General features: G+C 35.9%; 1 protein-coding gene across 3 annotated transcripts; it reads left to right on the top strand.

Annotated features, from left to right (window-relative positions):
- The first annotated feature begins 27920 nt into the window (after positions 1-27920).
- SH3GLB1 (SH3 domain containing GRB2 like, endophilin B1) lies at positions 27921-67683 on the top strand. Of its 3 annotated transcripts, none has more exons than XM_037826730.1 (11): positions 27921-28285; positions 34826-34967; positions 37515-37643; positions 47325-47458; positions 49002-49094; positions 52692-52730; positions 54367-54390; positions 58416-58505; positions 58921-59021; positions 62275-62503; positions 62905-67683. In XM_037826730.1, the coding sequence occupies exons 1-11, from the start codon at positions 28214-28216 to the stop codon at positions 63010-63012; spliced, it is 1161 nt and encodes a 386-aa protein (XP_037682658.1). In that variant the 5' UTR covers positions 27921-28213; the 3' UTR covers positions 63013-67683. The 3 variants fall into 3 exon arrangements, with proteins under 3 accessions (XP_037682658.1, XP_037682657.1, XP_037682659.1); XM_037826729.1 differs by having other exon boundaries at positions 52692-52778; XM_037826731.1 differs by lacking the exons at positions 52692-52730; positions 54367-54390 and having other exon boundaries at positions 27923-28285.
- Positions 67684-72089: the final 4406 nt, after the last annotated feature.

Here is a 72089-nt window from a genome sequence, read left to right as displayed (position 1 = left end):
GGGGACGGCACTCACCTGTGACATAGCACAGTCATCCCTCAACAGAGGACCCGGGGTGCACAGCCTGGAAGAGGGGCCCACTTGCAAGTCTCAGGAGCCATACGCCAATACCAAAGACTTGTGGGTCAGTGGCAGAGACAAACTGTGGCAGGACTGAACTGAAGGATTAGACTATTGCAGCAGCTTTAAAACTCTAGGATCATCAGGGAGATTTGATTGTTAGGGCCACCCCCCCTCCCCGACTGCCCAGAAACACGCCCCACATACAGGGCAGGCAAAACCAACTACACACGCAAGCTTGGTACACCAATTGGGCCCCACAAGACTCACTCCCCCACTCACCAAAAACGCTAAGCAGGGGAGAACTGGCTTGTGGAGAACAGGTGGCTCGTGGACGCCACCTGCTGGTTAGTTAGAGAAAGTGTACTCCACGAAGCTGTAGATCTGATAAATTAGAGATAAGGACTTCAATAGGTCTACAAACCCTAAAAGAACCCTATCAAGTTCAGCAAATGCCACGAGGCCAAAAACAACAGAAAATTATAAAGCATATGAAAAAACCAGACGATATGGATAACCCAAGCCCAAGCACCCAAATCAAAAGACCAGAAGAGACACAGCACCTAGAGCAGCTACTCAAAGAACTAAAGATGAACAATGAGACCATAGTACGGGATATGAAGGAAATCAAGAAGACCCTAGAAGAGCATAAAGAAGACATTGCAAGACTAAATAAAAAAATGGATGATCTTATGGAAATTAAAGAAACTGTTGACCAAATTAAAAAGATTCTGGACACTCATAGTACAAGACTAGAGGAAGTTGAACAACGAATCAGTGACCTGGAAGATGACAGAATGGAAAATGAAAGCATAAAAGAAAGAATGGGGAAAAAAATTGAAAAAATCGAAATGGACCTCAGGGATATGATAGATAATATGAAACGTCCGAATATAAGACTCATTGGTGTCCCAGAAGGGGAAGAAAAGGGTAAAGGTCTAGGAAGAGTATTCAAAGAAATTGTTGGGGAAAACTTCCCAAATCTTCTAAACAACATAAATACACAAATCATAAATGCTCAGCGAACTCCAAATAGAATAAATCCAAAAAAACCCACTCCGAGACATATACTGATCACACTGTCAAACATAGAAGAGAAGGAGCAAGTTCTGAAAGCAGCAAGAGAAAAGCAATTCACCACATACAAAGGAAACAGCATAAGACTAAGTAGTGACTACTCAGCAGCCACCATGGAGGTAAGAGGGCAGTGGCACGATATATTTAAAATTCTGAGTGAGAGGAATTTCCAGCCAAGAATACTTTATTCAGCAAAGCTCTCCTTCAAATCTGAGGGAGAGCTTAAATTTTTCACAGACAAACAAATGCTGAGAGAATTTGCTAACAAGAGACCTGCCCTACTGGAGATACTAAAGGAAGCCCTACAGGCAGTGAAACAAAGACATGACAGAGAGACTTGGAGAAAGGTTCAGTACTAAAGAGATTCGGTATGGGTACAATAAAGGATATTAATAGAGAAAGGGAAAAATATGGCAAACATAAACCAAAGGATAAGATGGCCGATTCAAGAAATGCCTTCACGGTTTTAACGTTGAATGTAAATGGATTAAACTCCCCAATTAAAAGATATAGATTCGCAGAATGGATCAAAAAAAATGAACCATCAATATGTTGCATACAAGAGACTCATCTTAGACACAGGGACACAAAGAAACTGAAAGTGAAAGGATGGAAAAAAATATTTCATGCAAGCTACAGCCAAAAGAAAGCAGGTGTAGCAATATTAATTTCAGATAAAATAGACTTCAAATGCAGGGATGTTTTGAGAGACAAAGAAGGCCACTACATACTAATAAAAGGGGCAATTCAGCAAGAAGAAATAACAATCGTAAATGTCTATGCACCCAATCAAGGTGCCACAAAATACATGAGAGAAACACTGGCAAAACTAAAGGAAGCAATTGATGTTTCCCACAATTATTGTGGGAGACTTCAACACATCACTCTCTCCTATAGATAGATCAACCAGACAGAAGACCAATAAGGAAATTGAAAACCTAAACAATCTGATAAATGAATTAGATTTAACAGACATCTACAGGACATTACATCCCAAATCACCAGGATACACATACTTTTCTAGTGCTCACGGAACTTTCTCCAGAATAGATCATATGCTGGGACATAAAACAAGCCTCAATAAATTTAAAAAGATTGAAATGATTCAAAGCACATTCTCTGACCCCAATGGAATACAATTAGAAGTCAATAACCATCAGAGACTTAGAAAATTCACGAATACCTGGAGGTTAAACAACACACTCCTAAACAATCAGTGGGTTAAAGAAGAAATAGCAAGAGAAATTGCTAAATATATAGAGACGAATGAAAATGAGAACACAACATACCAAAACCTATGGGATGCAGCAAAAGCAGTGCTAAGGGGGAAATTTATAGCACTAAACGCATATATTAAAAAGGAAGAAAGAGCCAAAATCAAAGAACTAATGGATCAACTGAAGAAGCTAGAAAATGAACAGCAAACCGATCCTAAACCAAGTAGAAGAAAAGAAATAACAAGGATTAAAGCAGAAATAAATGACATAGAGAACAAAAAAAACAATAGAGAGGATAAATATCACCAAAAGTTGGTTCTTTGAGAAGATCAACAAGATTGACAAGCCCCTAGCTAGACTGACAAAATCAAAAAGAGAGAAGACCCATATAAACAAAATAATGAATGAAAAAGGTGACATAACTGCAGACCCTGAAGAAATTAAAAAAATTATAAGAGGATATTATGAACAACTGTATGGCAACAAACTGGATAATGTAGAAGAAATGGACAATTTCCTGGAAACATATGAACAACCTAGACTGACCAGAGAAGAAATAGAAGACCTCAACCAACCCATCACAAGCAAAGAGATCCAATCAGTCATCAAAAATCTTCCCACAAATAAATGCCCACGGCCAGATGGCTTCACAGGGGAATTCTACCAAACTTTCCAGAAAGAACTGACACCAATCTTACTCAAACTCTTTCAAAACATTAAAAAAAATGGAACACTACCTAACTCATTTTATGAAGCTAACATCAATCTAATACCAAAACCAGGCAAAGATGCTACAAAAAAGGAAAACTACCGGCCAATCTCCCTAATGAATATAGATGCAGAAATCCTCAACAAAATACTTGCAAATCGAATCCAAAGACACATTAAAAAATCATACACCATGACCAAGTGGGGTTCATTCCAGGCATGCAAGGATGGTTCAACATAAGAAAAACAATCAATGTATTACAACACATTAAAAACTCAAAAGGGAAAAATCAATTGATCATCTCAATAGATGCTGAAAAAGCATTTGACAAAATCCAACATCCCTTTTTGATAAAAACACTTCAAAAGGTAAGAATTGAAGGAAACTTCCTCAACATGATAAAGAGCATATATGAAAAACCCACAGCCAGCATAGTACTCAATGGTGAGAGACTGAAAGCCTTCCCTCTAAGATCAGGAACAAGACAAGGATGCCCGCTGTCACCACTGTTATTCAACATTGTGCTGGAAGTGCTAGCCAGGGCAATCCGGCAAGACAAAGAAATAAAAGGCATCCAAATTGGAAAAGAAGAAGTAAAACTGTCATTGTTTGCAGATGATATGATCTTATATCTAGAAAACCCTGAGAAATCGACGATACACCTACTAGAGCTAATAAACAAATTTAGCAAAGTAGCGGGATACAAGATTAATGCACATAAGTCAGTAATGTTTCTATATGCTAGAAATGAACAAACTGAAGTGACACTCAAGAAAAAGATACCATTTTCAATAGCAACTAAAAAAATCAAGTACCTAGGAATAAACTTAACCAAAGATGTAAAAGACCTATACAAAGAAAACTACATAACTCTACTAAAAGAAATAGAAGGGGACCTTAAAAGATGGAAAAATATTCCATGTTCATGGATAGGAAGGCTAAATGTCATTAAGATGTCAATTCTACCCAAACTCATCTACAGATTCAATGCAATCCCAATCAAAATTCCAACAACCTACTTTGCAGACTTGGAAAAGCTAGTTATCAAATTTATTTGGAAAGGGAAGATGCCTCGAATTGCTAAAGACACTCTAAAAAAGAAAAACGAAGTGGGAGGACTTACACTCCCTGACTTTGAAGCTTATTATAAAGCCACAGTTGCCAAAAGAGCATGGTACTGGCACAAAGATAGACATATAGATCAATGGAATCGAATTGAGAATTCAGAAATAGACCCTCAGATCTATGGCCGACTGATCTTTGATAAGGCCCCCAAAGTCACCGAACTGAGCCATAATGGTCTTTTCAACAAATGAGGCTGGGAGAGTTGGATATCCATATCCAAAAGAATGAAAGAGGACCCCTACCTCACCCCCTACACAAAAATTAACTCAAAATGGACCAAAGATCTCAATATAAAAGAAAGTACCATAAAACTCCTAGAAGATAATGTAGGAAAACATCTTCAAGACCTTGTATTAGGAGGCCACTTCCTAGACTTTACACCCAAAGCACAAGCAACAAAAGAGAAAATAGATAAATGGGAACTCCTCAAGCTTAGAAGTTTCTGCACCTCAAAGGAATTTCTCAAAAAGGTAAAGAGGCAGCCAACTCAATGGGAAAGAATTTTTGGAAACCATGTATCTGACAAAAGACTGATATCTTGCATATACAAAGAAATCCTACAACTCAATGACAATAGTACAGACAGCCCAATTATAAAATGGGCAAAAGATATGAAAAGACAGTTCTCTGAAGAGGAAATACAAATGGCCAAGAAACACATGAAAAAATGTTCAGCTTCACTAGCTATTAGAGAGATGCAAATTAAGAATGAGATACCATCTAACACCGGTTAGAATGGCTGTCATTAAACAAACAGGAAACTACAAATGCTGGAGGGGATGTGGAGAAATTGGAACTCTTATTCATTGTTGGTGGGACTGTATAATGGTTCAGCCACTCTGGAAGTCAGTCTGGCAGTTCCTTAGAAAACTAGACATAGAGCTACCATTCGATCCAGCTATTGCACTTCTCGGTATATACCCAGAAGATCGGAAAGCAGTGACACGAACAGATATCTGCACGCCAATGTTCATAGCAGCATTATTCACAATTGCCAAGAGATGGAAACAACCCAAATGTCCTTCAACAGATGAGTGGATAAATAAAATGTGGTATATACACACGATGGAATACTACGCGGCAGTAAGAAGGAACGATCTCGTGAAACATATGACAACATGGATGAACCTTGAAGACATAATGCTGAGCGAAATAAGCCAGGCACAAAAAGAGAAATATTATATGCTACCACTAATGTGAACTTTGAAAAATGTAAAACAAATGGTTTATAATGTAGAATGTAGGGGAACTAGCAGTAGAGAGCAATTAAGGAAGGGGGAACAATAATCCAAGAAGAACAGATAAGCTATTTAATGTTCTGGGGATGCCCAGAAATGACTATGGTCTGTTAATTTCTGATGGATGTAGTAGGAACAAGTTCACTGAAATGTTGCTATATTATGTAACTTTCTTGGGGTAAAGTAGGAACATGTTGGAAGTTAAGCAGTTATCTTAGGTTAGTTGTCTTTTTCTTACTCCCTTGTTATGGTCTCTTTGAAATGTTCTTTTATTGTATGTTTGTTTTCTTTTTAACTTTTTTTTTCATACAGTTGATTTAAAAAAGAAGGGAAAGTTAAAAAAAAAAAAAAAAAAAAAAAAAACAAGGAAAAAAAAAAGATGTAGTGCCCCCTTGAGGAGCCTGTGGAGAATGCAGGGGTATTGGCCTACCCCACCTCCATGGTTGCTAACATGACCACAGACATAGGGGACTGGTGGTTTGATGGGTTGAGCCCTCTACCCTAAGTTTTACACTTGGGAAGACAGTTGCTGCAAAGGAGAGGCTAGGCCTCCCTATATTTGTGTCTAAGAGTCTCCTCCTGAATGCCTCTTTGTTGCTCAGATGTGGCCCTCTCTCTCTGGCTAAGCCAACTTGAAAGGTGAAATCACTGCCCTCCCCCCTACGTGGGATCAGACACCCAAGGGAGTGAATCTCCCTGGCAACGTGGAATATGACTCCCGGGGAGGAATGTAGACCCGGCATCATGGGACAGAGAACATCTTCTTGACCAAAAGGGGGATGTGAAAGGAAATGAAATAAGCTTCAGTGGCAGAGAGATTCCAAAAGGAGCCGAGAGGTCACTCTGGTGGGCACTCTTACACACAATTTAGACAACCCTTTTTAGGTTCTAAAGAATTGGGGTAGCTGGTGGTGGATACCTGAAACTATCAAACTACAACCCAGAACCCATGAATCTCGAAGACAGTTGTATAAAAATGTAGCTTATGAGGGGTGACAATGGGATTGGGAAAGCCATAAGGACCACACTCCACTTTGTCTAGTTTATGGATGGATGTGTAGAAAAATAGGGGAAGGAAACAAACAGACAAAGTTACCCAGTGTTCTTTTTTACTTCAATTGCTCTTTTTCACTCTAATTATTATTCTTGTTATTTTTGTGTGTGTGCTAATGAAGGTGTCAGGGATTGATTTAGGTGATGAATGTACAACTATGTAATGGTACTGTAAACAATCGAAAGTACGATTTGCTTTGTATGACTGCGTGGTATGTGAATATATCTCAATAAAATGATGATTAAAAAAAAAATATATATATATAAAAGAAACATCTATTTCTTTCCAGCCCCATTAAACAAAATTTACAAATATTTTAAAAATATACATTTGAATTAGGGACAGTAGCTGGAGTACCCATGTATCTTTATCTAGTTTTGAATATATACAGGGCATACTATATAGTAAAAATGGGAGAGAGAGTCTATATGACTCTAACCAACACTTACTTTGGTAGACAATGGAAACTGCAGATGCTCAAAGGGTGATATGATTTGAGCTGTACTTTTAGTGGTATTCATCTTGTAGACTTGTGTAAAGTAGATTGAAATGGAGAGACCATTTTGGAGGCTATTAAAGGAATCCAGGAAAGAATAAATGGCAGTATTAAAATGTATTAATACTAATAAATGATAAGCAGTAATAAACATTAAAAGAAGAAAGTAATTATGGTGTTTGAATAAACTGAACATACAAGTTAAATTATATAGCATGCTACAGAAAATATAGATTTTCCACCAAATAAACAAATCTTCCTTTAGTCTCACACAGAAGTTAAAGTTTTAAAACACAGTCAATATCATCCTTTACCCTTTGTCTGACTTAACCTTAGTCTTAACAAGTCCATTTCGTTCATATCTCTAAGTGAAGTCTGATCTCTTTTTCAGTTTCTTTAACGGTTCCTCTTTGGGGTAATGCTGACATTCATAGTTGCCAAACTCTGGCTCTGAATCTCGGGTATCACACAGAAAATCGAAGTTCCAGGGACTGACCAAGTTATACACAAACAGCTCAGCATCTCAGAATTTAGAAATAACCATTACAACTCATGAATAGATGTGACTGCTCTAAGAGCTTACAATCTAGGAAACTTTACAAGAAGACTTCCTTGATCTCAGATTCAATTCTCAGAGTTTACACATTATTGTTAGTCCATATTAATGAGTTGTTATAATGCTTGTCTTTTCATTTCTGGCTTATTTCACACAACATACTGTCCTCAAGATCCATTCACCTAGTTGCATACCTCACAATTTCATTCCTTCTTGCCACTGCTCAATATTCCGTTGTATGCATACACCACAGTTCACCCTTCCATTCATCAGTGAATGTACCCTTAGGCCACCTCCATCCACTGAAAATTGTGAATACTGCCACCATAAACACCAGTCTGCAAATGTCTATTCCTGTCCCTGCTCCCAATTCTTCCAAGTATATACCCAGTAACAGGGTTGCAGAACCACATGGCAACACCACATCTAGCTTTCCATGGAACAACCACGCTGCCCTCCAGATGGGTCGCATCATTCTACCTTCCCACCAACAGTGACTACGTACATCCCTCTCTCCACATTTTCTCCAGCACCCATATCCCTCTGCCTATTTTTTCAACAGTTTTATTCACATGCTATACAACCTATCCTAAGTAAACAATCAGTGACTTCCAGGATAATCACATAGTTATGCATTCATCACCACAATCTATATGAGGACATTTCCGTTTCTTCTACAAAGAGGAAGAGGAGGAAAAAAATATATAAGATAGAAGAACAAATAAAAATAAAATAAAATAAAATACAATGAAAAGGTTAGACAACAACACCAAGAACCTTGAATAGGAAGTGAGATCTGGTTGGTTTGTACAGGTTAGCGTGAAGCCCTAAAAAAACCCAGAGTAATTTGGGAAGAGAAAAAATAGTATTTGCAAAGCCCCCTTGAGGGACTGAGGTGAAATGTGGAAATATTAAACTTTCCCACCTGGGGAATTCCTGATATTCTTGAAAGCATTGAGGACTACAAATTTAGAAGGCAAAGCCCTTGATCTTGGAGCTTGCTCATATGAAGTTTGTTACCACAAAAGAGAGACTAAGCCTACTTATAATAGTGCCTACGAGTCACCCCAGAGAACCTCTTTTGTTGCTTAGATGTGGCCTCTCTAAGCCAACTGGGCAAGTGGACTTGCTGTCTTCCCCCCTACATGGGACATGGCTCCTAGGGGTGCAAATCTCCCTGGCAATGTGGGACATGACTCCTGGGGATAAGCCTGGGCCTGCATCGTAGGGTTGAGAAAGAAATGAAATTTACCAAAAGGGGAAAGAGAAATGAAATAAAGCAAAGTTTCAGTGGCTGAGAGAGTTCAAATTTGGAGTTGAGAGGTCATTCTGGAGGTTATTCTTATGCATTACATAGATTATCACTTTCAGTTTTTAGTGTATTAGAAAAGCTAGAAGGAAATACCTGAAACTGTTGAACTGCAACCCAGTATCCTCAATTCTTGAAGACAGTTGTATAACTATGTAGTTATACAATGTGACCATGTGACTGTGAAAACTTTGTGGCTCACACTCCCTTTATCCAGCATATGGACAGATAAGTAGAAAAAGGAGGACAAAAAACAAATGAATAATAGGTGGCAAGAAGGGGTATGGGATGTTTTGGGTGTTCCTTTTACTTTTATTTTTATTCTTATTTTTATCTTTTGGACTAATGAAAATGTTAAAAAATTGATTGTGGTGATGAATGCACAACTATATGATGATACTGTGAACTGACTGTACACTTTGGATGATTGTATAGTATGTGAATATATCTTAATAAAATTGCATTAAAAAAAAGAAGAAAGTAAATTTCATTTCTTTCTCTCCACCTCCTTTACATCATACCTAAGCACCAAAGGTACTTCTAAAAATATTAATTGAACACAAGATACATGGTTTTCATTTTTAATTTCTCAATGGAAATATTCTTTAATTTTGAAAGTAAAATAATTAGTCTTTGTATGTAAATTGTCCATAGATAAATTTTAAGTTATACAAGCATGAACATGCCATTGCTATTTTGTTTATTCATCTACCATGATCAAAAATAAGGGTTTTTACCCACAGTATCCACAAAAATTAATATTCTTTGCTCTCCGATTGAGACATTTATAATAAAAATCAACTATGACTTACTACATTCAGGTCACTGTGGTAAATACATTACACATTTTTTACTATTTAATCTTTATTTCAGAGATGCAAAGTAGGCATTATGTCTCCAATTAAATGATGAGGGAACTGAGGCTCAGAGATGTGAAATAACTACTCCAAAATAAGACTAAATCTAGTAAATGATATGCTAAGACTCAAACCAACATTTGCCTAACTCCAAATCCTATGGTATTTCCACTGTCTCTTAATCTGTCCACTAAACATCATTTATTTAGCTGTCTCATAAACAAAATCCCGAGTTCCAAGTGACAGTGGGCACTGACAATTCTCCATTATTAAAACATCTTTCTTTTTTTGGTAATTATGATGTGTGACCTCTTTTAGAGATCTTTTAGAGTTTCTAGGAAGAGCTACTTAACCTCTTTGAACTCCAGTTTTTGAAATGGGTTAATAATGCTATTTATCTCACAGGATTGTTTTATTAATTGAGATAATTTTAACTATCATTTAATAATTAATTGACTAAATGTAAATGAGATAAAATGTAAAGCATTTAGCAAAGTGTCTGGCATGTAATTAGTGCTCAATAAATATTAGCAATCATTATCGTATATTTCATACATATTTTATTATTGGTAGAGTTAAGAGTTCAATTCTTTGATACGCAACCCCAAGTCTCTATACCCTTCTACAGCACAAGAAAATTACAGTCATGGAACATTTAAAATCTCAATTTCAAATATTATCTCTCTTCATTAAATTAACAATATGGGAATCCTCAAACTGTTCAATCGAATATAGAAATCATACACAGTACTTGGTTTTATAGCAATTAATTCTTTTAGGTTAGCCTGACATCTAGTGGAATGATTGTAGTCATTCAAAAGTTTTTAAATGCACTTTTTAAAAAAAGCTACAAACATTTCATTAAATAAAAGACCAATATCTTACATAGATATTTAAAATTAAAAAAAGGAAAAAATCAACTTTTTGAGTATTGTCTATGTGCCAGTCTTCCACATACTTTACCTCTTTCATTCATTTGTTCAAAATGAACATTTTTTTAAAAAAAGCAAACATGATCCCTGTCCTCTTGGAGTTTATAGATTAGGAGGGATTGGCAGTTATTAAACAAATCATTATATAAATAAATATAATTATAAAGTGTGTTTTGAGCTATATAGGATTTTATAAGAGAATCCTTGATTTAGTTGAGAGTTTAGGAAATGCCTCTCTAAGGAAGTGACGTATGAGCCAAGTTCTAAAGAATGAGTAGCAGTTCATCAAATTGGTAGAGGGAATGGCATGTGTAGAGGGCCTAGGTGGGGAAAGTTTTGTTGCCTAGAGAACTGAAAGAAGGGCAGTGTGGCTAGTGTTGTGAATAAGGGAGGCAGCAGTACCAGGTGAGTTTAGGGAGGTAGATGGGGCCAGTTCACACAGGGTCAAGTGAAAGAGGAGGCCATATTAAGAATTCAGAATTTTATCATTTCATCCTAAGTGTAACAGAAGCCATTTGAGTATAAGATATATGACAAGATACATGGTTTTAAACAAAAACTCTAGCTCCAATGGGAAAATGAATGGAAGGGAATGAATGTGAATGTGGGGAGAACAATTTAAGACCAAATGGAGAGTTTTTCAATAGTCCAAACAATAGGTGGTTTTGGTTCAGACTATGGTAGTTGCTTTCAAGATGTATTTTGAAAGTAGATTGAGATTTCAGTAATAAATTGGACACTGGAAGAGAGTTAGGAGTGAGGGACAAGAAAGCATCAAAAAGGTTCCCAGATTTCTGTCTTGAACAATTGAGTGAATGGAGGTTACTGGAATGAGAAAGAGTAGAAAAAGAACAAATTTAAGGATAAAACCAAGCTTTTAGTATTAAAAAATAACTCAGAGACATTTATTTATTATCTGAAAACAAGTATATTCACACATATAGAAACAGTCATAAGACTGTTGTCATAGAACAAGAACAAAAATAACATTTATAAAAGAAAGGGGAGAGAAAAAACTGCAGTCAGGGAAGACTGACAACACATTTCTAGCTGGCAACAAAGAGGTCAGTCTGGAAAGTTTGTCCTTATGAAGGAGGTCCAGAAGATAACAAAGAGAACAATTTCACTTGTATTGGATTCTCCCCCAAACCTTCCGAGTTTGCTGTGGAGCATACCAGCCAGGCTGTCCTTTGGTAATGTTATGAAGGTCCTTCCATTAGCATCTCCCACTTAGTTGAGCAAAGCCCACACATTTTCCCCGTCAGTATTTCTCAACTCCTTCCTTTTAGTCAAATCAAACTCCAAAGGAGACAGATTTCAGCATGAGGATTTCAGTCCCTTTCTGAGTTAATATTATCAACTGGATGTCAACTCAAGATAATGGCTGTGAAATAACATTTAAGAATACAGGTAGAGGGGTGCAAGAAGTCTGAGGAAAATCACATGTATTATGAGAATTATTTGGAATCCACTTTGTATCCAATTATCTAGTCCATCTCTGCCTAACTAGGAGAATAACTTACAAGGATTAGTTTAATTCATCTTTTAAAAATTATTATTAAAGAAGTTAAAGATTTACAGAAAAATCATGTATAAAACATAGAGATCAACTTTAATAAAGTGGCTTTTTTTAATCAGTTAGATGTGTTAACTGTTGTAAAAAAATCTTGACTGGCCAATAGTTGAAGCCAATTCTATTTTTATTTAGGACAATGATAACCAATGAATTTATGCTAATGTGTTGGGCCTCTAAAGTTTGATTTGTTTCATTTGTTATTTAGGCCATAGTGAGAGAGAAATTCCACATCACATATATTAGTTTAGGAACTTTTAGCCAGGATTGAAATCATTACACAAACCAGTAAAATCCAGCATCTTGAAATCCCAAACTAAATTTTAGAAGAACATTAATGACTATTTATTAGAAACAAAAGTTAGAGCATTAGTCTATTGGCTGGAGAAAATTTTAATCCAAAGAGATTTCTAAATTATTATTAGTATATATTTAAAGCTTCAAATCAATCAAATAAAATTTATTTGAAAAAGTTTGTGTCTGACCTTTACAATTTTGTGTAGTTATGATAATTATGGATAAGGCAAGATTCAGCCACCTGTTTCCCAAACAATATTTTTGTAAAGTATGAATCAATTTGTTCCTGTAAATTGAGCCACTTTTTATTGTATAAAACCGGAAGTCTGGAAATAATTTGGGACAATACCAAATGATTTGAGACAGTTTTGATATAGCCAATATCTTTTTTCTTTCATGGGACTGTTAGGTGTATTTGGATAATATTTTTTATTCAGAAATCATATTGAACAACCATCTTTAGAATATTAATGGTTGTGAAAACAAACAAGGGACACTCGTTTTGTATAATATAGGCTATGGTATTCTCTTGTTTTAAGCTATTTTCTTCAGTACAGTCTTTAATCTTAATAACTGAGATTGTGTTTAGTTGTTGGATTTTCTTCAATAAATAAAAGTTAATTTTCCTTTAAATTTTTGATCAAGGTGCCAAAGAAGTCAGAAACTTTCTTTGTTTTCATAGCAATGTCAAAATCATGACATATCTTGAAGACCTATCCATAAATGTTAACACATAAGTCTCTAATAGCATGCCATACTCAGGTCAGAGCTATTTGCGTAGAATGACCTGTTGGTTAGCAAATATTTTTGTAACAAAATATTTATAGGCTACAGCATGTCAGTGCAAGGTACACTTCATTTTTATGATATGAGCCATTATCAATAATATCAAATTAGACTTATCAATAGAGTTGAACATCTGTCAAATCAAAATGAGGCAAGTTTAGAATCTGAACATCTCTTAGGACATTCATTAGGAAAAGGACGTTGGGTAGCTGAATTTAGATTAGAGCAGAATTTAACAATTATATAAGAAGCACACAATAATGGAATTTTATAGACAGTAATGCAGCTGGCTGAGAGATGTTGGGTATTATTTGGCCACTGCTTATAGCAAATAAGAAAATTGCATGCACCGTAACTATAGGTTGAGAGAAATGTTAAAGTATGCAATGAACTTAGGATGAGGTTTAAAATTTGAGTTAATACCATTAAAACATAAACCTTTATGCACAAAAAGTGAGAAGGGTTTAAATAGTTAAAACGTCCAAATTTGAGAGTAGCTGTACTGTCTAATAAAAGGAAAAGATCCTTTCTTGATCCCAAGAAAAAATTTTTGAGATAATTCTATTAGATATACACATAAGTCATAGACACCTAAAGACAAACTAATTACAGGCAAACATTAGAATAACAATATTTAATACAAACACAGCAGAAAGTTATTTCCATTCATGAACAGACACTGCATATTCCTTTTCATGTCTTTCAGGTGGCAAAATAAACACAATATGCATATTCTTTTTAACCTATTAATCAGTGGTCATTCTACAGTATACAAAAATAAGAGGCAAAAGTAAATTAAACTATCAAACCTATGTTTAGTGACTAGTATTTGTATCCTCTAGCTATCTTAGAAATTTTCTAGGTATACAAATATTGTTTATTAATTTAATTCTTCAATCTATACACTTAGCACTAAGGTACTTTACATATTTTATTAAATGTATTTTATATATCAGTTTTTTAAGTTTTTGAAAATTAAGAAGTTAACTAATTAATTAAAAGCCAACACTGAAGTTGTGAAACTGTGTCCCATGACATTGTTTGAGATTTGCTCCCTAACTACCTGTGAAACCATACATTGAAACTTACCATTGTTATGAATATATGTTAAAGTCCACAATATGGAAAAAAAAAAAAGAAAAAAAATAATTAAAAGCCAACATTTTGCTTTTCTTATCAACCTATTCTGACATGGCATAATATACTTTGCATAGTATATATGTGTATCCATCTGTCTGTTCATACATATATGTATTCTCCTTACATTCTGCTCAGTGTACCTATTAGTCTCCCTTAATTCCCTGCTCCAAGAGAAACAGATTTGTTACTCCATTTCTCCCTGCCCCTTCATGAAAACCTTCAACTCCACTGCAAACATGAGAGTACTCTGGTACTCTGGCTGAGATATCTAGCATTCTGTTGATTTCCAGATTCTATTCCATTGATCTGGCCAGGACAAATCATGCAAAGGCAACTTCCTTCTTATTCATAATCGTAGTAAAGTACTTATTGAGTATTTACCACATGCCAGGCACTGTACTACATGTACCTTATTTCCTTCTTGGAATCTCTCTTCCCTTGGCTTCCATCACATAAACTCTGATTTTCCTTCTGCCTGTCAAGTAGACTCTTTTTGGTCTCCTTTGCTCATACTTGTCTCTCTGCCCTTTAAATGAAGTTCCTCAGGAATGATCCTTATTCCTCTACTCTTCTCACTCTATACCCCAGATAATTGCCTCCATTTGTATACCTCTATCTATACACAGTAGTTTCACAGGCCAGGTTAAAGCTTTTGTTTCTTACTCTAGGATTAATGAAAAACCACTAAAGAGTTTAAATCAAGAAAGTAATTTGATGAGATTTGAGTTTCCCTGGTGACTTAGACACCAGAATAAGAAAGAATTACATATGGGCAAGGATAAATATAGACCTGTTAGGAAGCTATTGCAGTAACTCAAGTAGAATATGAGAGGAATTTTGACTAGGGTTATAGTAGTAAAAAATGAAACAAAGAGATGTGAAAAATATTTAGGAAATAAAATTGACAGTACTTTTATGATGCATTCATTCAAAATATTTTTGAGCATTAAATTCTAGGTAGTATTCTAGGTGCTAAAGTTATAGCAATGAACAAAACAGAATCTTTGTACTCATGGAACTTATATTTTAGCTACAGGGACAGAAAACAAATAGATAAATTTGTGTATATAAAGCTTATACAATGGACAGTATTCTCCTATGGAGATAATACAAATAGACAAGGGAAATATAGGTTATCAAGGATCAACAAAGCTTGGAGTTGCTGTTTTACATGGGTTGCCAGGGAAGGCTTCTTTGAGAAGGTGCCATGTGAAAAGAAAACTAAAGGTAGTCAAGGAACAAGCCATGGACACGTCTGTGGCCAAAGTAGAGTGAGCAGGGGAGACAGAGTTATTCAATAAGATGTCAGAGAGGTTGTAGGTGCCAGACTAGGGCCTTGTAGGCCATTTAAAGACATTGGCTTTTTTTTTTTTTTCTTTTTTTTAAGAGATGAATATGTTTATTAGGCTTTATTTATGTCATCACATTAGTGTGTTTTTTAAAAGAACTCTGTCAAGTTAAAAATGGATTTCTCAAAATTATCTCATAGCTCCATATCTAAACATTTAAACCCATATTATTATTCCCTGTCTACTGAAAGCATACAGTGGAAAGAGTGGACTTTGCTCTGTCACCTACTGGGTGTGTGTGTGTGTGTTTTAAAGCAGCTTTATTGAGATATATTAACATAACATACAATCCATCCAAAGTGTATAAACAGTGGCTTTCAGAATAATCACAGAGTTGTACATTCATCACTGCAGTCAATTTTAAACATTTTCATTACTCAAACAAACAAAAAACCCGTACCCTTAGCAATTACCCCTCAACCCCGATATCCATCCCCAGTCCTACCATAAGCATAATCTATTTCTGTCTCTATAGATTTATTTATATTTATATTTTATAGAAATGGAATGGCACAATATGTAGTGCTTTGTGTCTGGTATCTTTCACTTAGCATAATGTTTTTTGAAAATTATTATTATTTTAAATAAAGAAGTTGTAGGTTTACCAAAAAAGTCATGTAAAAAAGACAGCATTCACATATGACCCCCCCTACTGTTGACACTTTGCATTAGTGTGGTACCTTAGTTACAATGATGAAAGAATATTGAAATAATGCTATTAACTGTACTCTGTAGTTTACTTTAGGTGTAGTACAGGGTACATGTTGTTGTTGTTTTTGTTTTTGTTTTTACATTTTTTTTATTAAATTCAGTTTTATTGAAATACATTCACACACCATACAATCATCCATGATATACAATCCACTGTCCACAGTATGATAACATAGTTATGCATTCATCACCACAATCTATCTCTGAACATTTTCCTTACATCAGAAAGAACCAGAAAAAGAATAAAAAATAAAAGTGAGAAAAGAACACCCAAATCATCCCCCCATCCCACCCCATTTGTCCTTTAGTTTTTATCCCCATTTTTCTACTCATCCATACACTAGATAAAGGGGGTGTGATCCACAAGGTCTTCACAATCGCACTGTCACCCCTTGTAATCTACATTATTATATAATAGGACATTGGCTTTTAACCTGAGTGAGATGGGGAGCCAGTGGAGGGTTCCAGCAAAGGAATTTCATGATCTGATTTACATCTTAAAAGAGTCACTCCTACTCCTGTATGTAGAATAGACTTTAGGGAGCCAGAGTAGACAAAGAGATCATTTAGAAAGGTATTGCATTAGTCTTGGCTTGGAACACAGTAGAATGTAGAGGTAGAAAGGAATGTTGTGATTCTAGATATATTTTGAAGATAGAGTCGACATGATTTGCTGAAGTACTGGATATCCAGTATAAAAGAGAAGGGACACAATGACAAGAATTTTTAGCCTGAGCAACTGGATGAATGGAGCTGCCTCTTGCTAAGTTTACCGTGATTGATTGGATGGTGGGGGGATGGAGTAGGACACGACAAGGACAACTTTAGATTTTCTGATTGTGTGAATGTCAGGAAGTGGTGTCATTCACTCAAAGGACAAACCTCGCAGGAGGACCAGATTTGATGGCAGAAAAGATCACACATTCAGTTTGTGACATACTGGTTTTAAGGCCTAAGATGGAAATGTTGAAAAGACAATTGGAGACATAGGTCCAGGGCTGAAAGAACAGGTCTGGGCTAGAAATATAAAATGGGAGTCACTTTCAACAGATAAATTAAAAAAGGGGAAAAAAAGAGAAAGAGGTACAAGATAGAGATTAAAAGACTTAACAGATGAACTTTATTAAGAACCTGAATTTTAAAATGCTGGAAAAGTTTTATGATACTTATAATTGGAAAGTTGCTCACTGACTGGATATTGCTAATATTCAGGAACTTGTTAATTTTAAGAGTGATAATGAATTGTGGCTATGTTTTATTAAAAAAAAAGTTATCTTTTAAAGATTTATATAATGAAATATGAATGGATAAAGTGAAAAGAAAATTGGGCTTCATCTGTGTATAGATAGAGGTATACGAATGGAGGCAATTATCTGGGGTATAGAGTGAGAAGAGTAGAGGAATAAGGATCATTCCCGAGGAACTTCATTTAAAGGGCAGAGAGACAAGTATGAGCAAAGGAGACCAAAAAGAGTCTCCTTGACAGGCAGAAGGAAAATCAGAGTTTATGTGACAGAAGCCAAGGGAAGAGAGATTCCAAGAAGGAAATAAGGTACATGTAGTACAGTGCCTGGCATGTGGTAAATACTCAATAAATACTTTACTACGATAATGAATAAGAAGGAAGTTGCGCAAAATATCAAGTGATGGTAAAATGTCAAGACAGAGACTACTGGTGACCTTAAGGAGATTAATTTCTGTTCAGTGGGTGGGGGGAGGAGCTACATTCAAGTGGTTTCAGGGATCAATGGAAGATGAGGAAATTGAGAGAGTAATTGGAGATAATTTTTTTGAGAAGTTTGACTAACATGGGACAAAGATAAATAAGGCAATGGTATTTGTTTTCATGGTGATTCAAGAGAGGGGAAGTTTGAAAATAAGAGAGATGTAATCATGTTTAAATGGTAGTTAGGACCCTGCAGAAAAAGGGAAAATGAAAATACAGGAGCAAAAAGGGATAAACATATGGGTCCTAAGAAAGTGGGAGAGGTGGGATCCTAAATACACAAGGAAAGGACTATTCTTTGATGGGCAGAAAAACGTCTCTGTTATTTTAACAGGAGAGGAGAAAATGATAGGAGCTGAGGTAGACAGGCTGGAAAGAGTCTGATTTGTATTCTCTCTTCTTTAGGAAAACAATTCTCTGAAACATTTTCAGTTACTTTTTAGTATCCAAATCTGTGGACTTTCCTGTTCTCATTTTCTAATGAAGTGTTTGATATTGTACAGTACTCTTTTCCCTAAAACTCTCTTCTTCCTTTTAAAATAAAATATTTAAGACAAAAAAGTCTAAAATATAAAGTAATGCATGCCCAAATATACCACTATAGCTTAAGAAATACAAATGAAACTCCAATTTCATTCTCCTCCTTCCTCCCACAGTTAATCACTATTTTGAATTAGGTGCTCATCATTCCCATGCTTATTTTTTATACTTTTACTACTAACCTATACTGAATATGGTTCAAATGTATATAATATGTGAATATATCTATAAACAGTATATAGTATTGAATACTTTAGTCTTTCGGTGATAGTCTGTGAATGGTAAATTTTCTCAGTCTTTGTCTGAAAAATGCCATTATTTGGCACTCTTAAATGATAGTTTAGTTGGGTGTCAAATTCTAGCCACTAAATTCATTGGCTTTTCCATCAGCTCTATGAAGATACTATTTCTAGCTTCTACTATTCTTTAAAAATCTGTTGCTGATCTATTGCTGGCCTAATAGTTATTTCTTTTAAATAATCTGTCTTTTATATGATTTCTTTCTAGATTTATCTTTGTGTTTCCATAACTACAATTTCACTACAGTGTATCTAAGTTGTAATTTTTATTTATTTTGCTTAAAACTCTGATTCTTACAGAGTGTCTTTCATAAATTCTGGAAGATTATCAGTCATTAACTCATCAAAATTTGCCTCTTCTCTTTCTAATCTTGCTTTCTGGAAAACATGTTAGATAATAAATTGAACTTTCTCACTCTAGCCTCCATTTCTTAATCTATATTGTTATTTCTTTCATTCTCCATGCTGCCTTCTGTGTAATTTCCTCAAAACTATCTTCTATTTATTACTCTCTCTTCATCTGTATATAATATGCTGTTAGTTGAGTCCATTAAGTTCTTTTGTTGTATGTTTTTTTAATGACTGTATTTTAAATTTCTAGAGATCTATTTGGTTATTATTAAAAAATCTGTTATTTTTTTCATAGTGTCTTATTTTTCTTTAGGTTCAATCTCTCTTTCCTTCTCAATCTGTATCTCCTGTTGGAAATCTTACCTGTTGGAAATAATCTTACCAGTTATGCAAATGACTGCAAAGTAGGTATCTTTAACTCAGGGTTCTCTCCCTAGCGTTAATCACAAATTTCCAGTTGCCTTCTAGACATTATTAGATATCTCATGTCTCATGCTGTGAGGATCTCCTGACTATTCCATCCAAATGTGTCCTTTCTGTGACTTTCTACAGCACTTACCTTACCAATATACAGACTTACAGTGTGGGCTCTCCTTCCATGTGCATAAAACTAGAATATATGCCCTCTGTGCACAGTGATATGTTTTGTGGTTCTTAGCAAGACTTCTAGATACCCTTAATTCCATCACAACCATTGAATGCCTTCCAAATTAGATATTCATAGACTCTGAGTTTCCATAATGTCTGATGTGTGCCTGAATTTCACAGGAGAGACCATATCTTATATTGATTGCTGTCTTCCATGGAAATTTTCATAGGATTTGCTCATAATAGGTATTTGTTAGTTAATCTGATTGGTAAGCAACTGATAAGTGGATCCTTTTAAAATTTTCCTTGGGAACTTAAAAGTTTAAACTTCTACCACTTCACTTGATATTGCCTCCTTACTCTCATACCTCTAACTATCAGCAAATGACTGTAATGCATCTTTCGGTACAGGAAAGTTGTTGCTTTCGTGAATCATATTAACCTAAATTATAACAATATGGGTCAACCTGTTTTTTCACTATTTCTTTTAGTTTCATCCCAGGTCACAAGGTAATATCACTAACTAAAGTAATACAATTTTATTCAACCTTCATTTTATAGTGGAATGAGTGTCCAATTCTCCCAGTGAAACCTTGGGCATAAAGGGGAATATATTTCTAGAAATCCTTTGAAAGAGAATAGCATTACCAGTAGCCTAGTTCTTTTATTCAGGATCAAAGGGTGTGGTGAACTTTATAAATTATTCCAAGAACACTAAACATAATGGAACAGAAATGATGTCATTTTGAGGAAAGGAAAAGTTTTGGCTTGTTGGTTAATGTCTAGGGCAAGCTTTGTTGATTGTATCAAAAGCTTTTTTTTTTTTTGAAATGTAATGCAGATTTAACCATTACATGAATCTTTAAACATAAAATACTTGACAAAATTAATTTAATTCCTTACTCTAACATATTAAATGGAGGGTGGGGGAGGCATTGTCATTCTCTTTTTTTCTCTCTCTGTCTTTTATACAATGTGTGCATCCCTGTTGTAAAATATTAAAGCCGTTTTTAAGTATACAGAGTTACATGTGAAAGCTCCTCTTTATCCTCAGTCCTTTTCCTCTCCACATGTGTTTATGTACCAATGCGGGTATGTGAATGTTTATATATATTCTTGTATAATTAATAAACAGAACCACACTATAGATATGACTTGGTTTTTTTTCTCTTAACAATATAATTTAGAGATTTTCCGTTTCTGTAAACATTTGTCTCTGTAATTCTTTTAACTGTTGCATACTATTCCACGTTATGAATGTACCATAAGTTATAAAACCATTTCCATACTGATTAACAATTAGGTTGTTTCCAATGTTTTGAGGTTAAAAACAATGTTGTAAAAACATCTTTATATACTTATCTTTGTTCAAATATGTCTTTGCATTGATTCCTACAAGTAGAATTGCTGGGTCGAAGAGCTTGTATTTTGAGAAATATTCCATATTTTCCCCTCAAAAATTTTTATCAATATGTACTTCTTCCAACTGTGTATAAGAGTGTCTGTTTTCCCACATCCTCCAACAACACTGGCTAATACTGGTAACTACCTGTTCAACTGCCTACTGAAAATAAAAATAATGAAAGTAATAGAAGTTGGTAGGGAGATGAAGGGAAGGTGAAAGAATATGAGTTACAGTTATCTCATATTTAACAAACTAAGTCAAAAGATGATGTCTAAAAGTGAAACAGGTAGTTAAGGGGGAGAAAATGATTAAAAAAAAAAACAAAAACCACAAAATGACACCAAGCGGGATCTTTTAATACCTCTTGTGTAAAAGAAATAATATATTTGGCTATTCATTTTTCACTCCAGTTTTTTTATTCTGTTAAATTCAAGTAAATTTAATACATTTTATAACTCTGTGTGTGTGTGTGTGTGTGTGTGTGTGTGTTCTGTTCTTTCTCATTCTTCATCTATATTTATATAGAGAGAGATCGTCACCAAATGTCAATATTGTCTATTTCTGCGTGGTCAGAATTGGGTGGCTTGTTCCTTTCTTCTTTATCCATTTGTAGGGTGTTTGATTACTTTTAATGAGTAAGCTCAGTTGTTGGTCAAACACTACAGTTGCTGTGAAGGTATTCTGCAGATGTGATTAACATCTACAATGTGCTGAATTTAAGTGAAGGAGATTACCATTGATAACGTGGGTAGGAAAGCCTTAAGACCAAAAAGGTTCCCTAGAAAAGAAGAAATTCTGCCTGAAGACAGCAGAACATAGAAATCCTGCCTGAGTTTAGAGCCTGCTTAACTGCTCTGCGGATTTTAAACTTGCCAGTCCCCAAAATTGAGTGAGCCAATTCCTTAAAATAAATCTCTGAATATGTATATACACATATACCCTATTGGTTCTGTTTCTCTAGAGAACTCTGGTACACCATTTCTGTGCGATTCAAAAATATAAAATACGAGTATCTTTTGTAGATACATATGTATTCAATGAAAGTTCAAAAACATAATGGAAATTAATTACGCCAACTTCAGAATAATGGTAAACTCTGGAGAAGAATAAAGAAGTGATAGGGTGTAGAGGAAAATCTGAAGAACTGATCCAAATTGAAGAAGAAATGAAAAACATGACAACTGAGTGCAATATGTGACCTTGGCTTGGATGCTTTTTCTTTTTCTTTTTTTTTTTTAAGATATTATTAGAATAATTAGCAAAGACTGAATAAGGTTTCTGGGCACAGGGTATACAGGAATTTTTGTACTATTCTCGCAAGTTTTTCGTTAGTTTGAAATTGTTTCAAAATAAATTTTAAAAAAATAGAGAGGGGATGAAGATGAGACACATTTCAGAGAAGAAATTGCCAGGACTTGGTGACCAATTGGAGGTGGGAAATAAAAGAAAATAATCAAATGGAACTCAGATTTCTAGCTTAGTTGAGTTAGTGGGTATGGTTCAATTTGCCTGTTTAGGAAACCCAAGAAGGAGGGCTAACCATCGGGGAAAAACAGACTACAACAGATTCAGCCCTAGAAAAACAGAATCTGAGGTGCCTGCAGAGCATATAAGTGGAAGGGTGAATAGGTAGTTGGAAATTTAGGGTGGAGGAGAAGATCACAAGAGAGACTAGAACTGTATACAGGCTCAATTACTTCATTCACTCAACAAAGATTTTTTGAGAATCCACTGATACCAGGAATGTAGACCACAGAAATATAAAATTGAATAAGAAATGGTCACTGCCCTCAAGGCATTCACTCACATTTGGTAAGAGAAATGGAATCTATATGTAGGCAAAGGGTGGAGAATGGTGGAGCAAGTTTTCAGATGATGATGGATTGATTCTCAATGTTGGCCATACATTAGAAGCACCTGGGGAAGCTTCTAAGTATCCCACTGCGCAGTTCACATTCTAAGGGTGGGATTCAGGCATCAGCATTTGCTTACATGTGATACCAACATACAGCCAAGATTGAGAGCTGTGATCCACTCAGAAGAAAACACTTGAGTTGACTCTCCTTTGAAATATTTGGTAATGACGGGAGGAGGGGTTGTAGAGAAGAGGAAATAAGAGAATATGGTTGAAGGAGCTCTTGCTAAATAGTTTTGAAGATTTATATTTTCTCTGTAAAGAAGAAGTATCAAAGGCTAAGAATGAAGGGATATGAGAATAAAGTAGGCATCTTAAGGAGAGTAGCAAAGTTTTGCTGTAGCCTCTGCAGAGAATGTGAAAAGGAGTTAATTAAGAAGGAGTATTAGAATAGCTAGAAGGAAATAACTGAAATGGTAGAACTGTAACACATAACATTCTTGGAAATTTGCTCTATAGCGACTCCTTAAATTGCACTTTGAAAGTTATCACCTTTCTGTATATATCTTATATTTCACAAGGAAATTACTGAACCTGTGGAACAATAACCCATAATGTTCTTTGAAATTATCTATATAACTACTTGTTAAATTGTACTTTGAAAGTTATCACCTTTCTCTATATGTGTTATATATCACAATAAGGAAATAACTGAAATCGTGGCACTGTAACCCATAACGTTCTTTGAAATTTGCTAACTACTTGTTAATTCGTACTTTGAAAGTTATCATTGTTCTGTACATAGGTTAGATTTCACAGCAAAAAATGTATTAAAAAATATATAGATATATAACATCTCCTACTGGCTTGGCTGTGTTTTTTTTGGGACAGGGGATAGGGAAGATATTTTTTTAAACTAACTTGAAATGTGTGTTTTTGTTCGTGCAAATTTCAATAAAGATACATTGTGCTTGTAAAAAAACGAAAAAAAAGAGTGAAAAGCATTTCTGAGCAACTCTAAAGGTCCAATGGAGGTAGGTGATCATGTATTTGTAATGCACTCATCTACTAGGTTGTGTGATTTTCCCTAACAATGCTCAGCAGTTTGAGAGCAGGAACTGAGAAAACAAATGGTTGGGTTCATTCAGGAATGGGGATCGGTGGGACAGAAGGACGGAGGGAACTGAGAGTGCAGGTGAGAGTTAAGAAGAGGGAGAACATGAATGGGTCTACAGACCTTGAGGAAGATGAAAGACACTAAACGGTAAGGGAATCAGAGAGATCAAAGGAAAGGAAATTTTGATCCAAGTGAGATTTCCAAATTTAAGACTTCAAGTTGGCAGAATCCAGGGTGGGTTATGGCAATACACTCCTGACTTGTCTTCCTGTGTTTGCCCCCTCTCCAATCCATTATCCACACTTCCCAGAAGTAGTCTAAATCAAAAGTGTGATCATCTCTCCCATCCTCAAACCCCATTCTACCTGATGAATACAATCAAGGTCAGCTCAAAAAGTTTTAGTTATCACCTCCCTTACCCTATACTTAATAGCCCCTCCTCTGCAACCTCTCCCCATACCTCATACAAGCTTTCATAGTTGCAATTCTCATACTGTTTTACTTGAGAAGTCTGTCTCCCCGACAAGATTCTGAAATCCTTGAGGCTGGAACCAAGTTTTACTCATGTTTGGAACCATATTCCAATAGTCTTCCTGATAAATTCATTTTATCAAGAAGTTTGGCTTATTTCTTAACAAGTCTGATTAGTACATCATTATTTTCACCTTGTATTGTGGCTAATGAAAAGTTCATGGTACATTTAGCTCTGGCATTTCTTGTTTACTTAAGCCTGTACGATTATCTTTAACCATGATTTCTTTGTGGAAAACTCCTTATGCAACTCGTCCATTTTGTGAAGATTTCTTAGTTAAAATTAGATAGATAATATAATCTGCATATCTTCTTAACCAGTCATACTGTATTACGTGACATAACCTGAAGCAAATAATCAAATGAAGATACTAATTTCAACCCTTTCCACTTGCAGAATTCCCACTCTTTCCTCAAGGTACCTCATTTACTCTCTGTGGCATGTACCTATCTGATAAATGCAAGGTGAGGACACCAGTGTCAATCCATATATATTTTTTAAATTAGTAAAACCAAATTTATTTTCTATTTATTAGATACATAAATACAAACCAAACCTCTAATATTTTTTTCTACACTCCATGGGATCATCTTTCACACTCTATGGAGTATATATACATGCCCTAAGAGATCCCCGGTCCAGACATAAGGTAGTGAACATCTTGTCAGCCATCACCAAAAAAATAAAAATAAAAATACATATCACACTACCTAAATAGCCATTTTTATAAAAGGTTTGCTTGTTATTGTTTTTCTAAGTGAAAAATTTGGGGGAGGACATTGAATATTCACCACTTTAGCATAAGTTTAAAAAGATTGCTTTCCTAATTAATAACTTAAACTGCTGAAATAAGAAGTCAGTATAGAGGACAGAAAAGGGAAGCAAGATTTGAGGATTTGGAACCCTTACAGAGAGACCAATCCTCCAAATTTAGAATTCAAGTTAATAGGTATCAGCTGGAGATGCAAATTTACGTGCACCCTGGCTTTCTCCTTGGCATTTCATCACACTTATAACTACTTATTCCATTTCTATCTTATTTGATTTGTTATAAGCATCTATGAGAGCGAGGACTGTTTGCCTTGTTGCCTAGACAAAAGCACAAGGTCATGTGGCACAGAGTAGGTGTTCAAAACATATTTCTAAATGGATGAATTAATGAAGTGGTATAATTGAAGTCAAGATTAACTAATTAATTAATTAAAGAGAACAAAAAAGTACTATACATTGGGCTTTGAGGAATACCTACAGTAAAGCCATCAGAAACGTCACCAGGACAGAATGAGAAAATCCAGGAGTTAAGAGGAAAACTAGGAAAGCATAAGGCCCTGGAAAGGAGCGTGCAGTTGGGAAGGTGATGGGTAGAGTCATCATCGAATTCTGAGACAAGGCTTTTTGATTTCTCAAGAAAATAATTGGCTAACTCAAGAAAGCTTTTTACGCATAGTTATAAAGGTGGAAGTCAACTCATGGAAACAGATGGTAAGGAAATACAGGCAGTACATTAGTCTTAAGACTTTGGCAGATAAAGGAGAAACAGGTTTACAAATATAGATGGTGCAAAATGAAGCCAGGTTTTCTTCAAGTCTGAGAAGACATACACATTTGAGAGAGAGGATCCAGGGTTCTTTTCTCTAATAGTGGATGGACACAGTAGTGTGACCCTTTTGAAGACATGGGCATAGATGATTTCTGTCTATTTGAAAGACAGAATTCCAGAAAAAGAGAGGGTAGGTGCTTTTCCAAATAAAGATCTGAAATGACAATAAACTGAAAATAGGATTCCTGATTATATATTTCCCTTTCCATATTTCTGGAATAATAAATTGAGATGAAAGATACATGGAGTATTTTAGAGCTGGGAGATTCCATTCTATTGGATTAATGTTAGACAAAGGTGGTTGTTTCTGTCACCACCACAAAGAATTAAAAGAACACAAATATTTATGTTATTTGATTGCCTTTGTAATGCTTTCACTGCACTAATCTTTCTCCTTTTCTTACAGCCACTGCTGTGACTGTTTCCAGTAAAACACTGAAGGCTGAATGTGAGCTCATTTCACTGCTTGCTGGGCCTGCATTTTTCCAGCCCTATGATATGAAAATGGCACAACCATAACATCTTTCTTTCCATTACTGTACCTGTTTTTACTTAGTTCAAGCATAGGCTGTATTGTGACGATTGCTTAAGAAGTTACGTGTTATTACAGGTTTCTGAACAGATTTCACGACACAGTCTCACTTAATTCCCCACTCTGAATTAAGGTTATCCTATCTCACTCACCATTTTATAGCATTTTATGTCCTTCGCCCAGCACTTTGTGACCTGGCACCAGCTTTCTACGCAGTAGACACATAGAGTTGATCTTGTAATACAGCGTGTGCATTCTGCCTTAAGGCAATCACAAAGTCCTCGCGACAGCTAATAGTTACAGAACTGGTGTGAGTGGAGAAGTCCCCGAAGGTTTTTAAGTAACTAGACTGAAACTAGAGCTTCTTTAGGGCAGAGTTTGTGTCTTCAGCACGGTATCTCCAGCACCTGGTTCAATGTTGACACACAGAAGTACTCAAAAATGCTGAAATAATAAATAGGTTGGGTGGGGACATTAAATTCAACCCTATAATGCAAACGTTCGCCGAGTGCCATCCAGGCGCCAGGGAACAGCTGGGCGTGGATACGACAACATAACCAAGACCAGCTGGTTCTTACAGATACTGTAATTCAATGCTATAAATTCCATATTTCCTCTTAAAACAAAATGGGCGTTTGGTTTGTCTCTGCTCTTGGTTTTCAGGAGCTACACTCTAAACGTGCAGCACCGCTGCGATTCCCTGGCGCGCACCTCGCAGCCAAGCCGACGTTCCCTGCTGAGGTGACCCGAGGAGCTCCTGGCGCGCTCCGCGGCTGAACCGCTGCGATCCTGAAGGGGTCGCAGTTCCCGCGATAATCTAAATAAAGGCTCCGCCCCGCAGCCCGCCTTGGCTTACGGAATTGGGAACTTGGCCTCACAAACCCTTGACGCCGGTCAGTCCGTTTGTCGGCCGGTTCGCCCACCCGCCGCAGCCAACGCTGACGTTAGCGGCCGCACTCCCGGCCTGACTAGCCCAGCGTCTCGGCCACGCGCGGCCCGCACCGAGGCGCTCGTTCTCCCCCCTTTGCCCCACCTTCTTCCTCCCCCTTCACGGAAACGACAGCTGCGGCGGCGGGCTTGGCGCCGCCTCCCTCCACCTACCACGCCTGTCCCCGCCGCTCTCTCACGGCGCCTCCACCTCCCGGCTAGGTCAGCCGGCGGCTCCGCCCGCTGCCGCCCAGGATGAACATTATGGACTTCAGCGTAAAGAAGTTGGCGGCCGACGCGGGCACCTTCCTCAGTCGTGCCGTGCAGGTACCGCAGTGGGGGAAGAGATGGCGGCGCCCGGGGAGGGACAACGGGGAGCCGCCCGAGCTCTCAGCCCCAAAGCGGTGGCGTCCTCCGCCCTCCGGCCTCGTCGACCGCCCGGCAGGCCTGCTGCGGCCGGAGGCCTGGGCGTCGGGCGCGGCCTGCTGCCCCTCCGGGCTCGGCGGCCGTTTGCTGCCACCCTTCCTGCCCAACGGCCGCTCCCGGAGAAGCGAGGTGGGGTGCGGACGGGGCCCAGAGGTTCCTCGCTGAGCTGGGGAGCACCTTGAGTTCGCCCTCGGGCCTAGGCACTGCATCGTCCTCTTTGCTAATCCCTCGACGCCGGTGCTCTTGTGACTTCCCTCCCAGGGTTGGCGGAGGCCTTGTAAGTCCGGCAGGATAACAGAGACACAGACCATTCTTGCACCGCCCCCACCTTTTCCTTTCGCCTTGGACCCTCCCCACCGAGTCCAAAAAGGGAGTTTCCTTTTCCTGCCCGTCAACCCACAGAGCTGCCAACACAGTTCCCTTCAGCGCTCTCTCCCTGAAAGGACTGTCCCTGGGCATGGCAGCCCGCCAGGAAATGGAGATCTCCAGTTGGCGTCTAGACTCTGTCAAGGCCACGGGAAATTTAGAGCTTGGGGCTTCCCCCCTCATTCTCAGAATGGGAAACACCCACAGTAGGGCAAGGAGAGACAGGGAGATCCATATTGTGCCTATAGACACAGTGGTATGTTTCATATACACTTAAAAGTTGACTACCTCACCATATTCCTCAATAAGGGAAGTGTCAGTACTAAGGAACTTGAACAGTTTTATACAGTCATCACCCACATTATGCCAACTCAGTTAAAATCTGTGAACAGATGTAAATTTCACCACAACTTGGATCGTAAACAATCTGGTGTTGAAGTTAGCGACATAGCCATAGTAGTAACATTCTTTTGTAAAGAGAAAACGAATAATATTTTGATGTGCATACCAAATTGGTACTGAAATGTAAATCTTTTCTGTTGCTTTATTACTTCTCTCCTTTATCCCAATTTTATTAGTTCAGTTAACTTTACATTATACTATTTTTGGCAAAAGAATAGTAGAGGTAGAGTAAGGTAATAATTGTGAAAAAATTGTATGTCAAACACTTTGCTAACCGTCTGACATATTCTCTGCGGTCCTTTGACTTTGACAGATAGATGTTATTAGCTCTCCTTTATAAACGAGGAAACAGCATAACAGAGTAAGTAACTTGCTTAACTTGCAGGGCTGGTAAATAAACCAGGTGCTGTCTGACCTACTCCTGCAAGCTACTTTTCTGTTCCTGGATAAGTATTGCAGATTTAAAATATGTAGAATAACAGAATGTTACACTCTAGAGAGACCTTAGCAATCATCTAGTACAGCCTGAGCATTTGAGTGTCAACAGCAAATAATACATAAAAGACAGGAAATTCCTTCTCAGACTTGATTTCCAAGTTCCAAAATCCTGCCTGGTGATAATAGATAGCCGCCTTAACCTTCCTCTCCTTTGTAAATTTCTCTGTAGTTCAAAGACTAAAATTTTGATTTCCGTATTTTTTTATAATGAGGTGTACAAGAAGAATGAATGATTGAGGATCTGATACGAATTTTGATATGTGAGGCACTTTTTAGACTTAATGTTGACTGTAATAGAGGACTAGAGTCTTTGGTATTTTTTGTTTTAGTGCTAATTCCCTGTGATTCTAGATGCTGAATACAGATTTGAATCTATCATGTCTCTATATGTTGTCATTTTAAATAGATAGATATTCCAGGTACATAACCCACAATGCTTAAATCAGGACCTTTACTAGAATTTAGTCTGATTTAAATTGTTGATAGACTCAATTTAAAAGAATAAACCTAGGAAAGCTCTCAAAATGTGTATGTTTGCCAAGTGAATTTTAATTAGTTTCAAATTATTTAGGAAATAGTTTTTAAATTTTATCCTAATGTTAGCTATCAAATAATTTTCTTGAGAGTTTTAAGTATTTAAGTGCCTACTCCTTATCTTCCTATCACTGTTCTGGTCACTATTGATACAAAAGTAAATAAAACTGACAAAGTCTCTGCCCTCCTGGAGCTTACATTGTGGTAGAAGACAAGGTAGTAGGTACATCAGATGGTGATGGAGAAAAAGGTCAGAGGAATAGGCCAGGGCAGGGGTGGCAGTTGTTGCCATGTTTATATAGATAAGATGGGGCAGGCCTCTCTAATTAGATGAAATTCTAAGAGATCTCAAGAAAGTGACAGCCACAGTTGTTTTGGAGGAAAAGAATTTCAGGCAGAGGGAACAAGTGCAAAGACCCTGAGGTTGCAGGCGTAATAGGGAAACCAATTAGAGAGCTGTAGTCATCGTACAGGTGAAATGTGATTTTGACTTAGATATCGGGAGAGGTTCCGAATCTATATATTATTTGCTGTCGGGTTGGCTATGGGGTATGAGAGAAAGATGAGTGGAGGATGACTTCAAGATTTTTGGCTTGAGCGACTGGAAAAATGAGATGCTGTTTACTAAGATGGGAAATTGTTCAGGAGAGACAGGCTCCTTAAGTATGTCTTTTTATATTATTTGAGGCTTTATCTGCTAGAGATATTTACTGAAACGATTATGGACAAAATTTGATGTCTAGGATTTGCTTTAAAATATTTCAAAAGAAGGGGGATAGTTGAAACAATGGAAAAATGTTAATAGTTGTTGAAGTGGGGTGGTGGGCTCATTGTGTATAATTATGTGAATGTGTATATGTATATTATATATGTCATATGTAATTTGTCTCCTCTTTTGTAGATGTTTGACATTTTACGTAATACTTTTTTTGAATATGTAAGGTGAAAAGGTGGTTCGAAAATACTTGTGAAATTTGGGATGTGTGTTAATTTTCAACAATATGCTGCTTTCTCATTTCAGTATTTAGTCAATAACTGAGTTTTTTCTCTAAATTGAGTTACTGGTTGTTCCGGTTTGCTAATGCTGCTTTTTCACAAAATACCAGAAGTGGATTGGCTTTTATAAAAGGGGGTTTATTTGGTTACACAGTTACAGTCTTAAGGCCATAAAGTGTCCAAGGTAACGCATCAACAGTCAGGTGCCCTCACTGGAAGATGGCTGATGGCTTCCAGAAAACCTCTGTTAGCTGGGAAGGCATGTGGCTGGCATCTGCTCTGAAGTTCTGGTTTCAAAATGGCTTTCTCCCAGGACATTCCTCTCTAGGTGGAATCTCTTCTTCAAAATGTCATTCTCAGTTGCTCTTTGGGCGTTTGTCCTCTCTTAGCTTCTCAGGAGCAAGAGACTGCTTTCAAAGGCCTCTCCAAAATGTCTCTGTAAACTGCAGCTCCTCTCTCAGCTCCTGTGCATTCTTCAAAGTGTCCCTCCTGGCTGTAGCAAGCTAGCTCCTTCTGTCTGAGCTTATATACTGGTATGGTGCCTACTGATATGGTGCCGAAGCACCAAGCTTCATGCTAATAAAGCTTGAAGCAAAGAATAGCTTAAGTGCTGTGCCAGTTAGTCTTTATAAACAATAAGGACAGTAGGACAGGAATTAAGCTTTCACATTTCTAAATAATAATTTCCATTCAAATCAAATTGTACCTTAAGGAATAAGCCATTATCTGGTTGGCCAACAGCAATACTTTTTTACTTTTTACTTAATAATTTTTTAAATTAAAAATGAAACATGTTCCTTGTTTTAAAAAGGAACAAATTATCAAAGGATATAAATATAAATAAATCTCCCCTCATCTCTCACCCTTCTAAATGTTTTACGTGCTGTGGTTTACTTTTAAAAGAATGTTAAAGCACAATGTACAAATTAACATGAATATTCCTTAATAGTCCATTCAGGTGCTTGTTTTTAACACCCTCAAAACAACAGAATACAAAAGCATCAGATAGTTTGTCTTCACTAAATTTGTTGTTTTATTAGCGTCTAAAAAGTCATCTATTAGCTCTTTATTAGCCAGTTAGAAGGCTTTTCAGACCACAAGAGCTTGATGTGATAGTACCTTCCTTTAAAATCCTGTATCAGTTTTTCCTGATTCTCCTGCTCTTCTCTCCCCCTGCCGAATAAATTCTTCCTTCTACACTTAAGTCATTCATTCATTCACTCTGTTAATCACTCATTCACTCCTTCAAGGAACAGTAGGACCACCTATGTTGGTCCCCCTTTTACCCTCTTTATGTTTTTGTATCTTTGTTATTATCAAATTACCTTGTTTATTACCCTGTTTATTTACTTGTTTATTGTCTATCTTCCCCATTAAAATGTAAGCTTCGTTAGAGCAGAAACCTTGTCTGTTTTGTTGGCTTCTGAAACCCATGTGCTTAGAATAGTGCCCAGCACATATGTAGATAATTAATAGTATTTAAAGGGGAAATATAAGCCTGTGATTCCAGTTTTTACTGTGCTAAATGAAGAGTTTTTTTCTGCCGATAGATCTTTCTTTATAGATGATGTTCATCTGGGTGTTCACTTTCTGTTGCCCTACTCTTGGCTGCTTTATTTGGAAGATTTTCTGTTTAACCATTGGAAATAGACTTTGAACATGTAAAATTCTAATTTACACCTTCATAAGAATAAGAAGTCTGTCGCTTAGAATCTTCAGGGATCTGCCTAGAAAGCCAGGTCTCCTTCTTAACCCGGTTGCATGGTTATCCAGCTGATCTTGAGTTCTCAGGGTCTGTATTTTTGTAGCCCCTCTCAGTCCTCAGTTATAGTATCCTGAAAGTTGATGAGTTGAGGTAATAGCTTTGGAGCTGCTTTCCTCAGTTCCCACCCATTTTGTCAAGATTTAGTTCCAAGTCAGTCTCAAAAAGACCTAGTGTTTCTGTATTAGTTTCCTGGCTGCTAAAACAAAACCATGCAGTGGGTTTGCTTAAACAATGGGAATTTATTGGCTCACAGTTTTGAGGCTAGGAGAAATCCAAAATCAAGACATCAGCGAGGCTGTGCTTTTTCCCCAAATACTGTGGTGTTCTGGAGCTGGCTGCCTTGCAATCCTTGGTCCTTGGCGTTTCTGTCACATGGCAGTGCACATGATCATGTCTTCTCCTTTCTCTTCCCAGTTCTGTTGCCTTCATTTCTTGCTCTTCCTGTGGCTTTCTTTCTGTCTGAATTTCATTTGGTTTATCAAGGAATCTAGTAATCCAGATGAAAGCCCAAACTGATTCAGCCACATCTTAACTAAAGGTAACATCTTCAAAAGGCCCTATGTACCGTGGGTTCACACCCACAGGAATGAATTAAGATTAAGAATGTGTGTTTCTGGGATGCATAATTCAATCCCCAACAATTTCACAAAAGCCATTAAGCTGTTATTGCTAGCCCCTGAGCATGACCTGCAGGGGAGGTTGTAGCCAGAAGTCTGAGAATAAAATTCTAGTGAAACTTTAAGCTGAAATTACTAACTGGTAACCAGAAAAAACATGCTGAAAGATACAGATAATAAAATTCAGAAAAATAGAGCAGCAGGAGAGATTCTAAGAAATGAGAAAAAAAAAAGCAAGGTGAATTTTATATTTTGTTAGCTAGAAATTAGTCATGACTAATGAGCATAGAATTAGTGCTATATGATATTCCTATATTACAGTGGGGGAAAGCCACATATTCTGGAGGGAAATTACACATGATAAACAACATGTTGTCATCTCAGGTGTTTTAATTAAAAATATCCAGAAGTGTCCATAAGGTCTACCCAAAAAATCTTTTTCTTCTTTGTCGTCATATAGGCAGTATTGCCTTTCCTCAAACACCAATATATTCAGTATAATAAAAAATTACGTTGAGTGTATTTACCCACACTTTATGTTCTTTAAAAGATGCGTTCACCAGTATGAAAAGGATACTTTCCAAAAGTTGGTCTATAGATTAATTGCTGGAACACATCCTTGAAGAAACAACTTAAATGATAGCTTCCCAGAACATCCCATAAAAGCATATCTAACTAGATATGATTGAAGTACCAGAAATAGAACCATGTTAAACATAAACAGCCGTTTTGTAACTCAGTAATTACAAGGCACTGAACAAAATGATTTACATACATAATCTTATTAAATCCTTAAAAAACGGTAAGAATGTTCTCTCTCTTTTACAATAGAGGATACTTACGAAATAGTCAAAAGTTTGTTCAAGATCACATAGTTACTAGAATTTGAATTCATATTTAGCTGACTCAAAGCTTTACCTTTAGCAGTTTTGCTATCCTACCCAAATGTAAGAAACACTTATTTTATAAACAAGACAGTATTCTAGATTTTCAACAGAATTCACACCAGGCATTTTAGAGAATTAAGGATATGTGAAAACTGTTAAGATAAGGTCATCAAAAATGCTTAAAAGAGGTGTGGATAAATTACCATAGGGACAAAACAGTAGCATTCATAAGGAATTGCTTACAAACTTGGGGTACAATTATTTGTATGGTTGGGACTGTTTGGAATTGAATTTGCTTTTTCATGGTTGGTGTAGTCCTAACCTTTATTTGAGGTGTATTTAATTTTTTATTTTATTTTTTTTTAATAAATAACAGTTCACAGAAGAAAAACTTGGCCAGGCAGAGAAGACAGAATTGGATGCTCACTTAGAGAACCTCCTTAGCAAAGCTGAGTGTACCAAAATATGGACAGAAAAAATAATGAAACAAACAGAAGTGTTACTGCAACCAAATCCAAGTAAGAAACCTTTTACCTTTTGTATATCTTATTCACTAATTCTATTTAAAAGTACTGTTAGTGGGTTTTTTTAATGTTGAAATAAAAGTTTCAATGACTGAGGCTTAGAGAACCATGTTTTTTTGTTTGTTTTGTTTTTTTTTGCATACTTTTGTTAAAGAAAGGGATGATAAACATTTCTCTAGGTACCCTTTAACAAACTTACAAATAACATTTTTCAAGCCTTCATAGAATCTTTTTGAAAGTTCTGTTACAGACAGACAGGCAGTAACTTATTTGAACTTAAAAAATCATAAGGGACCATGAAGACAAATTAGTCTTCCTTTTTTTCCAAGGGAGAATTGTCCTTAAATAATTAAGGAAAAATTATTTAGAGGCTTAAATAGTTACCAGTAATTTATGTTTGAGTGAAGTTTTCATTTTCACATTATTTACTTGATTTTCAAGCAACTATGTGAGATTTTTCAGCTCTCCTAACTCAACCTTGCAAATACAGTGTACAGTAATGGTTTCTTGAATGAAACTCAGAAGTTAGCATCTTGTCCAATGTTGCATAGCTAATTAGAAGTGGAACTTGGACTAAAACTTAAGTGTACTGACACCCTGTCTTTTTACTATTAACTTTACGTATCAAAACTGAGGGACAGAAAGCAACAGTGCATGCCTTCGTTCACCTTTTCCCTAGTGTTATCACGACCACATTGTGAAGTGCTGTAAAATTACTTTTAGGTATGAACATTTCAAGCCTTAAATGTTGTTGTTATTACATAAACTTCAAGTGCTATAAAAAAATATTAATCTGCCATTTTTGTTAAATTGTAGTGACCTTATAAAATAGGCTTTTTATACTGAGGCCTATTGTCTTTGGACAATTTATTTCTTTTTCATTTAAGGCCACTTAAATTATATGCCATGGCACTTTAAAAAAAATAACATTTTTTCCTCTTGTTCTTTGCCCTATTCAGAGTTCCCCACATATATAGTCTGTTTTATAACGTGCTTTTCTGAATGGTGAAAGTAAGTTCATACATGATTGGCAAACAAGAGGATGATGTCACTATAAAGTAGGAATAACAATGGCTCATAGATGATTTTTCATGGCACATTAGTGTTTTGTGTCACCATACAGTTACAGGATTGTTGTTGGTTTTTGTTTGTGCTCTGGTTATTAAGGTATATAGATTTTGAGTGGTCAGACCTAACCTTTTTCTTGTAAGCCCTGATATTTTCAGTGTGTGATTTTCCAGAGCCTAGGGTTTTTTTTGAGAATATATATTGCATTATAGCTGAATTGTCTGCATATTTTGTTGATTTTAAACTTTTGACCAGTTAGTTAGTAAAGCAGCAAAGCTAAAAATCGCTCTCAGTCAAAAAATAAATTTTGAAAATTAGTTAGCATCTTCTAAATAGTTATGTTTTGAAATAAACTCATTGTGGTTTTAACTAATTTAAAGGTTTTTAAATTCCTGCTTGAAAACTCTTCTGATGCTGCACCAGAGTCTACCATCAAAGCGAGTATTATTCCAACAACCTATTTTATGTATCATAATTAACCTGTTGCAAACTTCTAAAGTGTTTTTTACTGGTCAGCTCATTCTTGAAATTTTCAGTGCACAGCCTGAAACTTATTCTTGTGCAGGAATCTATGTAAGGTGCTTAGAAGAGACCTATTTGACTTAGCTTCTTCTGGGATTGTACTTTAAATTTATATTTAATCGTTGTTTCTGGAAACTTCAACTTTTTTGTCATTTAACCCTGAAATTCCTTCAGTCTTAAACATTACACTAGTCAAGTGTTTATTCAGATTGTACCGTTTTTCCCCTGCTCGTTTATATTACTTTCCTGTTACTGCTTTTCACCTTATGTCGTATATTTTAAATTTAGTTTTAATGCTCAGATCTTTTGAGTGAATGCTTAGAGATATCATCTGCATACTTTAAATGTAATTTAAATAAACTGAAACCAAGGCATCGTATTTCTGATCTCTGTCTGTAGACTAGTCCAAACCTGGATTGTTCTATTCCTTAAGGTCCCATGTCTGCATTTAGACACTAGGCTCTAGAGAGAGCACTAAAGGTGTGAGAAGTATGACTCCCTTGGTTCTTCCAGCTACTCTGTATATACTTTATATATATATTTGGAAGGCCCTGATTTTGAAATTATGAATATGTATTCAAAATTAAAGGTTAGTATTTAGATGTTATAAGAAAGGGGGAAAAGGCAACTTCACTAGATTCTAAGTGAATTATTACCATCTCTTTTCTGAATAAGAATACTCAAGTGATAGTTTTAGCTTTATTTTAAAATATTTTTGTGCCTAGATATTTTATCAGGTTTCTAAAATACAAACTCCTTAGAGCTCTATGATACCTTTAATATATAAATTAAAATTATTTTATATTCAGATATGTACATGAATGCTTGCTAGCTTTATATTAATTATAAATTTATTATAATGGATGATAAGTGGTTTGTATGGGGACAAAAAAAATCTCTTAAATGGTTCTGCTCTTTTGGATTCATTGGTAATTTTAACTTTTCTCCTAGATGCCAGGATAGAAGAATTTGTTTATGAGAAACTGGATAGAAAAGCTCCAAGTCGTGTAAACAACCCAGAACTTTTAGGACAATATATGATTGATGCAGGGACTGAGTTTGGCCCAGGAACAGCTTATGGTAAGTGAAAGGCAAAAAGATCTGATAAAAAGTATTTTTATTTTTAGATTTTTACTACTTGGAGACATCATTAATATTTACCTATTATTAGTAGAATCAATTATAACTTTAGATTTAATATGTTAAAATTTTGAACGAAGTGAGAAATATAGGTGACCAATAAATATGCACAGTTCAATTTAATATATTTAAGCATATATTTAATACTTAGAGAATTCATGTTATCTTCTTAGTGCTAAAAGATGAAATGAATTCTTCACTTATAATCTCATTGAATCTTATACCACCTGTGTGATAATAATTCTCATGTTATATTGCAATATTCATTTAAATTTGTCTCCTCCACTTGATTTTTTTTTTTTTTTTTATTATCATTCCCCCTCCACTAATTGGTATCTCTAGGTCCCCTACATTCTACAGTATAAAACATTGTACATTTTTCACAAAATTCACATTAGTGGTAACATACAATATCTCTCTTTTTGTGCCTGGCTTATTTTGCTCAGCATTATGTCTTTTTTTTTTTTTTTTTTTTTTTTTTTAATCTTCATTTTATTGAGATATATTCATATACCACGCAGTCATACAAAACAAATCATACTTTCGATTGTTCACAGTACCATTACATAGTTGTACATTCATCACCCAAATCAATCCCTGACACCTTCATTAGCACACACACAAGAATAACAAGAATAATAATTAGAGTGAAAAAGAGCAATTGAAGTAAAAAGAACACTGGGTACCTTTGTCTGTTTGTTTCCTTCCCCTATTTTTCTACTCATCCATCCATAAACTAGACAAAGTGGAGTGTGGTCCTTATGGCTTTCCCAATCCCCTTGTCACCCCTCATAAGCTACATTTTTATACAACTGTCTTCGAGATTCATGGGTTCTGGGTTGTAGTTTGATAGTTTCAGGTATCCACCACCAGCTACCCCAATTCTTTAGAACCTAAAAAGGGTTGTCTAAAGTGTGCGTAAGAGTGCCCACAAGAGTGACCTCTCGGCTCCTTTTGGAATCTCTCTGCCACTGAAGCTTATTTCATTTCCTTTCACATCCCCCTTTTGGTCAAGAAGATGTTCTCCGTCCCACGATGCCAGGTCTGCATTCCTCCCCGGGAGTCATATTCCACGTTGCCAGGGAGATTCACTCCCCTGGGTGTCTGATCCCACGTAGAGGGGAGGGCAGTGATTTCACCTTTCAAGTTGGCTTAGCTAGAGAGACAGGGCCACATCTGAGCAACAAAGAGGCATTCGGGAGGAGGCTCTTAGGCACAACCATAGGGAGGCCTAGCCTCTCCTTTGCAGCAACCGTCTTCCCAAGGGTAAAACCTGTGGTAGAGGGCTCAACCCATCAAACCACCAGTCCCCTATGTCTGTGGTCATGTTAGCAACCATGGAGGTGGGGTAGGCGAATACCCCTGCATTCTCCACAGGCTCCTCAAGGGGGCACTGCATCTTTTTTTTTTCCTTGTTATTTTTTTTTTTTAACTTTCCCTTCTTTTTTAAATCAACTGTATGAAAAAAAAGTTAAAAAGAAATCAAACATACAATAAAAGAACATTTCAAAGAGACCATAACAAGGGAGTAAGAAAAAGACAACTAACCTAAGATAACTGCTTAACTTCCAACATGTTCCTACTTTACCCCAAGAAAGTTACCTAATATAGCAACATTTCTGTGAACTTGCTCCTACTATATCCATCAGAAATTAACAGACCATAGTCATTCCTGGGCATCCCCAGAACGTTAAATAGCTTATCTGTTCTTCTTGGATTATTGCTCCCCCTTCCTTAATTGCTCTCTACTGCTAGTTCCCCTACATTCTACATTATAAGCCATTTGTTTTACATTTTTCAAAGTTCACATTAGTGGTAGCATATAATATTTCTCTTTTTGTGCCTGGCTTATTTCGCTCAGCATTATGTCTTCAAGGTTCATCCATGTTGTCATATGTTTCATGAGATCGTTCCTTCTTACTGCCGCGTAGTATTCCATCGTGTGTATATACCACATTTTATTTATCCACTCATCTGTTGAAGGACATTTGGGTTGTTTCCATCTCTTGGCAATTGTGAATAATGCTGCTATGAACATTGGCGTGCAGATATCTGTTCGTGTCACTGCTTTCCGATCTTCCGGGTATATACCGGGAAGTGCAATCGCTGGATCGAATGGTAACTCTATATCTAGTTTTCTAAGGAACTGCCAGACTGACTTCCAGAGTGGCTGAACCATTATACAGTCCCACCAACAGTGAATAAGAGTCCCAATTTCTCCACATCCCCTCCAGCATTTGTAGTTTCCTGTTTGTTTAATGGCAGCCATTCTAACCGGTGTTAGATGGTATCTCATTGTGGTCTTAATTTGCATCTCTCTAATAGCTAGTGAAGCTGAACATTTTTTCATGTGTTTCTTGGCCATTTGTATTTCCTCTTCAGAGAACTGTCTTTTCATATCTTTTGCCCATTTTATAATTGGGCCGACTGTACTATTGTCATTGAGTTGTAGGATTTCTTTATATATGCAAGATATCAGTCTTTTGTCAGATACATGGTTTCCAAAAATTTTTTCCCATTGAGTTGGCTGCCTCTTTACCTTTTTGAGAAATTCCTTTGAGGTACAGAAACTTCTAAGCTTGAGGAGTTCCCATTTATCTATTTTCTCTTTTGTTGCTTGTGCTTTGGGTGTAAAGTCTAGGAAGTGGCCGCCTAATACAAGGTCTTGAAGATGTTTTCCTACATTATCTTCTAGGAGTTTTATGGTACTTTCTTTTATATTGAGATCTTTGGTCCATTTTGAGTTAATTTTTGTGTAGGGGGTGAGGTAGGGGTCCTCTTTCATTCTTTTGGATATGGATATCCAACTCTCCCAGCCCCATTTGTTGAAAAGACCATTATGACTCAGTTCAGTGACTTTGGGGGCCTTATCAGAGATCAGTTGGCCATAGATCTGAGGGTCTATCTCCGAATACTCAATTTGATTCCATTGATCTATATGTCTATCTTTGTGCCAGTACCATGCTGTTTTGACAACTGTGGCTTTATAATAAGCTTCAAAGTCAGGGAGTGTAAGTCCTCCCACTTCGTTTTTCTTTTTTAGAGTGTCTTTAGCAATTCGAGGCATCTTCCCTTTCCAAATAAATTTGATAACTAGCTTTTCCAAGTCTGCAAAGTAGGTTGTTGGAATTTTGATTGGGATTGCATTGAATCTGTAGATGAGTTTGGGTAGAATTGACATCTTAATGACATTTAGTCTTCCTATCCATGAACATGGAACATTTTTCCATCTTTTAAGGTCCCCTTCTATTTCTTTTAGTAGAGTTATGTAGTTTTCTTTGTATAGGTCTTTTACATCTTTGGTTAAGTTTATTCCTAGGTACTTGATTTTTTTAGTTGCTATTGAAAATGGTATCTTTTTCTTGAGTGTCTCTTCAGTTTGTTCATTTCTAGCATATAGAAACATTACTGACTTATGTGCATTAACCTTGTATCCCGCTACTTTGCTAAATTTGTTTATTAGCTCTAGTAGCTGTATCGTCGATTTCTCAGGGTTTTCTAGATATAAGATCATATCATCTGCAAACAATGACAGTTTTACTTCTTCTTTTCCAATTTGGATGCCTTTTATTTCTTTGTCTTGCCGGATTGCCCTGGCTAGCACTTCCAGCACAATGTTGAATAACAGTGGTGATAGCAGGCATCCTTGTCTTGTTCCTGATCTTAGAGGGAAGGCTTTCAGTCTCTCACCATTGAGTACTATGGTGGCTGTGGGTTTTTCATATATGCTCTTTATCATGTTGAGGAAGTTTCCTTCAATTCCTACCTTTTGAAGTGTTTTTATCAAAAAGGGATGTTGGATTTTGTCAAATGCTTTTTCAGCATCTATTGAGATGATCAATTGATTTTTCCCTTTTGACTTGTGAGTGTGTTGTAATACATTGATTGATTTTCTTATGTTGAACCATCCTTGCATGCCTGGAATAAAACCCACTTGGTCATGGTGTATGATTTTTTTAATGTGTCTTTGGATTCGATTTGCAAGTATTTTGTTGAGGATTTTTGCATCTATATTCATTAGGGAGATTGGCCGGTAGTTTTCCTTTTTTGTCGCATCTTTGCCTGGTTTTGGTATTAGATTGATGTTAGCTTCATAAAATGAGTTAGGTAGTGTTCCATTTTTTTCAATGTTTTGAAAGAGTTTGAGTAAGATTGGTGTCAGTTCTTTCTGGAAAGTTTGGTAGAATTCCCCTGTGAAGCCATCTGGCCCTGGGCATTTATTTATGGGAAGATTTTTGATGACTGATTGGATCTCTTTGCTTGTGATGGGTTGGTTGAGGTCTTCTATTTCTTCTCTGGTCAGTCTAGGTTGTTCATATGTTTCCAGGAAATTGTCCATTTCCTCTACATTATCCAGTTTGTTGCCATACAGTTGTTCATAGTATCCTCTTATAATTTTTTTAATTTCTTCAGGGTCTGCAGTTATGTCACCTTTTTCATTCATTATTTTGTTTATATGGGTCTTCTCTCTTTTTGATTTTGTCAGTCTAGCTAGGGGCTTGTCAATCTTGTTGATCTTCTCAAAGAACCAACTTTTGGTGATATTTATCCTCTCTATTGTTTTTTTGTTCTCTATGTCATTTATTTCTGCTTTAATCCTTGTTATTTGTTTTCTTCTACTTGGTTTAGGATTGGTTTGCTGTTCATTTTCTAGCTTCTTCAGTTGATCCATTAGTTCTTTGATTTTGGCTCTTTCTTCCTTTTTAATATATGCGTTTAGTGCTATAAATTTCCCCCTTAGCACTGCTTTTTGCTGCATCCCATAGGTTTTGGTATGTTGTGTTCTCATTTTCATTCGTCTCTATATATTTAGCAATTTCTCTTGCTATTTCTTCTTTAACCCACTGATTGTTTAGGAGTGTGTTGTTTAACCTCCAGGTATTTGTGAATTTTCTAAGTCTCTGATGGTTATTGACTTCTAATTGTATTCCATTGTGGTCAGAGAATGTGCTTTGAATAATTTCAATCTTTTTAAATTTATTGAGGCTTGTTTTATGTCCCAGCATATGATCTATTCTGGAGAAAGTTCCATGAGCACTAGAAAAGTATGTGTATCCTGGTGATTTGGGATGTAATGTCCTGTAGATGTCTGTTAAATCTAATTCATTTATCAGATTGTTTAGGTTTTCAATTTCCTTATTGGTCTTCTGTCTGGTTGATCTATGTATAGGAGAGAGTGATGTGTTGAAGTCTCCCACAATTATTGTGGAAACATCAATTGCTTCCTTTAGTTTTGCCAGTGTTTCTCTCATGTATTTTGTGGCTCCTTGGTTGGGTGCATAGACATTTACGATTGTTATTTCTTCTTGCTGAATTGCCCCTTTTATTAGTACGTAGTGGCCTTCTTTGTCTCTCAAAACATCCCTGCATTTGAAGTCTATTTTATCTGAGATTAATATTGCTACACCTGCTTTCTTTTGGCTGTAGCTTGCATGAAATATTTTTTTCCATCCTTTCACTTTCAGTTTCTTTGTGTCCCTGTGTCTAAGATGAGTCTCTTGTATGCAACATATTGATGGTTCATTTTTTTTGATCCATTCTGCGAATCTATATCTTTTAATTGGGGAGTTTAATCCATTTACATTCAACGTTATAACCGTGAAGGCATTTCTTGAATCAGCCATCTTATCCTTTGGTTTATGTTTGTCATATTTTTCCCCTCTCTCTATTAATATCCTTTATTGTACCCATGCCGAACCTCTTTAGTACTGAACCTTTCTCCAAGTCTCTCTGTCCTTTCTTTGTTTCTCTGTCTGTAGGGCTCCCTTGAGTATCTCCAGTAGGGCAGGTCTCTTGTTAGCAAATTCTCTCAGCATTTGTTTGTCTGTGAAAAATTTAAGCTCTCCCTCAAATTTGAAGGAGAGCTTTGCTGGATAAAGTATTCTTGGCTGGAAATTTTTCTCACTCAGAATTTTAAATATATCGTGCCACTTCCTTCTTGCCTCCATGGTGGCTGCTGAGTAGTCACTACTTAGTCTTATGCTGTTTCCTTTGTATGTGGTGAGTTGCTTTTCTCTTGCTGCTTTCAGAACTTGCTCCTTCTCTTCTGTGTTTGATAGTGTGATCAGTATATGTCTCGGAGCGGGTTTATTTGGATTTATTCTATTTGGAGTTCGCTGAGCATTTATGATTTGTGTAGTTTTGTTGTTTAGAAGATTTGGGAAGTTTTCCCCAACAATTTCTTTGAATACTCTTCCTAGACCTTTACCCTTTTCTTCCCCTTCTGGGACACCAATGAGTCTTATATTTGGACGTTTCATATTATCTATCATATCCCTGAGGTCCATTTCGATTTTTTCAATTTTTTTTCCCCATTCTTTCTTTTATGCTTTCATTTTCCATTCTGTCATCTTCGAGGTCACTGATTCGTTGTTCAACTTCCTCTAGTCTTGTACTGTGAGTGTCCAGAATCTTTTTAATTTGGTCAACAGTTTCTTTAATTTCCATAAGATCATCCATTTTTTTATTTAGTCTTGCAATGTCTTCTTTATGCTCTTCTAGGGTCTTCTTGATTTCCTTTATCTCCCGTACTATGGTCTCATTGTTCATCTTTAGTTCTTTGAGTAGCTGCTCTAGGTGCTGTGTCTCTTCTGGTCTTTTGATTTGGGTGCTTGGGCTTGGGTTATCCATATCGTCTGTTTTTTTCATATGCTTTATAATTTTCTGTTGTTTTTGGCCTCGTGGCATTTGCTGAACTTGATAGGGTTCTTTTAGGATTTGTAGACCAATTGAAGTCCTTATCTCTAATTTATCAGATCTACAGCTTCGTGGAGTACACTTTCTCTAACTAACCAGCAGGTGGCGTCCACGAGCCACCTGTTCTCCACAAGCCAGTTCTCCCCTGCTTAGCCTTTTTGGTGAGTGGGGGAGTGAGTCTTGTGGTGTCCAATTCGTGTACCAAGCTTGCGTGTGTAGTTGGTGTTGCCTGCCCTGTATATGGGGCGTGTTTCTGGGCAGTCAGGGAGGGGGGGGGTGGCTCTAACAATCAAATCTCCTTGATGATCCTAGAGTTTTAAAGCTGCTGCAATAGTCTAATCCTTCAGTTCAGTCCTGCCACAGTTTGTCTCTGCCACTGACCCACAAGTCCTTGGTATTGGCGTATGGCTCCTGAGACTTGCAATTGGGCCCCTCTTCCAGGCCGTGCACCCCGGGTCCTCTGTTGAGGGATGACTGTGCTATGTCACAGGTGAGTGCCGTCCCCCCAGGGCAGTTCTGGGCTGCTGGGCTGTGTAGGGAGGCTCCCAGTCTGCTGAAATGATGGCTGAATGGGGCTTTGTTAATTCACACTGCTCTACCTTCCCAACTCTGGGACAATCAGCTGAGGTTGCAGGGGAGGCTAATGTCCACGCCCAGTTTTGTGGTGTGTGCCTGTTATTTGAAGCACTTCCGTCACACTGGGTTGTCTGGGGCAGTTCTGGGCTATGGGGCTGGCGATGGGCAGGAGTGTTTCCTGTCCACCAGGATGATGGCTGTGAGCGGACACCCCCCTTTTCTTGGGAAGTTGTGGTGTTTAGTGAATTTTCTCAGCCACTGGATTATTGCGTTTTGTCTCAGAGCTCTCCTAGTTCTGCTCTTGACTTGACCTGCCCAAATAGCAAGTCTTTGAAGCTTTCTGTATTGGGCTTCTTAGAGTAATTGTTTTAGAAAAAGAAAAAAGGATTAAAAAAACAAAACAAAACAAAACAAAACAAAAAAAAAACGGCCCTCCTCAGAGATCTAATGGGTTATTGAAATGCTAAGAGACAAAGCAACCAGGGCCATTAAGGAAAGGTCCACAGGGCAGAGAGATCAGCTTTTCTTCGGGATTTGCATATGCGCCTCAGGGCCCTTCCCCTTTCTATGTTCACCAGAACTCCAAAAATCCTCCGCTTTTATTTTGGAGTTTTTCGTGTTGTTTTTTTTCTATGCCTGTCTCCTCTCTGCTGGGCTGGCTGCTCTCAGATTCTCTGGTGTCTGGTCTCAGTCTATCTATGGTTGGAGTTTGGATCAGTAGAATGTGTTTCCGATAAGGGCTGCCACTGCAGTTCTCCCTTCTCCTTCCGGGAGCTGACAGCCCCTCCTCCCCCGGGACTGAGCCTGGCAGGGAGGGACGCGGGTCCCCTGGCCGCAAAAACTTACAGATTTCGCTGATCTCAGCAGTTCCACGTTTTCATGAGTGTTGTATGAAGTATGCCCAAAGTCAGATTGCTCTGTGGTGTCCAGTCCATGCAGTTCCTGGCTTTCTACCTACTTTCCTAGAGGAGTAACTATAACATACAGCTCACCAGTCTGCCATCTTGCCCCGCCTCCTTCCACTTGATTTTTTAAAGCTGCTTGAAGTTTTTCTTATTTCTGTATTACAGTTACTTGGCACATAGTACACAATTCCCTATTGCTTTGATTACTCAAAAATGTCAGTACCCTAAATGTTGACATCGGTTATCTCTGAATGTTGGAATTAGATTTCAATTCTATTTTCCTCTTTTATTTTTCAAATTTCCTATAATCATGTCAGTTATACCAGCTTTAGTTGCTGTATTGACTTTTTTTAATGTACAGCTCTGAAGCTCAAAGCTGTTATACATTGTTATTATGCTTCAACTCCAGTTTTCTCAGAACATGAGACTTTAAGATTTCTATAACTTCCTTTCCTATTGTTTTGCTAATAATTGTCTTTATTAAGATTTCTGCAAGAAATTGGTACTTATTTGTATATGAAATGGTAGGTATGTTAATTGATTTTCCACTGTAATCATCTAATAATTCTAGTCAGTGTACCCTGATTATTGGAATTGGGCTTTATTTACCTATTTATTTGTAGTTGATAGTAGGTAACAATTGAGTAGTGCAGGCATTGGGCATTACAAAGTATATTCACTAAATCCTCACATATATCCTGCTTATAAGTTCTATATCACCATTTTGAAGACAAGAAAACTGAGATTTGGAGAGGTTAAATAATTTAATCATGATCACACAAGTAATGCAGATATTGATCTACCATGTTGTATTACCTTCCTTGCAGATCAGATCTTTTCTCATTCTAACATAAAGGGATTAAAATCCACAGAACTAAAACTTTTTAGAGGTAGAACTAGAGTAGAACCCTGATCTTGTGGTTTGCTTTCTGGTGCTTTTTCTACTCTTTACTTTCCACTGTACTTTTCCTATTTAAATATCAGGGTATATGTTGCAACAACATGGATTTATTTCCTCACATAAGATATAAATTATTATTTATGATACAAAATAAAAAATTAATAGATACTTGAGATAAGTGCTTAGATACAGAAATAGAGGACAAATTGTGACTTGTCTCCTTATAAACATATCTGCACTAGTTGAGCTATGTCCATACATACTTCAGTGTATACTTCCTCTTCTGTTCTGATTTGAACTGGCACAATTAAAAATGATTTGATAGAAAGGTCATTTTTGACATATTCATTTAGATATTTAGAATCTTAAACTTGCTTTGAAAATAATTACACCTTACTTATAGTTAATTCTATTCTAATTTTACTTAACTAAGCAAGTGACAACTAATTTTAAAGCAGGCCAAATTGCCAATTTATCTTTATTACATGATTTTATTTTCTGAAATTACCAGTCAGTGGTGTAAAAATCTTTTTTCCTTTGCAGGTAATGCCCTTATTAAATGTGGAGAAACACAAAAACGAATTGGAACAGCAGACAGAGAGCTGATTCAAACATCAGCTTTAAATTTTCTCACTCCTTTAAGAAACTTTATAGAAGGAGATTACAAAACAATCGCTGTGAGTTGGAAATTGTTCCCTTTTTTTGAGTAAAATGATTTATATGTATGAACCTGTAGTTTTTAATGAATAATTTACCCACTTAGTGACTAATTTAAAAAGCTTTAACTGTTTGGATATAGCAGATTGGAAAACTTAATCTAGGTATGTGCGTATTCAACAGAACAAAAAACTAAATCAGAATAATAATGGACTTTTGGTGACATTGACTCCATTGTTGTGACACTATGGTGTTAATGAGATGCCTTTACATCTATTCTTGTTCGTTACCAGCACTAAAATCTATAGAGAGTTTCCTGGAATTACTATGAAATATGGTATAAAATGTCACAATAATATAGCCATGTAACTGTTCACTTAAACTGGGAGCCAGGGACTAATCAGTAGAAGGTATATTTCTGACATTTACACTTCATCTTTTTGTATCCCTAGAAGTGTATTATTTTCTTTTCACACTACTGTGTTTTATTGCCGAAATATAAGAAATATTTTATTGCTTTCTTTCCCAAACCTAATCTGTTAATTTCTCTGTTTTTTAGTTTAACTTGTTTTTTAAGTGATGGAGAATAATCTAGGTGGATGTTTTCCCTAACATTTTTGCAGGGCTATTCTTTATTGTAAATACTACTTTAAACTTGTTAATTTGCAAATTGCTTATTACAGAATACTGTAGAAACTCAGTAGGTTTATATTGGATTTATCTGCAGGAAAGCAAGTATTAGGCCTCAGGCAGAGAAAGATCTACCAAGTTAAATTATATGTAAAAGAAATTGGATTGTCAATAGGAAGAAATTTGTATGGAATCTAGGTAGCAATAAAGCAAGCAGTGAATTACTATAAAATTACATACCTATTATGCAGAAATCTGAAGTTCCTATGAGGAATTCTATCCCATACTAATGTTTCTTTATTATTAGTTCTATAAATTTGAAATTCCATTTTGGAGTACTTGAGTTACATTCAGTGCAATGGCGCATTAAGAGCAGCCTGCCCAATCTTAAGGTTGATCTTATAGCATACCAAGAAACCTTGCCCTAGGCCCATACCTCCTTTACCATACATCCTTCCTGGATAATCTGTAACGGTTTAAAACAGGGATTCCCAGTTTCAACACTGCCAACATCTTGGGTATATACTTCTTTGTTTGGAGAGATGTCTTGTATTATATGATCTTTAGTAGCATCCTGGTCTTTGCTCAATCAAAGCCAGAAACACAGCCTCCTCCCCCACCTGGGTTTGGCAACCAAAAAGACATAGAAGTTGCCAAATTTCCTTTAGGCACAAAATCACAAATATTAAAACTAATCTTTGTTTCTACCATTACCTGCCATTTCTCCCTTTTAACGTATCTAGAATGTCTCGATTTAGAATTAAAATCAGTAAGAAAAGTCAGACACCTGAATAGCCACTTTATAGCCAAATTTTAAATCATAGATCTTTGTCAGATAATACATATATTTAACAGAAACAGTATTTTAAATGTGTATGCTCTGTCTAGGTCTTAGCATCTTTAGCTTTTATTTTTTCTTTCCTGTATTTATAGAAAGAAAGGAAGCTATTACAAAATAAGAGGCTGGATTTGGATGCTGCAAAAACCAGACTAAAAAAGGCAAAAGCTGCAGAAACTAGAGCTTCAGTAAGTAGTGTATTTTAATAGAAAAACATTTTAGGTTAATAACTTTAAGATTTGTACAATTAATTTTACTAATATAGCATACCAAAGATGCAGTCGTATCATTGAGACTAGAATATGACATTGGGGTCTTGATTTTTGTGTTTTTAAACAAACTTATTGGAACTTAATTCATCAAAATCAGTACAAACAAGTTATTGAGAGGCAGTTTTATTTCAGTGATACAGCTGTTGCTAAAACCAAAAATTATAATAGCTCCTAAAGCTGTCATGTTTTTTCAGTATCCTCAGTGGTGGTAGCAAATAATGTCTTTCAGAGAGAGATTTATTAAAGATGGAAACAGCAAAGAAAGATAGTAATTAAAATGAGAATGAATCAAGTTTGAGAATACTTGCATGTGACTTAAAAATTGTGTGACTTCTTTTCCAACATATGACTCAAACTGACTGAAGGAAATTGTTAAAGAATAGTTCCAAAAAGATTTAAGCAGTGGCAGCATGGGCTCCCAGGTGGCTCTTTTGAAGGGGAGAAAACTCATTTGAATAAATAAGTTCTGGTATATTTTTCAGAAAATTAACCTTAAGATAATCTTTTATAGTTGAATGGGTGTATAGTAAATATAATAATTAAATGATTTTACATAAAACATTCTTAAAAGGTTTTATTTGTAAGCTTTCTATTTAATAGTTCTGTCTATATCTCCATTCTAAAGTTTGAAGAGATCAATCAGATTTGAATTGGAACACCTTTAAGACAGTACAATATAATCAAGTATCACTTTATTAGAGGAAGCTAACAAGTTAATTCTTAATTTGATTTAAGGGGAATGAGGCATGATATTCCTGCTGCCCTTGGTCCCCAATGCACTAGCACTACCATCAAGAATCATTGCCTTCATGAGCATGTTAATATTACCACAGTACTAGAAGTCTATTGCAGCTCTCTTGTTGTGGAGAAGGAAAAGTTGAGTGTGGTTTAGAGTGAAACTTAAAACTGTGGTAACTTGGTGTTGGACAGTGATGTCTCACAGAACTACCTCAACACCTCAACACCTTGTAGGAACAGAAGTTGTGGTGTGTTTTTGTTTTTGTTTTTGTATTTTTGTTTTTTGTTGTTGTTCTATATGGTTCCCCTTTTGGAGATTTTGCATTAGCTACTACTGGAGAACTGTCTTTGACAGGACATTAATTTCAAACTCATTGGCATTTTCACCTCAGAATTTGTCATGACATCATGATCAAAAACAGCTTAACTTCCCTAAACAAGCTTTCTGCAGATGCAGAACTTTAAAAATGAACATTGTAGATGGCAAGAAGCCCTAAATCAGGATTTATATTTTTTTCTAGTTGCTAATAATGAATTTTTTTAGTAAAATATAAATTGTTTTTTAAGATACTAATTTCATAATCTGATAAAAAAAATGTTATGATAAACAAGGATCATTTGGAAATAAATGTTTCAGCAGGAACAGAATCATTTCATTCAAAATGCCTATATATGCCCAGTGATGATTGTGGAATAAGAATACTTTTGTAAAGATTCAGAACAAAACTTTAACAATGACCATTACAGAATATTTGATAGTCTACTTTTTTAGTTGGAAAGGTGCCAGAAAGCATATAAATTTAACAATATACAAGGTCCTTTGATTATTCTAAATTTTTTTATGATTGCTGTTAAAATGTATGAGAACTAAATATAACAGTAGACAGATTTTTAGAGATGTTCCTTTTTGCTATATCTAGAAAAGATCATGGCATTTTTTCTGTGCTGTGTATTTTTGAAGACAGTTTTTTCCATGGGAATTTATGTTTAAAATTAAAATGAAAGATGATACAATGACTTTATTCAATAATTTTTATACACAGCTTTTCTAAAATTTATATATTGCATAAAACAAAACTTAAAATTGATTAAAAATATTAGTCTAGACAAAAATTCACATTCCTTATTTCAATCATGTCCTTTTGCCTAGATAACTAACTCTTGTTTTTCCTCAAAATTTATAGCAGTAAGTCTGAAATATTTTGGAAAGGAAAAGTCCTTTTAGTTTGTCCTTACATAAAACCTTGAGGCATGCCTATATAGTGGTCTTTTTTATTTTTTTTTGTATTCCTCTTCTGTTTACTTGAAGAATACAGCAAAATAGAAACCACTAGGAATTTAGATTTTTTTTCCTCCTTTGACACATTTCCTGGTTCCTAGTTGGCAGCCAAAAGTGTTACTCTAACCCCAGACTTTGATTTCACTTTTCCATAAATTTTCATGGATAGATTGTTTCAAGACTAGTTATTCCCCTGCTAGTAAGGTTTGGGACCTATATAATCAGCCTTTTTTTTTTTTTTCTTTAATTTGTTTACTAGTTTCTTGTGACCTCTTTTTAAAATCATTTTTTGAATGATTAAATGATTATTTTGTACAAGGTACTCTGCTGGGGAGGGATTCATAGGTAAATAATGCAAAATCTTGGCTGCCCTAAGTTCACAGTCTAGTATAGTAGATTAAACTTTTTGATGGTTTAGCTGTACCGGTAAAAAAAATTCTGCATGTACCCAGTATTGCTAATTTACTCACTTCTTCTTACTATTCAGCATGTTGAGGAATGGTAAAGGACTAAGAGAACAATATCAAAGGCATTTCTCAAAAATATACCAGTTGAACAGAAAAGAGAAAACCTACTTTAAATTTCACAGTGAATGAAAAGAAAATACAATTTTGAAAATAATTTCTATGTATGATAAAACTTAGAGAAGCAAAGACAAAACACTTTATAACGTCTGCATTTCTATCATAAGGCACCGACATTTATTAACCTAACTTTTAGTTTAATTTGAACTTATATTTTTTTTTTCTATTTTAAAATTTTTTTAATGGGAAGAGAAAAGTCAGCTGGTTTCAAAGCTATCCAATATTTAGAGGTTTATGTCTATAGTAATTTTGGGCATACAATTATTATGGAAACTAGGTCTTCAAATAACATAATATGGTGAACTGTTTCCCGCTGCATACTTAAGCATTTCCACAGTGCCTTAATCTTTAATCTGTAAACTGAGTGAATTTATAGTACTATTATAAAACTTGAATACATCATATACATACTGGAATTTAAAGTGTATTGGAAGTATAAGGATTGACATGCCTTTCATATTTCTTCAGTGTATGCCCAGATCTAGCTGAGGCTGATTGAAAGAGAACATGGTTGAAGGCAACATAAATTCATAAAATAGAATTATAATCATTGATTAGGAAAGTTGTGGGTAGGCACAAGGGTTTTTAAAACTTAATAAAAATTCTAGGTAACTGAGGCAGATTTTAAAGTGATACATTTTTCCTAAATGATTCTAATTTAAGGTCAAGCATCAACTTGCAGTGTTGTTTGTTTCTGAAAATTTGAATCTTTTGGAAACACTGAGTAGGCACCACTGTATGAAATTTAATAAAACAATATAGTTTGGGTTTTGTGGTTTTTTTTTGAAGTAGAGAAACATTTTATCAGCTCTTTTAGTTCTTGTTTAGTGTGTTCTTTATTGTGCAGAAGTAACTTGTTTCACTGTGTTCACTGGTATAATGTGTTCTTTGTCTCTTACCTATGTACTTAAGCAACTAAACTCAACTCGGCTTGAAGGAGATAACATTATGGTAAATTTCTCTTACATGCTCAACTTCCTGCATGTAAAATGGCTGAAGGTTTGTTGGCCTACTGTGTTTTCTACATCTTGAATAAAGTGCCTTCTCTTGCTGTTAGCTGCATACAAAAGTCTAAAATGGTCAAAGACATTCTTTGCATCTTAAATTTTAAAAAATGCTAGCTGAAGTGATACTGGAGCTTGAAGAAAAGAAATTGTGTGTTCCAAGTGCCAAATACTTTGACTACTGCCAAATACACATTTTAGAATATGAATGTACGCATACATATGTAGTGCCTTTTTATTCCCAATAAAAGATACTAGCTTAGCTGGCAATTTGTATTTTCACTTTTGGTAAAAAAAATCAACAAGATTTACTTTATTTAGAGAAAAGTTGGAGGGGTTAATCATAATGACATATACAGATTGACTTTGCTTATCAGTAGTTTCAGTGTTAAAACCTTACTTTCACCCAGACTCAATGCAGAATTAATTTCTTCTTCCAATACAGAACTGCAAGAAACCCCAGGAGTTCAGGTATTCCTGTAGTGATCAGACCCATTTGCCATCCAATTCTAATTCACTTAAGAAAGTTACAGAATCAGGAATAAGAATTGTTTTGTAGTATCCAATATATATATCGAGCTCAATGAGGAGATTTTTGAGATAGTGGTATTTTAACATTTTAACAAAATACAAAGTAGTAAAATCTGAACATAGCCCAAAAGTTGATAGTTGTTAGCCAAGGATATTTATAAATGTAGTTAGTTTTCTGTTTGGTATCATACTCCTAGATATACTATCTCAGTAGAAGCAGCATGGAATCTGCAGTACAGTTAATAATTGGCAATTAATTGACTTTTTGTCCCATTAGCATTGAAAAGCACAGGGAAAAAACACATGTAATAGATTACAGAATATATGAAACAAGTTTTTATTTTTTAACTAATTATTGAAGCCCTGACCAAATTCGGGCTTTCTTTAAATAGCAAGAGAATGCATTCATTTATTTCCATTGTCCTATCTATTAGGTAAATGTAAGTGTGAGAATATTGCAGGAATTGCTAATTTAGTATATAAATTTCTTTTGTCTTATGTAAAAATATCCTCCTAAATAATTCACAGGACTCTTCCACTTATTAATCATTTGTTTTACTCTACTGATGCCATCTAATTATAGTAAGAAGTATGTAGTTTTGTAACCTTAAATCTTAAATACATGAACTTTTGTCTCAAGTTTATTTTGCCCCCCATTGAAGGGTGTATCAACAGTCAGTGTCCATTTATTTTAATTTCCTAGAATTCTAGAATTTAGGTCTAAAGACCTAAGTAAGGTGTTAGAAATTAGTCCAAGCTTCTCATTTTACAGATTAGAAAAGGAACTAAACTAACAATTTGGGAAAACTGTTATTCTTCTTAATTTATAAAATTAGTGTAAAACTTAAAAATTAATAGTATGGATTTATATCAGTATATTAAACTGTACTAATTTAGTTACTTATTTGTTTAATCTGTCAATATAATTCTGAAAAAGGAGAGTTTAGTATGCCAGTTGAATTTCTCATTTTTCTATACTCATTTGTAGGAAATGTTAAATTCCAACTTTCTTTCATGCTCTATATTTTTCTCTAATTTTTAATGCTGGCTAGATTTGGGCAGAGGAAGTGACAAAAGTAAGTAAATTATTAAACTACAGAATTATGAAACAAAAATTTAGTTGTCATTCATTCAGTAAATATTTATTGGGCTACAGCCATGGGGCCAGTCACAGTCTTTGTAACTGTATCTTATAAAATCTGAAAATCATCATAGAAATACTCAGGTCTGTTTGGCTAAAATATCAGCTCCACAGAGCAGTGGAACAATTCATACAATCTGGTAAATCCTAGATGCCTATTGTATTAAGAGGTATTCTTTACAGTGCCTTACTGGAAGTCAGTTTATATTCTTAAGTTTATTCACATGACAATTAGTTTTTAAAATGGCAAGTGTTCACTGCCTAAAATATGGTAAACTAGTTAAGTCCACATCCTATTTATTCAGAGAAGTGAATGTCATATGTCACACAAGTATATTTTGTAGATAACTGAAAGTTATTCTTTCCAGCACCAAAGCTTATTTTTTTCAGCCACTTTACTTGAAAATATCTGCAAAAAAAAAAAAGTGTACTTTATTTCTGCATTAGATACAGGATAGCAAATATTTTAATTATATTTATAGTTAGTCCATTATTATGAATATCCATTGTACTGTTTATTGATTGGATCTGTTTGTTTTTCAAGTATGTTGTCTCCTTACTCAGTGTCAGACTGTCATTTCTAAAAGCTGTCTGTATGACTACTGCTAATAGTCCCTCTGCCTATGTTAACATTTCTAATCTCTGGGCTGGGAAATCAAGTAGCTGAGCAAGAACTTAAAGAGTAAAATTATGACTTCAGTGCAGATTTGTTTCAAATTCTATCTTAGGTCTTCAGGTGCATTTTTCACTGACTCCATGTTCAGATGTACCAAAATCTTCCCTCCGTATGAAGGCAGTTGAGGGCAGGTGCTAATTGTGTCCCCTGACTATTAATAGCTTTACCAGCTTTTAACTTTTTACTTACTAACTTTGTAGGATTGTTGATTTTACAGTCTTTTTCATGCCTAACTACAGAACTGTTGATTCTATGAGTTTGAGATCCAGTATGAAATTCTTGACTTATGCTCTCATCCTCCGTTGTGGAAGCCATTCATCTACTTAGTTTTGGGTTCCACCCTGGCTTCTGATTACTTCCTCTCAATCTCTAGCATAAAAAGGAGGCAAAGAAACATGGGACAGAATATAGGTTGAGCAAGGAAACCAGTGTCTCTTTTCCCCTTTGCTTAGTGTTCAGATACACCAAAAACTTGCTGATTTGATTTTGCAGTCTTTACAAGATTGGAAAATATTGGATATAATAGATGGGAAGAAACTCATGAAACAAATGTTTACATTGTGCATGTGTATATGAAAAAAACTTAAGAAAATATATCAAAATGAATTTGAATAGGGTTTTTTTCTCTTCTCTGCCTCTTAACTTACATCAGTTTTGTAATTAAAATATATGTAATATTAAAACTTCATGTTACCAAAGTGTATTAATATTTAAGCTCATAGAAAAATTAGGTAATACCAAGATTGTCACAGTAAATGCCTCAGAAGCATAACCAAAATTTCTAGATGATGGATAGCCAGTACTGATACTACAGACCAACAGATTTTTGTCCTTTTTCCAAGTTACATCTTAAAAGAACTGTTCTGCTTACCTAAGCCATGTTACACTATCATATACTCTGGATCAGTCAGTCCAGTAACAGTAATTCCAAGCAGTAGGTTTGTTCCCTAGAACTCTACTTCTCAATTGTAAAATTTAGTCATGGAATGAGATCTTCTGGAGAACAGAATATCAGCTCTTATAAAATTCATTGTCTTTCTTTAAATCCCTTTTATAGGTATCTTTCTAACATAGATTGCTATCTTCCTAAATAAACCAGTTACAATGTACCTAATCCTCATCCTCTCATATTGTTAACAGTTATATGTGTGAAGAGTATAGATGATTTTAGAACATTAGACCAAGTTTGCAACCTACCTCAGACATAACCCTGAAATTTGTTAAAGAAATAAAATTTTTAACTTTCCTTTCATTTACCCTTTCTAGGATAAAGTGTAGATTATACAGAAGAATGACTTTCTAGGCTTTGTAACATGGTGCCTTCACAATTAAGTATTAAATTTTGCTTTAACTTAGAAGACTGATCCCTTGTCCTTCATGAAATTATTTCATAGTTTTTTGCAGTGTTTTTGGCATTAAAACATTATTTCCACTTAAGTCTCAAGCTTCTGTGTCACTTCAGTCTGCCACAGAGCTTACTTGCTTACACTGTGTGCAGAAAAAATGCTATTTAGTAGGGTTTTCTGCTATTTCTGCGAAAGACCATTAAGTCAAATTTGTATTTTCTCAATCAAGACCTACATGGAACTAACCTAGTGTACTTCTGAAGTTCATTTATTTTGGGTTTGCTGTAGTTCTATTAATAAAAACCTTTTTGTATTCAACAGACAGAAAATAGTACAAACATAAACACTGAAGTGATAGGTTTTCCTTAAAGCTTTCCTTAGAAAGAACATTCATTCTGTTTTTCTCTTGGAACTTTTTTCAGCTTCACACTAGCTTCCAAATGAAGCTTATTTCGGCCCTGCTATTAAAACACCATGCATTCTGTTTTCAACCAAGTAAATTTAATTTTAACTCTTGACTTATTGAGTAATTCAAGATTATTTCCATAAATCCTGTATAGTGGTCAATTCTTAGTCCTTTCCACCAGGTCTGTTGCCAGAGGGATGAAAATGTTATAACAACTGCTACTTCGATTTTTTTTGTTTTTTGTTTTTGTTTTTTACTGCTACTGCCTTGTTGACTTGTTCACCAAGTTCACTATCACTACCAAAAGAGGGTAAAGGAGAAGGGAGATGGGGAATAAAAGGAAAAAGTTCAAACCTTGTTTTAATACTACAGTCTTGGAAAATGCTGTAAGTTATTTGTTAAGTGGGAGGGTGGAGAGCTATTTATGCTGGAGAGGTAATAGAAAAGATCGTTATAATGATACCACCAATGTTGATTCTTCATGGGAGTAAACTAACTTTTGAGTGAGCTACGAGGTTTTATTTTCTTCTCCCCACTTAATACCAAGCAATTCTGGCTAAAGGTTTGAGATGGGTTTGTTGTTGTTGTTTTGTTTTTTTGCCAGTATTTACTATTTTTAGGTCAAGTTGATTTTCAGTGAATTATTTTGTCCTAACACCAAACCTGTATCAGATGGTTGAAGCCAGCAGTGGTGTGCTGTTATATGTGTCTCATCCCAATTCCAAGGTCAGTGACTTCACCTTGGTAGCTTGAATTCAGCCATGATGCAAGTATTTGTACCAAAAAAATTAGCAAACACTGCACATTAGGGCTTTTTTTCCCCGGAGAGCCAGTTTACCAGCACACCACTGATTGAAAGGCGATCGTAACTTTCAGAAAAACTTTTGAAATCTCTATATATCTTATAGGTAATATTTCTGATTAAGGTATATTTTATGCAGTTCAGAAAGAAAATTAAAAAGAAAGACATTTAAAATTTAGGACAAAAAGTCCTTTTAAGAACTGTATTCCTAGCAACAAGTGTTTGGTAACTAATCACAAGAGGTTAGAATCCTATGGCTTCACTGTAGTCTTTTTCATTTGAGCTTGAGATTATCTCGAACTTTAAAGTAAAATACTATATTAGTAATTGAGAATTTTTTGCAATATTATTTTAATACTTATAAAACTGTGATAATCTTAAGATTTTGTAAAATATTAAAATTTAGTGGAATGTATACTAGAGAATGTTTGAAAGTATCTTGACTGTCCCATAGAAGGTTTTTTAGGCTTTTGTGAGTCCGTCATTAAGCTTTTGCATAAATAGGTTCTTTTGAGTCAAGACTGGCAAGGATTCAGTTCTATCCAGGTTGAGAAATATGGAAAAGCTAAGGTTTAGAAACCAGGGACCAGTTTAGATACAAAATAGAATCAGAGAATTGTCATATTATAAATTGGAGTTGGTTTGGTTTTTTTTTTTTTTAACTATCTAAAAGAATGTGTATATGGACTAGCTCCTCTAATGAGATACTCAAACTATGTTCCAATTTTAGTCTGAACAGGAATTAAGAATAACTCAAAGTGAATTTGATCGGCAAGCAGAGATTACTAGACTTCTCCTAGAAGGAATCAGCAGTACACATGTGAGTGTTCATTCATTTGAAATTCATTTGAAGCAAAAGATGTTGATAATCTTAAGGCAGTATGTTTTGAGAGGAAAAAACTAAACTTCCTCTTCAGTCTTTTATCAAAGAAATCTAAGTTGTGATACTCTCCAAGATCTATGAAGAAATATTTTTCATTTTTACATATACCTCATCACTTAGTTCTACCACCCTCATCAAATTCAGTCATTGGTGGTTTTGTTTGTTTTTTATTTTTGTTTTTTGTTTTGGCTAAACAGGGTTATTACACTGTATGGAGGTCAGTCTTGAGCATTATAGTAAGATGCTGGACACTGGTGATTCTCCCTCAGTACAATGTTATGCTGTCTCTCCTTAGCATTTGCCACTAAAGTGGATTATAGAGCTAAGAATTGACTCTAACTTTCCTTTACAGGCCCACCACCTCCGCTGTTTGAATGACTTTGTAGAAGCCCAGATGACTTACTATGCACAGTGTTACCAGTATATGTTAGACCTCCAGAAACAGCTGGGAAGGTAGTAACTTCCTTTTCACATCTTGAAATCCCTGTTAGAGAAGACATGGAGATTTTTGCATGTGAAATAATAAGAGTGGTAATGATTAGAAGAAGTAATGGCTTTTATTAGCTTGCTCAGAATCTATTTTTTTGGAAAAGTATCAAACTTCTGTGGTCACAGAAACATCTTCATTTCTTCTGGCTAAGAAGAATGTTAACAGGGATGAGAAAATAATTAAGTGAATATATTACTACTATATAAAGAAAACTTCAATGGAAGTGTTTGAGGTTCACTTTCCTATTGCTACAGAATACTTTTTGCTGTTGGTTGAGGAAGGTAAAATTACATTAACATTTAGTTGCCCTCAGAAGTAAGCTAATGTATACTTACTCATTCCTCATTTGTTCATGTTAAAATAATAGGGATTTGGAATATTCTGTAAGACCTCAAGCCCATTAATATAATTATTTTGAGTATATTATTTGTTGAACACCTTTTATTTACCAAGCACTGTTCCAGACCGTGGGATTATATCAGCAAACAGAACAGGCCAAAATACCTGCCCTTAAGGAGCTCACAGTGTAAAGCAGCATTGGAAATAAAATAATGTACAAAGTAAACATGGTCTCTACTCTCACAGCATGTAGACTCTAGGTAGAAATAAGCTAGTCCACAGAGCATGTAACCTCCACAAAGGTGGAAAAGTGCAGGATGCTTTAAGGACATCAAACCATGGCTCTATGGATCTAGCAAAGTTTCCTGGATAAAATGATTTTTTTAGGAATAATCCAGATGAAGAAAAGGTAGGGATGAATATTCTAGGCAAAGATAGAATAGGTATATAAAAGGGACCAAGGAAAGAGAGTATGGAAAGTTCAGGAAACTGACAGTCCAGGAGAATGGTAAGGACTGAGCAGTGAGGTAAGATGTAAACCAAGACTGTGGCCTGAAAGTCCTCAAAGTAAGTGAAGAAAATGTGTCATAATGGAGAGGAATATTCCACTGTGATCACTGGATCAGTCAAGTGAGATGAGGACTGAGAATTGATTATTGGATTTAGGAACATTGAATCGCTGCCGACCTTTACAAGAGTAGTTTTGGTGGACCAGTAGGAGCCAAAGCTTTGCCGTGAATGTAAAAGAATGGAAGGAGAGCAATAATGGCAATAAGTTTACACAAGTCTTTGAAGGAGTTCTGTTGTAGAGGGGAACAGAAATGGAGCAGGAGCCAGAGGAGGAAGTGAGGTCTAGTGGTTTTTTTAAGATAGGAGAAATAACAGCATATTTGCAAGCTGATAGTAATGATCTAGTAGATGGAGAAAATATAATGTTGGTAAGAAACAGAAGAATTTCTGGAGTGATATTCTTGAGAGAAAAAAAAGGATGAGATTTTGCACACAAGTGGATGAATTAGCTTTAGGAGCAAAGTAAGAGGAGGGATGACATAAAGCATAGAAGTTTCCTGATCTCTTGATTAAAAAGGCAGCAAGCTCATCAACTGAGTGTAAGGGTTAGGGGAGAATTGCTAGAATTTTGAGAGGGAACAGAGGATATAAAATGGAAAAGGAATGGACTAGAGAAAAGTAGTGTAGTTGCCAGGCAGCATTGTGGACTGACTTGAGGTTCCTATTTATAAGTTGAAAGTAAGACCAGACAATGTGGTTTTAAATTTTTCTCCTGTCACAATAGATGCATGAATATTTAGTAGGTGATAGTGGGGAGTTTACCGAACAAGTGCAATGAAGTGAGAGGGGAATGGGATATGAGAGCATATGCAAGGGGTTGATTATAATAATTAACCATGGACATGAAGGGAGTGCTAGTAGGCTTGTTGAAGTGAGAGTAAGATAAAGATCATGGTCAGAGAATGTGATGCTTGAAATTATGATTGTTACAAGGGTTGTAATTATGAGAATTACCAGATATTTGTTGAAATAGATGTGACCATGGGAATGGGGGGCTTAAGTGTAGTGTCAGGCCCAAGATCATTGGAAGAGAAGAGTTCATGGATCTGAGAGGCTTAAGTGTTAGAAGGATTGCCTATATGGATGTTAAAATCACAATATCTTAATACTGTATCGGGGAACCAAAGATCCGTAGATGAGTGTAACAAGAAGAGTTAGTGGGTAGTGTATAGTCTAATAGCATGATGATACTCAAAGATGGGGTGGAATTGGTTAAGAGAAGAGTCTTGATTCTACTCCATTCACCTCTAGGCTAAACGGTAAGTGGAGGGTGGGAGATTAAAAACCAACCAACCAATCAACAAAAACACTAACATAAGGTGAAAGGAAGGTTTAAGAAAAGAGGTTAAGGATACAGGGAATTTTGTTGATGACTGATTTCCAGGTGGCACAATGGTCATAAAGAGAAGGGAATTATATTTTCCAGAGCGATGAATTTCACCCAGTCTACCAGATGAGTTCTTTTATATTTTAACTAATAGACTTATTAAAATTTAAATATGAATTTTTATAGATAATTTCCAGCCTTAGAAAAGGCTGGATTAGAATGATTATAGGCCAGCAGTTTCATACTGTTTTTCATTTGGTATTATTAGAGGCAAACTACAGTAAATTGAAAATTCTAAGTTTCTTCATATTGTTTATAAGCACATTAATCACAAGGATTTTACTGATTTCTACTAAAATTTTTATTTTTTCCCTAAAGAATAGAAGACAGAATCAACTTGTGAAATTTGCCCTATTATTCCATTGAATCTTCTATTTCATTATGATAATTATCAGTATAACATTATTTACATGTCCATCCCCTCTCTTATCCATGTATCCTTCAGGAAATGGAATCATTTCATCTTTCTGTCTTCAATTTGTAATAATAATGCTGAACATGCAAATAATGCTCAGTAGATATTTGTTAATTGAATGAATAGGAAAATGTAACTGGATTGGTTTCATTTTAAAAAGAATTCATGTATTCATATATTTCTGAAAGAGTTAACTTGAGAAATTTTCACTAGTGTTTGGTATCTAAAAACTTTTATTTTTAGGTTAATCTTATAAAGACAGCTCTGAAATAAACTTTCAAAAGATTTACCTTTGAAAACCACCTTTATTTTCTCTAATATAATTGGCCCAAGAAGGAAAAAGAAGCTAGGTAGCATACTTTGTCATTAAGGTATTATAAATATCTGTAAATTTTTTTCTAAAGTGGAGGTTGGCAGAGTTTAAACAGTGCCACCAAGTGGTGGCATTAAGGAACTTTAATCACTTGGAAATACTGTAGATAATTGACCATTTTCTTTTCAACAGTTTTCCATCCAATTATCTTTGTAACAACAATCAGACTTCTGTAACACCTGTACCGGCTGCTTCATCAAATGTGATTGTTCCTTCTGCCATGGCTTCAACAAGTGGTCTAGTAATGGCCTCACCTTCCAACCTCCATGACCTTAAGGAGTGTAGTGGCAGCAGGAAGGCCAGGGTTCTCTATGATTATGATGCTGCAAACAGTAGTGAATTATCACTTCTGGCAGATGAGGTAAGTAATGTGGGTAAGAAAAGAAAACTAAATCATAGATTGGCTTACCTCGTACTATTGTTAAACAGAATGCAAAGTCCTCATTACATATTTGGAAATCATTTGGAATGATTTCATAGATTTCAAAATCATTTGGAATTTCATAGATTTCAGATGGTTATATTAACATGCGTAAGTTTTTTATTACTATTCTTTAACATCATAGAACATCACAGAAATATTTAAAACATAACCAGAAGATGTAAAACTGCCTTGAATAAAATCTTTTACCTTTCAGCAAAATTGACAATGATGTTTTTAACCCTTTGATAATGAATAAGCAAATTAAATACAAATCTGATTAGTTTTTGTATGTTTATGTTTTTAATGTAGTTAGTAACTGGAAATATTTTATTTTGTAGGTGATCACTGTCTTCAGTGTTGTTGGAATGGATTCAGACTGGCTAATGGGGGAAAGGGGAAATCAGAAGGGCAAGGTGCCAATTACCTACTTAGAACTGCTCAATTAAATAGGTGGCCTATGGAAAGATTACCCATCATGACACCGTATTTATATACAATTAACTCTATTGCAGGTTTAAGTATCTTCAATGTTAATGTCTTAAGAGACTGAAAAGAAAATACCAGCCACCAGAAACCGGCCTTTCTGCCGATAAAGTTGCATGGTAAATATTACAGAATTTATGTTAGAACTTTCATGCCAAGAATGTTTTCTTACACAATTCTCTTTCTACTGAGGTTTCACTAATAAGCAGCTCCTACTTTTGAGCCCAACTTAAAGCAAAAGAACTGTTTTCTACTGAATTTTTCATTAATGGCAAGTTTTTCCTTTTATGTAAAATAAATTTATGGTGAATTGATATCAGTGACTCATTTTTTAGGTATAATTAATAGCCAAAGAATAAAATTAAAATTTGTTTTAAGCTTCTGATTTAAAAAAAAAAATCTAGAATATAAACTTCTTTTGAGGAAGAATGTGCCTCTCGATTCTTTCATAAACAGAACTGCAGTTATACCATGTTGACCTTGTTTTCTAACTGAAATTGAATGATTTCAATGTGTTTTGATGGGTTATTTAGGGAGTTTTTTTTGTTATTGTTTTTAAACACTACTGAGTGGTATGTGTTTGTTTTTTTAATTTAAGAACTAGCCCTTAGAAGTCATTACCATATTTCTGTGGTATATTTGTAGTTAAGGTTCTAAAACATCTGGAACAAATTTAATTCACTAAACATAATCTATGTTTTTAAGATTATTCAGTTATAATTTAATGCATAATCAGAACTGGAGCCATTAAGAACGTATTTCAGTACAGTAAAGAGAATTTTTTCTTATTGAACACACAGATCCTCATAAAAATACAGATTTAAAGCATCTACTACATTCATTAGAGTGAATTGTATACACAGAATAAACTTGTGGCTACTCTGAGCCTAAAAATTTGAGAGTTTATTAATAAACAGGTTATGTTGGGCAAGATCTTTGGTTATGACACATACGCTAATGAAATGATTAGTGATACCTTCAGGACAGAAAGCTGCTATTTGGGCCATTGCTATAAATCAGCATTAGCTATGAATCTTCCAGTTGGCAAATTGTTCTGCTCTTATTCTCATTTATTCATTCAACAAACATTTGTTGAGGTTCCATTATATGCCAGGCACTGGGCACTATCCTGGACAATAATATGCATACTGTCCTTGCTCCTGCAGAGCTTAAATGGAGGATATAGAGAAATAAACAGGCAATTGTCATAGATCATGGTCAGTATCATCATAAAAGAAATAAAGGGTACTGTGTTTAGGAGCATATAGGAGTGCCACCTAATCCAGACTTGGTAGATTAGGGAAGTTTGGAAAGTGGTTTGGGGAGGAAGTGTTCCTGGCAAAAGGAACAAGATGTGCCAGGTCTGGGACTAAAAAAGCATAGCACATTTTGACAACTAAGAATAGTTTAGTCTGGCTTAAGCATGAAATGCAAAGGTGTACTTCATTTCTTTGGGGAATATTAATGTATCAAGATGATTTTTTGGTACTTTAAAAAATGATAAATATTTAAACACTACTTAAAATATCTTTTTGCATTAAGAGCACTTTGTAAGAGCTTGGTACATATGTTGATCCTTTCAGGCCGAACTCTTAACAGTAGTTACCCTTTTATGTCTGTGTTACGAAACAAATTGCTCTGCAATTTTTCTCAGTGTATTTATACAAGATCCTCACACTTCAAATTACTATGCTTTAAAAGAACTCCAAAAGCTATTCAGGGTGGTTGGTCATCTGTAGAACCAAGTGAATTTTTTCCCAGAAAGGAAGTTCTGCAGCATAGAGTATCATCTGTTATGTTATATAAGTTAAGTTTTAGATTTTCAAAGATCATGCCCAGTTCAAGTCAACTTAAACACCAGCTATAAATGGGATTTATAGGAAGTAGAGTAGTAAAGGTGAAAAAGTATGGGTAATAAAGTGAAATGGTCCTAGGTTCAAATCCAGATTCAGCTCACAGGGATAATAATTATGCCATATCAGGGTTGTTGTGAGGATTTTATAGAACAAATATTATTTTGTATGTTAGGTACTTTTTAGGGAACCACTTGGCATATAGTAAACACATTCTGTAAATACAAGTTTTCTCCTGGCTAGCTCCTGTAGCTTCTTGACCTGCCCACATTGTGGGCCTTGTTTATCACTGTGTACTCTCTAGTACACCTCTTTTTACTCATGCTCTATCCTACTCTCTATCAATCCTATCTTTCACCCCCTTTAAATCAGACCCAGATCTAGGTTTAACCTCATCACAGTCAGTGTAAAACTTTTTATCAGAACCTTCTCTTTTTCTATCAAGTAAATGTTGGTCATAGTAACCTAGTAATGTACATTTGATAATGTTAAGGTTCAAAGGCTTATTGTGGTTGTTGCCACAAATTCACCACAATATGTGGGCTTGTTCTCATGTTTATTGCTTTTCATTTCAGTAGGCTTTTGGATGGTTAGTTGGAGTTTTTGTTTTATATTGGTTTTGGCTTATTTTAAGTCATAGGTTTAGTTTTTACTCAGGTGAAAGCCTGTGAAGGCTCTTAAGCATGGAAGAAAAGCTTCAGAAGCCTATTAATTCATGGTGCAATTCAAAATTGTTTAAATAAGCTCTGTGTCCCCTGAGCTTAATCTAAAGGCATAGTAATGTGAAGGCTGCACATATGAATGAAATAATAAACTTGAAAATTATTGTAGGCTCCTTTACAAGCAGAAAAGAAGTGACTGCGTTTTATCCTCAAAGTAATCTAATCTAAACAGTCATGGTGTTACATCTCTTTTGGTGCTGTTCAGAAAAATTCTTATAGCAGGAGCAAATTCCAAAAATGGGAAGATACCTCACTATGAGTAACATGTAAAATAAGAAACCTGAGGCCAGGTACCCTAGTGGGTTAGAGCCCATCCTCAGAATCTGTTATTATAGTCCATCAGAACAAAGCAGAATGAGACTGGGGAAGCTATTGTTGGGAGGACATTACTGAGATAAACTATGGAGTGGAAATGATGAAGGGCAGGAAAAGAAATAACATGCTTCTTTACCCATAGATGCCCAGTTTAAGGTCATACTTTGTTGACAGAATTCGTCAAAAATCCCTTCTTTACCTCGAATGCCTTGCAAAATTTCGAAATTTTGAAATATATTTCCCTAGTTAGTATTTAGCACTTCAAGCCTGGGTAGAGGCCATAATGGAGAGAGGGCTTCACAATTTGGCCTAAAGCCAGCTTTGCCTCACCACCTTCTCCAGATGATTTAGTGGCTCTTACTTCATGGTGTGAGACTCAAAAGGGAGCGAGGTTCCACGACCACAGCTGCTGTTTTTCCCTTATTATCCGAATTAGTCTCAGTAAAGCAGTGGTTCTCAAAGTGTGGTCCTCAGACCAGTAATATCAGCATCACCTGGGAACTTGTTAAAAATGCTAATTCCTATTCCCCAGTACTTTGTAGCTTTATTTTATTTGTTTTGTCTTTGAGGGCCTATACAACTAGTCCTAGTTTTCCAGGTGATAGTTTTTCAAATATTTTAAGATAAAAACTGTTTTCTCAACTAATTTACTATGTTCTAGCACTATATCCTGATTGTAATATAGTTATTTTTATAATTTATTTAACATGTCTACCATTCTAGAATGTAGGCTCCCTGAGGATGCACCTGTGACTCTTGAGCACAGTATCCCCAACCATTAACACAAGGCCTAGCACATAGTATGTACTCAGTATTGTTGAATGAAATTTTAAAATGCAAATTTCCAGGCCTGCCCTGAATCAAACTCTATAGGTGGGCCCCAGCAGTCTGTGTTACATAAAACAAGCCCTTCAGGTGATTTCTGTTGCACTCTGAAGTTTGAGAACCACTGCAGGAAAACAAAGGAAACCTGCCTTTCACTTTCAAGCCTACTTTCTGACATCACTTGAAAAATTCTTCTTGTCTTCTGTAACTTTCCCAGCAGTGTTCTCTCCCAAGTGAGAGAAGCCTTGCTTGGCTGTGTCAAAAATGGGTGTAAAGGTATAAGGGTATTCTTAATGTAAGGGAAATATTGCTTAGAATGCCAGTACTTGGTTGCTGTCAAGGGTTTCTAGGAATGGATCCTTTGGGCTGAAGAAGGATACACCCTGCCACTACCCACATTTCCACACAGTACAGTGCCTTTTAATTGGTGACAGTTTAATATCAGAGCACCCTGACAAAACCATGAAGCAGTATCAGACTAATATATGTATACATCCCTGTGCCTCTTAGGTTGCTAAGCTCAGCTCTCATCCCTACTTCAAAGGAGACTTTTTAATATTTTTTTATAAGACATGTCATAGACATGCTAGTATTAAAAAAAAAAAAAAACACCTCAAAATATAGTTAAGAAAAAATAAAATTACCCACAATCCCACCATCCAGGGAGAACTGTTATTATTAATATGACACTCCAGATTCTTTTCTGTGCATATATAGATTTTTTTAATGGGATCAAATTGTACATATTCCTTTGTAACTTTTTTCCATTCAAGAATACCATGACTGTCTTGCTGTGCCAAATACATTTCTACATCATTTTAAATGACTGCATGGTATTCCATCATTTGTGCCACGTTTTATTAAACTGTTAAATTTTTAGGTTGCTTCCAATTTTTCACTAATAAACTGTTTTAAATAACATTGTGTTGGTAAGTCTTCTGTGTTCTTAATTATTTCCTTAGGTGAATACTTTGTTGAATTGCTAGTGGAAAGGGTTTATCAATTTGTAAAAGCTTTTTTACCTACTACTATGCTGCCCCCTAGAAAAATTTTATGAATTTTGCTTATATCAGCAGTATATGAAAGAAAACTTTCCTTTTGGGAATGTTCGTGGAGTCTTTAGTTTAAAAGTAAAGGGTAAGAGGTAGATAAAAAGGCCCTACAAAATGAAAACCAAGATCAGTCTTTAATTATTCTGACATGACATTATTTACTATTCTCCCTTGTGCTATGTATCGTATGATATTTTGGGAATGGTTTAAGTACTAGCTTGCATCTTGATTATTTTCATTCTTCTGTAAGCACTGTCACCTTTCTAACTTTTGCTGAAATGGTAAGAGAACAATGTTAGGTAGAATGAAGTCTTCTGGTAATTTTGTTGTAGGTTTACTGTTGATGGTTTTAGGGAACATGGCCATAGTAGGGAAAGTAGGTAGGGCCTTTGGAACGTAGGCAAGACTAAGTTAAACACTGGCTCTCTCACTAGGTTGCGTGGCCTCCTATTAGTCATTAAACCTCCTTGATCCTGTTTGCTTATTTCTAAAGTGAGGATTCTATAAACCAACTTGGTTGGTTCGAAGGATTAGCCATGGACAAAATGCTTGCTCCTAGTAAAACGTGCTATTAGGATCTGCAGTTGAGTATGTGAGAGCAATTGCTATTGTCAGCCTCTAGAGTAAATATCACTGTCATTGACAAAATTTTCTTTCAAAGTAGTTGCAGTAAATGCACATTGCTTTGCCACTGTATTTACAAAATCTACTTCTAATAGAATGTGTCTCGTTTTTCCACAGTTGATTATTCAACTTAACCAGGTAAAACTTTCAGACAAGGTGTATAATCAAAGATTTCAATAGTACCATGATTTTATGGCAGTGTATGAAGGTGGTAGTATAAAATGGTGAGTTTGGCCTATCATCCATGCCAGACTTCCTCTTCTAAATAAAACCACCCAACCCTTGGCCCACAGCTGATCTTTATGCTTTGGCAGTTACTTGATCTAAAGGGTGGCCCTTGACCCATGAGAGTCTGATACAGAGAACTCATCTCAATAAAAGTAATGGTAATTAGCTAAAAGTCCCAATAGCAACTGAATTCTAAAAGTTGCTCAGCCGTATTTCCAAAAGATAGGTGTCACAGGGTCAACAGCTGCAGTTATCATAGCAGACAAAACACCAGAGACAACCCATCAACCCAAGTAACTTTAAATTGGTGTATTATTTAGGGTTCTCTAGGGAAACAGAACCAACAGGAGATATCTGTAAATATTAAGATTTTATAAAAGTGTCTCAAGAACTGTGGGGATGCATGAGTCCAAATTACGTAGGGCAGGCAGCGAACTGGCAACTCCAATGAAGGTGTTTGATGAACTCCTCAGGAGAAGCTGGCTAGCCAAAAAAGTAAAGGTTCTCTCTTTCTCAGTCTCCAACAGATTGGATTAAATCCAGCTAGTTGAATTCTGTCATTGCGGAAGACTTGCCCTTCATTGATGTAATCAGTCACAGAGGCAGTCAATTGGCTGATGATTTAATAAACTGGCCTTCTGGTTTATTAACCAGCCACAAATATCCTTACAGTAACAGGCCAGTGCTTACTTGACCAGACACCTGGGCACCATCACCTGGCCAAGTTGACACATGAACCTGAGCATCACAATTGGTGTCTGGTTTGTTGATTATAACTCGGAACCACTCAGCCAATAAGGATTGAGTAGTGATAACATGAAGAGGTATAAGAAGTCTATACAGAAGGCTTCAGGTTTGTGAGACTAAGACAAATAAATGATCATGAGGTGTGAAAGATGGACTACAGTTACAACTTTTCTGAGAGCCTGTTACACAGGGTTTAGTGCACAAATTTCTGCCTAGTCTCATGTTCTAGTAAGTTCTCTGAAACTTGAGCTATAATAGGTAGTCCCCAGACACACCATGTACTTGGGTGCCAGCTTGCCTTTTATATATAGTTTCTTCTGCTTGGCTCCACCTGAAGACCCTCTACTCACCTGTCAATAGTAAACTGAAAAGCTCCCTCTTCTGTGAAGATATTCTGGACTCCCTCAGGCAGAATTAATTATTCATATGTATACATATAAGTCCACTATGGCATTGATCTCCTTGAATTGTAATTGCTATCTAGCTGAGCTTAAAGAATATGGATTTTGTGCCCCCTAACACCTAGCACCCCAAACACCTACCCCCCATAGTTGCTTACAGCATTCTAATTTCTACAAAGGACCCATTAATGATTCAGAAACATTATTCTTGGATATCCATGTAGAAAACACAAATCTGATTTTCTTTGAGAGTAAACCCCCAAATCTATCAGCATTGCCTCCGATTAGCTTTTTCATTTTACACAGTGCTCATCACTGACTTGTATGTTGCAAACCAGTAATTTATTAGGAAATGAATTTTTAAAGGTTATATCTAGACTTAAGGTTAAATTTAAGATCACTCACCTCAATTAAGTTAGGGTTGGGGTATTTCCATTGTTAAACTTTTCTGTGTAAATGTACTTTAAAATAGGTTGTTTCCTTCCTTCCTCCCTTCTGCTACTTTTCTACCCTTTTTTTTTTTTTGCATTTCACTCTCCTTTCTTTCATAAAGGCCAGATGGTTGGGAAAATGTGTGCCATGTAACATGAGAAAGGTAAATGTACAAAGGGAAAAGGGTAAAATAGTCTAAGAATGTAAAATAGAAGATTCTGCTCAATTACTATTGTAAATGGCAGATCCGAGATCACAAGCAGCGAAAGCAAAGAAGAAAGCACGATCAAACTTCAAATTGACCATTCACGTATAGAACCTTGCTAGTTGTTCAGGAGAAGGGACTCATAAAGGAAAAGTATTCATAAAGGGGTCACTGAGAACATCAAACACCAAAGCAGAGTTAACTTGAGCTCCACAAACCAATCCTTTTCTCCATATATACCTGCTGATGGAAAGGGGACTCAGACCATCCAGAACTGCTGCGTCCCGCCCCCACCACCACCATCCCACATGCCTACCTCAGTTGCCTGGCAATTTTCTATGGCCACTGCCAGTGAAGCTGGGATTTAGCAGGTGGGAAGTCAGTGAAATTGGAAAGTTACCTCTGGCCTCTGCTATAGCACTCTATACAAGTGGGTATGGAACACTTTTAATTAATTTAATTGGAGGCAATAAGTTTGCTCATCATGACTCAAAGTCTTAAAGCAGTTACATGAAAGAGCTCTTTTCCTTTCCTCACCAATACAATAATGGGGGTCCACCACCTAGGCAATCTCATGGTGACAGGGATCTTATCTAGACACCTGTGCTTCCTGCTGACTCCTGACCCATCCTCTTCTGCAGTGCTACCCAGTCTCCAGTGCCTGGCTCACTATATCCTCAGAAATGGAAGTCAGAGCACTGTGGCATGAAGGGACCATTTCTTCCTTTTCTATTGTTCTCAATAGAGGACTTCTCAAAGCAAGACTCCCTAGGCACAAGACCTCTTTAAATTTACACACAGTCATTTCTTCCAAGAACCAGCCCCCACCAGGATAGCTGGTGAAGACAAATTTCACTATTGGATACTTTGCAGACCTGGAACCAAGAGGACTCATTTGTCCCATAGCTTTTGGTGTGGGGATGCTGCTCACCAGTCTAATCTATTTCTACCTTTATGATAAATTCTGTCTCCAGGACTGTGTTACTCTATCCAAAAGTCAGGCTTTGATTAGGACCATCTCACAGCATCCACATGTTTTAATGTAGTTGAATCTCAGTGTTGGGAATAATAGGGTCCTGACCTATTACTAGGTGTAAAATGTTACTGTTACTATTACTCTTACTCTATTATATTCTGCCTGGACAGAACTTCCTATATTTAAAATAAAACCACCAAGCATAGAGATTAAGGCTATAGATTTTGGAATCAAGCAAGTTTTTAAATCCCAAATCCGCCACTTATTAACTATGTGTTGAACAAGTTAGATAAACTCAATTCTTATTTCCTCATCTGTAAAAAAGATCAAAATATCTACCACCTAGATTTGTTACAAGCAATAGTTCTCAAAATGTGGTCCCCAAACTAGCAGCATCAGTATCACATTGGAATTTGTTAGAAATGCACATTCTTACACCCCACCCTAGACCTACTGAATCAGAAACCCTAGGGATGAGCAGCAGCAATTTGTATTTTAACATGCCTTTGGGGTGATATTGATGCATGCAAAAGAATCACTGCCAGTGAGGATTAAAAGATACAATGTAAATGCACATATGGACCTATCTCAGTAACTGGCATATAGTAAATACTTAACAAATTCTATTATTATAGTTAGAATTTCTAAAGTAATGAATGA

This window comes from Choloepus didactylus, chromosome 2, assembly GCF_015220235.1.
Source record: "Choloepus didactylus isolate mChoDid1 chromosome 2, mChoDid1.pri, whole genome shotgun sequence".
Lineage (NCBI taxonomy): Eukaryota > Metazoa > Chordata > Mammalia > Pilosa > Megalonychidae > Choloepus > Choloepus didactylus.
Note: the sequence above shows the minus strand (reverse complement) of the source record. Positions and strands in the feature narration are given on the sequence as shown.

Bases quoted from the DNA above. Each gene is read 5' to 3' on its own strand.
- SH3GLB1 (XM_037826729.1), top strand. From the start codon at position 28,214: ATGAACATTATGGACTTCAGCGTAAAGAAGTTGGCGGCCGACGCGGGC. The intron at 34,968-37,514 runs GTAAGAAACCTT...CTTTTCTCCTAG, and splicing joins GTTACTGCAACCAAATCCAA to ATGCCAGGATAGAAGAATTT. The intron at 59,022-62,274 runs GTAGTAACTTCC...TCTTTTCAACAG, and splicing joins CTCCAGAAACAGCTGGGAAG to TTTTCCATCCAATTATCTTT.